This window comes from Trichechus manatus, unplaced genomic scaffold, assembly GCF_000243295.1.
Source record: "Trichechus manatus latirostris isolate Lorelei unplaced genomic scaffold, TriManLat1.0 scaffold00232, whole genome shotgun sequence".
In the NCBI taxonomy this organism is placed as follows: Eukaryota; Metazoa; Chordata; class Mammalia; order Sirenia; family Trichechidae; genus Trichechus; species Trichechus manatus.
The window spans coordinates 1,795,582-1,850,507 of record NW_004444168.1 but is presented as its reverse complement, the minus strand read 5'-3'; the positions used below and the strand labels follow the sequence as shown (position 1 = coordinate 1,850,507).

The 54,926-nt window shown below is 46.5% G+C and overlaps 2 protein-coding genes across 3 annotated transcripts; both read right to left on the bottom strand.

Annotated features, from left to right (window-relative positions):
• Nucleotides 1–8,860: 8,860 nt before the first annotated feature.
• Nucleotides 8,861–21,685, bottom strand: HPX (hemopexin). The gene is made up of 10 exons (XM_004389055.1): nucleotides 21,603–21,685; nucleotides 21,167–21,231; nucleotides 20,993–21,064; nucleotides 20,694–20,815; nucleotides 14,989–15,142; nucleotides 13,851–14,063; nucleotides 13,439–13,582; nucleotides 9,580–9,710; nucleotides 9,330–9,492; nucleotides 8,861–9,196 (listed from the first exon to the last, which is right to left on the bottom strand). Exons 1-10 carry the CDS (start codon nucleotides 21,683–21,685, stop codon nucleotides 8,925–8,927), a joined length of 1,419 nt encoding a protein of 472 aa, XP_004389112.1. The 3' UTR covers nucleotides 8,861–8,924.
• A 7,290-nt stretch (nucleotides 21,686–28,975) lies between these two features.
• On the bottom strand, nucleotides 28,976–46,595 carry TRIM3 (tripartite motif containing 3). Of its 2 annotated transcripts, none has more exons than XM_004389054.2 (11): nucleotides 46,400–46,595; nucleotides 39,266–39,497; nucleotides 38,893–39,044; nucleotides 38,509–38,689; nucleotides 37,470–38,202; nucleotides 37,244–37,347; nucleotides 31,637–31,804; nucleotides 31,252–31,420; nucleotides 30,910–30,980; nucleotides 29,664–29,804; nucleotides 28,976–29,541 (listed from the first exon to the last, which is right to left on the bottom strand). In XM_004389054.2, exons 1-11 carry the CDS (start codon nucleotides 46,528–46,530, stop codon nucleotides 29,389–29,391), a joined length of 2,235 nt encoding a protein of 744 aa, XP_004389111.1. In that variant the 5' UTR covers nucleotides 46,531–46,595; the 3' UTR covers nucleotides 28,976–29,388. The 2 variants fall into 2 exon arrangements, with proteins under 2 accessions (XP_004389111.1, XP_023598793.1); XM_023743025.1 differs by having other exon boundaries at nucleotides 29,389–29,541; nucleotides 30,910–30,998.
• Between the last annotated feature and the right edge of the window lie 8,331 nt (nucleotides 46,596–54,926).

The window sequence follows — 54,926 nt, the reverse complement described above, 5'->3', positions numbered from 1 at the left end:
TGTCCAAAAATTTGTTCCCAATCTGTAGGTTCTCTTTTTACTCTTTTGGTGAAGTCTTTTGATGAGCATAAGTGTTTAATTTTTAGAAGATCTTAGTTATCTAGCTTATCTTCTGGAGTTTGTGTGTTGTTGGTTATGGTTTGTATCCTGTTAGTGCTGTGTATTGGGTAGGGCCTCTAGCATTGGTCCTATTTTTCCTTCTATGAACTTTATAGTTTTTGGCTTTATATTTAGGTCTTTGATCCATTTTGAATTAGGTTTTTTATATGGTGTCAGGTTTGGGTCCTGTTTCATTTTTTTGTAGATGGACATCCAGTTTTGCCAGCACCATTTGTTCAAAAGACTGTCTTTTCCCCATTTGATGGGCTTTGGGCCCTTGTCGAAGATTAGGTGACCGTAGGCGGATGGATTTACATCTGGGTTCTCAATTCTGTTCCATTGGTCAATGTATCTGTTGTTACCAGTACCAGGCTGTTTTGACTACCGTAGCTGTATAGTAGGTTCTGAGGTTAGGTAGTGCAAAAAAGAGCAGGTGGGGAATACTAATCTCAGACAAAATAGACTTTAAAACAAAATCCACTATAAAAGACAAAGAAGGACACTGTCTTAGGCATCTAGTGCTGTTCCAACAGAAATACCACAAGCGGATGGCTTTCACAAAGAGAAGTTTATTTTCTCACAGTTTAGTAGGCTAGAAGTCCAAATTCAGGGCATCAGCTCCAGGGGAAGGCTTTCTCTCTTTGTCGGCTCTGGAGGGAGGGCCTCATCATCATCAGTCTTCCCTTGGACTAGGAGCTTCCCTGCGCAGGAACCTCGGGTCCAAAGGATGCACTCTTCTCCCAGTGCTTCTTTCTTGGTGGTATGAGGTCCCCAGTTCTCTGCTCACTTCCCTTTCCTTTTATCTCTTGTAAGATAAAAGGTGGTGCAGGCCACACACTAGGGAAACTCCCTTTACATTGGATCAGGTATGTGACTTGGATAAGGGTGGTGTTACAATCCCACCCTAGTCTTCTTTAACAGGTTCTGGTAGGCTGTGCCTGTGCTGCTCAGGAGTGTGATGTTCAGTGCACACTGTAGGTAGGCAGGAATGATGGGGTAGATTGTCATGTATAGAGCTAAGATGGGTATGGGAAAGAGGAGAGAGAGGAGAGAGAAACAGGAGCCAAAAACAAACAAACAAAAAAGAGTGCTAAGGGTGCTTGCCATTGGAGTGGAGAGATGAGAGACCAAGCAATGGAGGGGGGAAAAAAAGGAAGAAAAAAAAAACAAAGGAAACGTGTACAAGAAAATAAATTAATTAATTAAAATTAGAAGGAGAAAAAAGAAAAGCCCCCAGGGATCCCACCAGTGCAGCTGCAAAGACTGCGGAAGTCACTCCCAGGCTGCGAAACACAGCCTTGCTAGAAGGGGTAGGAGTGTCACACAGTGCCAGGTATTCAGGAGAAAGAAAGAGAAGGTAAGTATAGAGAGACAGGAAACTGAGAAATGAAGAAAGACAAAAAGGGGAAAAGAGAGAGAAAAAACCAAACCAAACAAAAAAGAAATGCCCCTGGGGATCCCACTTCACAGTTGCGCAGACTGAGAAAGTCGCTCCCAACCCACGCAGTACAGCCCAGCTAGAAGGGGCTCTCAAGCTGAGAAAAGAAAGAGAAAACAAGTGAAGAAACAAACAAACCAAAAAAGCCCTGGGGATCCCACCAGCATGGCAGTGTGGGCCGGTAAAAAGTTCCTCAGTCGTGCAGTGTTTCACAGCCTTTCAGGAAGAAGCAAAGATGGCGCATGGAGCCAGGTATTTGAGAGAAAGGAGGGGAGGTGGTGAGAGGTATGGAAGAAACCAAAAGAAGCAGAAAAAAACAACACCAGCAACAAACAAATGGTATTCAAAAAGCTGGCCAGTGTAAGCGGGTGGAATCCAAGTGGCAAAGGGCTTAGGCTGGTGCCACAGGCCAAGAGACTGTGACTGCAGGAAGCAGAGGAGGCCAAGTGGCGGTGAAGAAGGGTGCAGGATAGGAAAGCGTATATCTCTGGTTACCAGTTGTTCTGTCTCCTGCAGGGAGCTCCGTGAAGCTCCTTTCCCATACTCTCTGCTCGGCGATGTCTTAGTCATCTAGTGCTACTACAACAGAAATACCACAAGTGGTTGGCTTTAACAAACAGAAGTTTATTTCTTCACTGTAAAGTAGGCTAAAAGTCCAAATTCAGGGTGTCAGCTCCAGGGGAAAGCTTTCTCTCTTTGTCGACCTTCTCATCAATGTTCCCCCAGACTAGGAGCTTCTCTGTGCACGGACCCTGGTCCAAAGGACACTCTCTGCTCCCGGCACTGCTTTCTTGACGGTATGAGGTCCCCCCTCTCTCTGCTCGCTTCTCTCTTTTATATCTCAAGAGATTGCTTCAGGACACAATCCAATCTTGTAGACTGTCCTGCCTCACTAACAACTGCCACCCATCCTCCCTCATTAACATCATAGGGGCAGGATTTACAACAAATGGGAAAATCACACAATAGCAGGAATCATGGCCCAGCCAAATTGATACACACATTTTTGGGGGGACATAATTCAATCCATGACAGGCGATCTCTGACAGGAGTCCAAGATGGTAAATCCGTGCTGCGTTAGCTGATCTCTCCTCGCTCGCTGTTCTCTGTCAGTTTCTTATTCCGTTAGGTGCTTGGCTGAGTTGTTTATCTCTTCATTTGATGCTTAGGGTTTTAGGATTGATGTTTGTCTCTGTTTGACTTAGTTTTTCAGATCTTTGCTGTGGAGGGATGGTGTGGTGCTTCTGTCTATAGTGCCATGTTGGCCAGAAGTCATCATTCGATTTCTTGACTGCTGCTTCCATGGGCATTGATTGTGGATCCAAGTAAAATGAAATCCTTGACAACATCAATATTTTCTCTGTTTATCGTGATATTGGTTATTGATCCAGTTGTGAGAGTTTTTGTTTTCTTTATGTTGAAGTGTAATCCACACTGAAGGCTGTAGCCTTTGATCTTCATCAGTAAGTGCTTCAAGTCCTCTTCACTTTCAGCAAGCAAAGTTGTGTCATCTGCATATTGCGGGTTGTTAATGAGTCTTCCTCCAATCCTGATGCCCCATTCTTCTTCATATAGTCCAGATACTCAGATTATTTGCTCAGCATACAGATTGAATAAGTATGGTGAACGGATACAACCCTGACGCACACCTTCCCTGATTTTAAACCATGCAATATCCCCTTGCTCTGTTCGAACGACTGCCACTTGGTCTATGTACAGGTCCCTCATGCGCACAATTAAGTGTTCTGGGATTCCCATTCTTCTCAATGTTATCCATAATTTGTTATGATCCACACAGTTGAATGCCTTTGCATAGTCAATAAAACACAAGTAAACATCTTTCTGGCATTCTCTGCCTTCAGCTACAACCCATCTGACATCAGCAATGATGTCCCTTGTTCCACATCCTCTTCTGAATCCAGCTTGAATTTCTGGAAGTTCCCTTTTAATGTACTGCTGCAACCATTTTTAAATTATCTTCAGCAAAATTTTACTTGCATTCTGTTGGATCACCTTTCTTTGGAATGGGCACAAATATGGATCTTTTCCAGTCAGTTGGCCAGGTAGCTGTCTTCCGAATTTCTTGGCATAGACGAATTAGGGCTTCCAGCATTGCATTCGTTTGTTGGAACATCTAAGTTGCTCTTCCATCAATTCCTGGAGCCTTGTTTTTCGCAAGTGCCTTCAGTGTAGCTTGGACTTCTTCCTTCAATACCATCGGTTCTTGATCATGTGCTACCTCCTGAAATGGTTGAATGTCGACCAATTCTTTTTGGTACAGTGACTCTGTATATTTCTTCCATCTACTTTTGATGCTTCCTTCATTTTTCAATATTTTGCCCATAGAATCTTACAGTATTACAACTCAAGGCTTGAATTTTTTCTTCAGTTCTTTCAGCTTGAGAAATGCTGAGCATGTTCTTCCTTTTTGGTTTCCTAGATCCAGGTCTTTGCACATTTCAGTATAATACTTTACTTTGTTTTCTCAAGCCACCCTTTGAAATCTTCTGTTTAGCTCTTTTGCGTCATCATTTCGTCCATTCACTTTAGCTGCTCTACATTCAAAAACAAGTCTCAGAGTCTCTTCTGACATCCATTTTGGTCTTTTCTTTCTTTCCTGTCTTTTTAATGACCTTTTGCTTTCATGTATTATGTCCTTGATGTCATCCCAGAACTCATGTGGTCTTCAGTCATTGGTGTTCAATTCATCAAATTTATTCCTGAGATGGTTTCTAAATTCTGGTAGGATATACTCAAGGTCGTATTTTGGCTCTCATGGACTTGTTTTAATTTTCTTCACCTTCAGCTTAAACTTGCATATGAGCAATTGATAGTCTGTTCCGCAGTCTGACCCTGCCTTGTTCTGACTGATGATATTGAGTTTTTCTATCATCTCTTTCCACAGATATAGTCTATGTCATGGATTGAACTGTGTCCCCCAAAAAATGTATGTATCAATTTGGCTAGGCCATGATTCCCAGGATTGTGTGGTTGTCCTCCATTTTGTAATTGTAATTTTTATATTAAAGAGGATTAGACTGGAATTGTAACACCACCCTTACTCAGGTCACATCCCTGATCCAATGTAGAGGGAGTTTCCCTGGGTGTGGCCTGCACCACCTTTTATCTCTTGTAAGAGATGAAAGGAAAGGGAAGCAAGTGGAGAATTGGGGACCTCATACCACCAACAAAGAAGCACCTGGAGCAGAGCATGCCCTTTGGGCCCGAGGTTCCTGCACAGAGAAGTCCCTAGTCCAGGGGAAGACTGATGATGACGAGGACCTTCCTCCAGAGCCAACAGAGAGAGAAAGCCTTCCCCTGGAGCTGATGCCCTGAATTTGGACTTCTAGCTGACTAGACTGTGAGAAAATAAATTTCTCTTTGTGAAAGCCATCCACTTGTGGTATTTCTGTTAGAGCAGCACTAGATGGCTAAGACAGTCTATTTGATTCCTGTGTATTCCATCTGGGGTGGTCCACATGTATAGTCGCCATTTATTTTGTTGAAAAAAGGTATTTGCGATAAATAAGTTGTTGATCTTGCAAAATTCTGTCATGGGATCTCCAGCATCATTTCTATCACCAAGGCCATATTTTCCAAATCTTATCCTGCTTCTTTGTTTCCACCTTTCACATTCCAATAACCAGTTGTTATCAATGTATCCTGAATGCATGTTCGATCAATTTCAGACGGCAGAAGTTGGTAGAAATCTTCAATTTCTTCATCTTCGGCATTGGTGATTGGTTCATAAATATGAATAATAGTCATATTAACTGGTCTTCCTTATAGACATATGGATATTATCCTATCATTGACAGTCTTGTACTTCAGGATAGATCTTGAAATGTTCTTTTTGATTATGGATGTGACACCATTTCTCTTCAATTTGTCATTCCCAGCATAAAAGACCGTATGATTGTCTGATTCAAAATGGCCAATACCAGTCCATTTCAGCTCACTAATGCCTAGGATATCAGTCTTTATGCACTCCATTTCATTTTTGTTGACTTCCAATTTTCCTAGATTCATACTTCATACATTCCATGTTCCAATCATTAATGGATGTTTGCAGCTATTTCTCCTCATTTTGAGTCATGCCACATCAGCAAATGAAGGTCTCTGAAGCTTTACTCCATTCACGTCATTAATGTTGACTCTACTCTGAGGAGGCAGCTCTTCCCCAGTCATATTCTGAGTGCCTTCCAACTGAGGAGCTCTTCTGGCACTATATCAGACAGTGTTCTGATGCTATTCATGGGGTTTTCACTAGTCAATTTTTTTAGAAGCAGATCTCCAGGTCCTTCTTCCTAGTCTGTCTTAGTCTGAAAACTCCCCTGAAACCTGTCCACCATGGGTGACCCTGCTGGTATTTGAAATACCAGTGGCATAGCTTCCAGCATCACAGCAACACGCAAGCCACCACAGTACAACAAACTGACAGACAAGTGGTGGAATGTAGAGAAGCTTATTAACCATGGAGTGTGAATTCAAGAGGGCACCATGGAATGTTTGAGATGGAGAGCTGCAAGGAGGGGCATTAGAGCAGTTTGGAGGTGAGATTCTTCACTCTCCCTCACCCCACCTCCACTCTTATCAGCAGGTCCTATAGATTATAACTTCTAAATATCTTTTAATCTTTGCACATCCTCCATCCAGTCCAAGCCTCCATGATCTACCACCTGGACCACAGCAACAACCTCCTCGATGGTCTCCCTATATCCACTGTGCCCTCCTTTCACCAGTGTCCACCCCACAACAGTCAGAGTAGTCTTTCTAAAATACAAATCTCATCATGTCATTCCCTTGTCTAAAATCCCTCGCCAGGTCTCTGTTGCCCAAAGAATAGACAAAACCCATGCTTCCTAGTCTGAAATGGATGTGCCCACCTCGCATGGACTTAGAAGCCCCAGTCTCCTTCTCCACCCTCATCTCTCACCAGCCCCCCACTCATCCACTGTACTCAGCCCTGCTCAGCTCGTTGAAGTTCCCACTCCTGCTCCGCTTTTCTTTGCTCATGTTGCCTCCTCTGCCTGTAATCCTCCCTGACATGGTAGTACACCCAACCAAACCCGTTGCCATTGAGTCAGTTCCAACTCATAGTGACCCTATAGGACAGAGTAGAATTGTCCCATAGTGTTTCCAATGCTGTAATCTTTACAAAAGCAGACTGCCACATCTTTCTTCCATGGAATGGCTGGTGGGTTCAAATAGCTGACCTTTCAGTTAGCAGCCGAATTCTTAACCACTGTGTCACAAGGGCTTCTTATGGTAGTACACAGTAGGCAGTTAATATATATTTGCTAAAGGAGTTGCATAAGTTCTACTCATCTTTAGAAATCAGCTGAAGTACTATGTCATATATGAGGCCTTTTCTGATCCCCTCTCCATGCCAGGTATTGCTGACTGCACCCTCCTTGATGCATATAGTCGTCTATCTTAATGTCTATCTCACTTTACTGTGTTTATCTGATGTCTGTGTTGTCTTCCTTATTGTGATAGCATGGCAGATCCTTGAAGGTAAGGACTGTGTGATTCACTTTATTATCCCATTGCCTGACACAGTGTTCTGCACATAGGAGGTGCTAAGTGACTGGATGAAAGAAGCAGGAGTTGGTCCTTCACTGGAAATTCCTTGGAGAAAGCTAGAGGTTTTCTTGTGTTATAACAAGTGAGAGGAGAGGAGAAAGAGGACGCCACTACAGTAGAGAGGAGGAAGTTAACTTTGAGTACCAGAGTTCACTGGATAACCATCTACACACCTCTAGACTCCTTAGTATGATGCAGTAGTGGCCCCAGATGTAGCACATGGACCTAATCAGGCCCAGACTTGAGAGCCTGGCCTTGTCTCCACCCTTCAGGCTGAAGGAGGGGCTGCCAACCCCATTAGGAGAACCATCCAGACCCAATCAAGGATGAAAAGGAAAACTCAAGATACTCCTTAGGAGTAGACCCTACAGTCCTGATGCTTGGCCCCAGCCCCTATTCTCAGCCCCAGACAGTCTCCAGTTCCAAGTGGACCCTGGTCTGAGAGGCCCAAATACATCCCACCCACCCTCCTCAGCCTTTGAGGATTGTGAAGGAACCTTAGGCAGTTCTCCTGAACTAGAAAGGTCTGGAGCCTGTCAGGAGCCACTCTGTGACCTTGTCTCCCAATGCAAAACCCTGTATGGTGGTTTGCCTATCCACTCCTCTACCCACCAAAGCCCCACAAACAAAGGGCCACCAAGTTAAGAGTGGCTAAACCTGGGCCAGATGAGGCCATGGACCTATTTCCAGGTCTATTTCCTGGGTCTATTTCCAGGGCCCCTTTCTGAATGAACCCAAGGGATAGACTTGAATCCATATTTGTTGCCACTGGGAGGTGGGTAGTATTGTACCCATTTTATAGATGGGGCAATTGGGGCTAGAAAATGGAAGCATAGAATAAGGGCCCCCTGCTAGAGTCTCGGCCTATATTTTGAACAAAATAAACAAAAAACCTCCCAGCCTCAGTTGTCCCTGCTGGGGTAGGAAGGTAGGGATGAGGAACTCTCACCTGTGACCCAGCTGCTTATAGTCTAGACCCAATCCCCAGTCAAATGGTTGTCAGTCAGTTTGGAGTCTAAAGACTTGATCAGTTTGTGACCAGGAAAGAACCAAGCACTGTAGCCTTGACCAAGGTGATACTTGCTGGCCTAGATGATATAGACACCAGGGGACTTGGGGGTGGAGGGGAGAGTGTCAGATTCTCTCTGCCAGCAGGGCTCCTCTGTAAATATGTTCCATGGTGCCAGGTCCCTCTGTTCTCTTTCCTCTCTCCAGCTTGCCTCTGACACCCAGCTTCCCCACCCTCTATCTTATTCCATTTGTTATGCCTAGTTCATAGGAATCAAAGCCTTGTCTTCTGGCATGGTGCTGCCTGAAGCACCCAGAGCCTTAGTTTGAGGGCTCCCAAATAGAAGCCCTTCGGATGGCAACTCTGACCCTGTCCACTTTGCACAGGCATAGATGCCTCAGGCCCGATTGTTCCGCACACCTTGGGACCAAGCTATACTTAGTTATTAGTGAGTTGAGTCAAAGTCCTAGCTCTGCATCTTACTTGCTGTGTAAACTCAACATTTCTCTTCCTACTCTGGTCCTCTGTTTCCCACTGTGTATAGATGGTCTGGAAGAATACAGTTTATGATCCGGATTTAGAAATCATCTGTGTAGGAATGAGATTTGCCCTCAGCCTTCCCTTCCCTTGCTTCCCACAGCCTCATTTGAGCTTTAGAACCTCAAAAGAGAAATTGCTAAGATCTCAATTCAAAGAAACAAGTAAGATTGGTCCACAACCACAGACTCAAGTGAAGAAGAATTCTGGCTTTATAGTAAAGAAACTGGGGATGTAGGTGGGGCCAGACCCGCTTCAGGAGGCCCCTGAGTGACTGCAGCCCAGGAGGTTGGCCACGCTCTGAGGCTTGGGCAGGGCCTTGGCTGCATTTAGTTTGTCTACGTCACTGTAGCAGTAAACATTGGGGCCATGGATGAGGTACAAGCTGGGACCATTGGCAGAACATGAGTTGAGGCCAAGGGACTTTTCCACACACAGGGCCCCATCAACCTTCTCATGGGGCCAAGGGAGCTCCGTCCATATGCCTTGAGCTCCTAACTTCAGGTCCAGCCACCACAGCCGCCTTCCTGGGAAGAAAGCACCAAACATAATATGGCTTCCATGTCAGGGGAATACTGACCCAGCCCTTTGCATGCCCTAGTGGGGATTTGTGCCATGTCAGCAGAACATGACACCCCTTAGTACCCAGAAGCCCCTTACCTGCCATGATGTGGAGGTGAGAAGACCCAGGACAGGTAAAGGCTGCATCCACAGCATCAAGGCTTATCCCATGAGGGCTCCCAAGTTCCTTCTCCAGCCGTTTTGGATAATCATTTACTAGGGTATAGCCTCCCTTTGTCAAGAAGATATACACCTGGGTGCCCTGAAGAACAGAAGACATTAAGCAACATAGAGCTGGATATTCTTGCCCTAGTCTCTACCTCAGGCCTCTCCTTGAGCTAGCACATACCTGGACCAGATAGAGTTTGTCCTCCCAGGAAAAGGCAGCATCCACTGTGGAAGGGCCCTGGGGCCACTGGTGAGCAATGGGCCAGCTATGCCACCCGTCCCGGCTAGTGTCCAGACGCCAGTAGTGGGACCCTATGGGGCAACAGGGTTGCTCTAGTGCTGGTGATAAATGGCCAATCAATGAAGAGGCTAGTGACAGATGCAGGGGTGAGTCCTGAGAGGGAGGAGATAATGCATCCAGAGGCCAAGAGGGACTCTCAGTGTGAGAGGGAGGAGTAGATCAGGACCTGGGCAGCAATGTTGGGCATTGTGACTCAGTTGGAACTAGAGTCAGTAGGGGCTGACAGAAAGACAGGCATGGAGAACAGCGGTCAAGTTGCCAGGTAAGGCCAATATCACTGGGTTTGATGAGGGGCTCTCTGTGCCTCTCAGGTGTCTTTGTGCAGTGATGTGGTCATAGACAATGAGATATAATGGCCAGAAGTTAAAAGGAAGCACCACAGCAAGCTTCCAATGAGTCTTCTCACTCTGGGTGCGAGAGTGAGGGAGTAGCTAGGCTAGCATCCCATTTTCCTTCTCCCCTTCACGTAGCAACTTATCAAAGGAATTTTCTAGGCTGCCTTTTACCCTTTCTTACTCAACCCACTCCAGTTATACTTTTGTTTCCCTTTTCCACTGAAAAAGATCTTATCAAGCCACAGTATCTTCCATTTTGCTAAATCCAAAGGTCAATTTTCTGTCTTCATCTTACTGTAACTTTCAGTGGCATTTAACCGTCACCAATTCCTTCTTCTTTAAGCATCTTTTTTTGATCTTGGATTCTGTGATACCAGCCTGAAATCTAAATATTGGAATCCCTTAGGGCTTAGTTTGGACCTCTTCTCTGTCTACACTCACTCCCTCGGTGATCTCACCTAGTCCTAGAGCTTTGAATATCATCTATATACTGATAACTCTCAGTCTGTTCCCTTTAGCTCTGAACTTTCCCTTAAGTTTCAGACTCAAACTCAGTTGCCTACCTGATATGTCCATTTGGCTGTCTCATTAGGCACTCAAACCTAAAGTGTCCATACTGATTACTGCCTCCTCTAAGTACACAGAAATACACACACATACACACACACACACACACACATACACACACACTCCTCTAGTACTCCTCTAGTCTTTCCCAGTTTTAGAAAATAAAACCACCATCTACCTAGTTACCCAGTCCCAAAAAGTTGAGTCATTCTTGAAACCTCTCTTTTCTCTTCTTCACTGCAACCAATATCCAATCTAACATTAATCTGTCAACTTTACCTACAAAATACATCATCAATACACCTCACCACATTCTCTGTTGTCATCCTATCCAAGCCATCATCACCTCTTATCTGGACTACTGTAGAAACTACTAGCTGGATTCCCTGCTTACACAATTGTAGCTCTACAACATATTCTCCACAAGAAGACAAGACGATCTTTCTAAAAATAAATCAGAACATATCATGTCTCTGCTCAAGACCCTCTCATGATTTCTTTTCACTGTTGACAGTGACAGCAGTTCCGTGTAATCTGGACTCTGCCTCCCTCTCTAACCTATCTTGCTCCTTCACTCTTCTCCCATCACACTGGTTTTCTTTCCTGATTCCTCAAACTATTTGCTGTTAATCCTACCTAAAATGCATTTTCTCCTGTCAATTCTGACTCATGACAACCCCACGTGCTACAGAGTAGAACTGGGCTCCATAGAGTTTTCTTGACTGTAATCATAATGGAAGCAGATCACCATGCATTTTCTTCCACATTACCACTGGGTGGGTTCAAACTGCCAACCTTTAGGTTAGCAGTCAAGGGCAAACCATTTCTGCCACCTAGGGACCTTCCTCCTGTGCTTTGTGTGGCTAATTCATTTTCATTACTGAAATCTCAGCTCAAATATCATCTCCTCAGAGAAAGGACCCCTCATTCTGCTCACCTCTATCCCATTATCTTGTCTTATTTCTATCACAGCTCCTAATACTCTCTGAAAGTATTCTCTTTCCTTCTTTCTCTTCATTATGTCTTCTCTCCATCTAGCAGGCTCTATAAGGATAGACATCTTGTCTGTCATGTTGACTACTATAACTGAGTACCTAGAACAATGTCCAGTGCAATCAGGTGCTCTATAAATACCTGTTGAATTAAATGAGTGGTGTTCTCACTACAGTCACAAATTCTCTTTATAGCTGTGTACTGGGCATGTCGTAGTGACTGACATACCCAGCTTCCCCTCCTGCTAAAACTACCCTGCTCATTATGGCCCTCTACTTTGAGAACCAGTGCTATGCTGCTCTTTGTGCAGAGGGATTAACTGATGAGCTTTTTAACCTCTCAGTAGCCAAGACATAGGCTGGCCATCAACCACTTTAATATAGTCTGGTATGAAAATATGACCTGGGACAATTAGATTTCCTCTCTGAGAAATTCTGAGAAAAAGCTGAGCAACTGAGGCAGTTATCATTTGGAGTTGAAGCTGAAAATCATGAGGCAAAGAGAAGTGGAGAGGAAAGGATGGCCCATGTTGAAGTCAAACTTGTGAAGAAGCAGAAAGAATAAATAAGAAGCTATGAGGCAGAGAAAAGAGAAAGATCAGAGAGAGGAGAGGACCAGTCCCACCCTGAGTAGCTGGGTCACATTTGTGCTTTCACCAAGATAGTATATTCTCAACTCAGCTGGGTGTTTTTAACATAATGGTGTTCTCTCCATGGCTATGTGCTCTCTCAACAGCTATGGAACCTAACTAATACTTTTGGTTTAGGAGTAAAGAGCAATCATTAGCTTCAGCTGTATTCTCACCGTGGCCACATGGCCTTCCTACAGTTCTGTGATCTTCCCATGGCTGAGTGCTGTCCCTACATCTCTGAGTGGTTACTGGGGCCCTATTTTCTCAACCTACCTGTCAATCTTATTTTGTCTATGTGCTCTCATCACAGCTGTACGTTCTCCTAATACTCTCATGTTCTTACTACGACATTTGTTCTCAGTTTAGTTCTGTATTTTCACCAGTGTGTATGTTTCCATCACCACTTTATGTCCTCATTATGGCATGCATTCCTGATGTAGGGATATGATCTCTTTGTGGCTGTGTATTTTTCATTAATACTGGGCAGTCATATCTGACCAGACTTGTCGGGGGTGTAAGAGCAAAAAAAGTATTTTCACTATTCTATATTCTCACCACCACCTTGTATTTGTATCTGATTATATATATAGCATAGGCTGGTATAACACGGTTGTTCACTCCCGCTCTTGGAGCTGTTCTCAAGTGTGGAGAAGACTCATAATTACCTGTCTGCTTAACCCCAGAATATCTCTAGGTATTATTAGATAGCATTTACCAATTGATGTCACAGGTCAGGAGAGACATGTCTCCACTGGCCACTCAGAAGGGAAACATCAGGCCAGAAGTCCACCTCCTAAAAGCCTAGGGTACCCAACACTTCTTGGAAGGTTCTCAGCTATGGGAATACCTCATCTCCAGGGAATGCTGTACCAAGCCTTCTGGGAAAAGACAAAGCCTCTGAGTACCACTTCAAGGGGAGCCAGAAGATCTGGTAAGACATGGAGCAAGGGGGATATAAGAAGAGAACCATAGATGGTACTGAGAGGTAGACAGATGGATGAAGTTAGACACTTGAACAACGAGAAAAAAGGTTGAGAAATATGCAGCAGAAGAGATGAGAGACATGAAAGAGCATGTTAAAGGTGAGGGACAGATGGGGCAAGATAGGGACACAGTGATGAGGATGGCAGAAATAGGTCAGGGATGGAAGACCCAAGTGGAAGAGATGGGAGATATGGAGGCAGAGAAGGGGGAACTGGGGGGCATCTCTTACCACTGAAGGCATAGGTAGCACCATGGATGTCAGACAGCAGTGCAGACAAGACGAGATCTGGGCTACAGCGCCCAGGTCTATTCCCCTGGCCAGGGTAGGTACCATTACCATGGTCAGTCCCATTCCTGTGTCCAGGGCCATGGCCTAGGGGGAGTGGAGAAATAGGTGAGGGGAGCACAGAGGGAGGCCAGAGGTCAGAAGGATGTCTGAGGTAGAAGAGAAGGCTGGGATTGGTGGGAGTAGGGCTTCATATGAGGACAACAGGGACGAGCTAGGATGGAAATGGGGCTAGGGTAAGGGCCAAGGTGTTGTAACACAGAGTTAAGATGGGATCTGGGGCACATGGGTTCACAAGGTTAGGTACGGGAGCTGGACAAATTCCAGCAGGCCCCAGGGGCCAGGGCATTCTCACCTCTGCCGGGGCATGGCATGAAGTAGTCTCGGGCATCCAGAGGGTACCTGAGAGGTACCTTTCCCGTGACAGGGTTGAAACGCAGGAACTGGTTACCCTGGAAGCAGTAGTAGCGGCCGATCCATCGCAAGGCAGAGGAGCAGTTCCCTACATCTGGCCAGGAACGCTCCTTTTTGCTTCTCGTAGCAAAGTCCCAGAACCACTTGCGGTTACCTTTGTCCAATCAAGCAACGAGGATTCAGTGAGGTCAGGTTATGCTCACCCTGTGTTTGCACTGGGCACCAAGACATGCCCAATATGGTCCTGACCACATGGAGCTCACCGATCAGCAGGGAGACAGTTGAGGAGACTGAAAATTCCATAAAATACAGCAACAAAGTGCACATGATCAACTCAACAAGGGGAGGGGGAAGAGTCAGGGAAAACCTCCAGAGAAAGTGAAACAAACTGAAATTTAAAGCAGGGGAGATGGAACTCCAGAGAGAAGAAAGAGCCCAAAGCATGAAGCAAATTGTGTGTACAGAGAACAAGAGAACAGCATAGAGATTCTAGAGCTTAGTATTCAAGGTAAGGGTACAATAAAAGAAGAGGCTGGAGGGTCAATAGAGGCTTCATAAAGGACAGATTTGTATACCAGGCTAAGGAGCATAGATGTGTCCCAAGGGTCATAGGGAACTATGAGGGACTTTTAGCAAAATTATACCCAGTTTTCAAAAAAAGTTGCCATGGAGTTGATTCCAACTCATGGCAACCCCATGTGTTGCAGAGTAGAACTACACTCCATAGGGTTTTCAAGGCTGTGACCTTTCAGAAGCAGATCACCAGGCCTTTCTTCCAAGGTACCTCTGGGTGAGTTTAAACCACCAACCTCACAGTTAGTAGTCGAGCACTTAACCATTTGTGCCACTTGGGCCCCTTATACCCAGTTACCTTCCCCAACATGACTTCCAGTCACCCTCTCCTCCCCCTACTTGACCTCTAGACCGTAACTGGCTTTCTCTGTTTCTTCTCTTCCTTAGGAAGCCGTATATTGGTTCTACCAGCACCACCATCATTACCAATACCACCATCATTATTGACACCACCACCATGAGCATCACCAACCAGCCTAGGGTCTCAGATTCAAGTCTGGACTGACCTTGGAAGAAGAGGACACCCTCGTGTTGGCATTCTCCAAGGTGACATTCCACAGCTGCATCCAGTGGGGATGGGATTCCAGGAAATTCATCTTGGAGCAACTTTGGATATCCTTTCTCCTTCTTCTTTGGAGGGTACACCCAGACTTTGTCTCCCTGCATACAAAAGCACTATCTTTTTAACTCTGCACTCCCAGAAACTGCCACTCTGCATTCACACCCAGCACTTACACAATACCTTCCTACAGCCCCACACATTCTCAGTCCATCTGTGGGAAACAACATGTTGTCCCCTTGCACAAATACATACCCTCAGTTTGTGAAAACTCAGGCACTATTATCATAACACATGCACAAACACACGTCTGACTATGTACAATCAGACACTTCAGAGTCATGCACATCTGTAACACCATCAGTCTTGGCAAACAACATCCATAAATATTCATCCCCAAATCATCCATCCATTCATACATTCATTTGTTATTCATTCAAGAAACAGTTGCTGAATGGGTACTATATGCCAGGCGCTGTGCTAGCATGAGGTAAAGGGATGATAAGACCCTATCTTTGCCTTCAAGGAGTTCACCATACACAAGCAAGAAGAATCCATAGACTTCTAGCCATGGAACCATTAAGGTAGGGAGAATGCAAACTGCATCAGGAGTATAGGGGGAGTGCCTAGGTCTACCTAGAGAAGTCCCGGAAGGCTTCACCAAGGAGGAAACATTTTGGCCAAGAGTTTAAAGCAAAGACAAACAAACCCATCGACGTCAAGTCAATTCTGACTTATAGCAACCCTATAGGACAGAGTAGAACTGCCCCAATAGGGTTTCCAAGGAGCAGCTGGTCGATTCGAATTGCTGCCCTTTGGTCAGCAGCCTGTTATGGACTGAATTGTGCCCCCTAAAAATATGTGTCAATTTGACTAGGCCATGATTCCCAGTATTGTGTGATTGTCCACCATTTTGTCATCTGATGTGATTTTCTTCTGTATTGTAAATCCTACCTCTATTATGTTAATGAGGCAAGATTACAGGCAGTTATGTTAATGAGGCAGGACTCAATCTATAAGATTAGGCTGTGTCTTAAGCCAATCTCTTTTGAGGTATAAAAGAAGTGAGCAGAGAGACATGGGGACCTCATAACCACCAAGAAAGCAACACTGGGAGCAAAGCATGTCCTTTGGACCCAGGATTCCTGCACTAAGAAGCTCCTAGACCAGGGGAAGATTCATGGCAAGGACCTTCCTCCAGAGCCAAGAGACAGAGAAAGCCTTCCCCTGGAGCTGATGCCCTGAATTCGGACTTCTAGCCTACTACCCCCACGCAACTGTCAGTTTGTCGAACTGTGCGGACTTGTGTGTTGCTGTCATGCTGGAAGCTATGCCACCAGTATTCAAATGCCAGCAGGGTCACCCATGGCAGACAGGTTTCAGCTGAGCTTCCAGACTATGACAGACTAGGAAGAAGGACCCAGTAGTCTACTTCTGAAAAGAATTAGCCAGTGAAAACCTTATGAATAGCAGTGGAACATTGTCTGATATAGTGCTGGAAGATGGGCCCCTCAGGTTGGAAGGCACTCAAAAGATGACTGGGGAAAAGCTGCCTTCTCAAAATAGAGTCAACCTTAATGACATGGATGAAGTCAAGCTTTTGAGACCTTCATTTGCTGATGTGGCATGACTCAAAATGAGAAGAAACAGCTACAAACATCCATTAATAATAGGAACATGGAATGTACAAGGTATGAATCTCGGAAAATTGGAAATCGTCAAAAATGAAATGGAACGCATAAACATCGATATCCAAGGCGTTAGTGAGCTGAAATGGACTGGTATTGGCCATTTTGAATCAGATAATCATATGGTCTACTATGCTTGTAATGACAACTTGAAGAGGAATGGCATTGCATTCATCGTCAAAAAGAACATTTCAAGATCTATCCTGAAGTACAACGCTGTCAGTGATAGGATAATATCCATATGCCTACAAGGAAGACCAGTTAATATGACTATTATTCAAGTTTATGCACTAACCACTAAGGCCAAAGCTGAAGAAATGGAAGATTTTTACCAACTTCTGCAGTCTGAAATTGATCAAACATGCAATCAGGATGCATTGATAACAACTGGTGATTGGAATGTGAAAGTTGGAAACAAAGAAGGATAAGTTGTTGGAAAATATGGCCTTGGTGATAGAACGATGCCAGAGTTCACATGATAGAATTTTGCAAGACCAACAGCTTCTTCATTGCTAATACCTTTTTTCACCGACATAAAGGGTGACTACACACTTGGACCTCGCCAGATGGAATACACAGGAATCAAATCGATTACATCTGTGGAAAAAGGTGATGGAAAAGCTCAATATCATCAGTCAGAACAAGGCCAGGGGCAGACTGTGGAACAGACCATCAATTGCTCATATACAAGTTCAAGTTGAAACCGAAGAAAATTAGAACAAGTCCATGAGAGCCAAAGTACGACCTTGAGTATATCCCACCTGAATTTAGAGGCCTTCTCAAGAAGAGATTTGACGTGTTGAACACTAATGACCAGAGACCAGACGAGTTATGGAATGACATCAAGGACATCATACATGAAGAAAGCAAGGGATTATTAAAAAGACAGGAAAGAAAAAAAAGACCAAAATGGATGTCAGAAGAGACTCTGAAACTTGTTCTTGAACATAGAGTAGATAAAGTGAATGGAAGAAATGAAGTAAAAGAGCTGTAAAAGAAGATTTCAAAGGGCAGCTCAAGAAGACAAAGTAAAGTATTATAATGACATGTGCAAAGACCTGGAGTTAGAAAACGAAAAGGGAAGAACACGCTAGGCATTTCTCGAGCTGAAAGAACTGAAAAAAAATTCAAGCCTCGAGTTGCAATATTAAAGGATTCTATGGGGAAAATCTTAAACGTCACACTTAGGAAGCATCAAAAGAAGATGGAAGGAATGCACAGAGTCACTATGCCAAAAAGAATTGGTCGACGTTCAACTATTTCAGGAGGTAGCATATGATCAGAAACCAGTGGTACTGAAGGAAGAGGTTGAAGCTGCACTGAAGGCACTGGTGAAAAACAAGCCTCCAGGAATGGACAGAATACCAATTAAGATGTTTCAACAAATGGATGCACTGGAAGTGTTCACTTGTTTATGCTAAGAAATTTGGAAGACAGCTACCTGGCCAACTGACTGGAAGAGATCCATATATTTTGCCTACTCCCGAGAACGGTAGTGCAACCAAATGCGGAAATTATCGAACAATATCATTAACACCACGCGCAAGTAAAATTTTGCTGAAGACCATTCAAAAGCGGCTGCAGCAGTACATCAACAGGGAACTGCCAGAAATTCAAGCCGGATTCAGAAGAGGACGTGGAACCAGGGATATCATTGCTGATGTCATATAGATCTTAGCTGAAAGCAGAGAATACCAGAAAGATGTTTTATTGACTATGCAAAGGAATTCAATTGTGTGGATCATAACAAATTATGGGTAACATTGAGAAGAATGGGAATTCTAGAATACTTATTTGTGCACATGAGGAACCTGTACACAGATCAAGAGGCAGTTGTTCAAACAGAGCAAGGGGATACTGCATGGTTTAAAGTCAGGAAAGGTGTTCATCAAGGTTGTAGTCTTTCACCATACTTATTCAATCGGTATGCTGGGCAGATAATCCAAGAAGCTGGACTATATGAAGAAGAACGGGACATCAGGATTGGAGGAAGACTCTTTAACAACTTGCATTATGCAGATGACACAATCTTGCTTGCTGAAAGTGAAGAGGACTTGAAGCACTTACTGATGAAGATCAAAGACCACAGCCTTCAGTGTGGATTACACCTCAACATAAAGAAAATGAAAATCCTCACAACTGGACCAATAAGCAACATCATGATAAACAGAGAAAAGATTGAAGTTGTCAAGGATTTCAGTTTAGTCGGATCCACAATCAACACCCATGGAAGCAACAGTTAAGAAATCAAAAAACTCATTGTGCTGGGCAAATCTGCTGCAAAAGACCTCTTTAAAGTGTTAAAAAGCAAAGATGTCACCTTAAAGATTAAGGTGCGCCTGACCCAAGCCATGGTGTTTTCAATCGACTCACATGCATGCAAAAGCTGGATGATGAATAAGGAAGTCCGAAGAAGAATTGATGCCTTTGAACTGTAGTGTTGGTGAAGAGTCCTGAATATACTATGGACTGCCAAAAGTATGAACAAATCTCTCTTGGAAGAAGTACAACCAGAACGCTTCTTAGAAGCAGGGATGGCGAGACTATGTCTCACATACTTTGGACATGTTATGAGGAGGGATCAGTCCCTGTTGAAAGACATCATTCTTGGTAAAGTAGAGGGTCAGCGAAAAAGAGAAAGACCTTTGATGAGATGGATTGACACAATGGCTGCAACGATGGGCTCAAGCATAACAACGATTGTGAAGATGGCGAAGGACTGGGCAGTGTTTCATTCTGTTGTACATAGATGGGGTCGCTATGGGTCGGAAACGACTCAACAGCACCTAACAGCAACAGCTTACTAGACTATGAGAGAATAAACTTCTGTTTGTTGAAGCCATCCACTTGTGGTATTTTGTGTTATAGCAGCACTAAATAATTAAGACACAGCCATAGCTCTTAACCTCTGTGCCACCAGGGCTCCAAGAGTTGAAAAGTGAGCAGCAATTTTCCAGGTGGACAAGTGAGGAAAAGGTGTCACCAGCAGAGGGAGCAGCATAAGAGGGAGCCCAGACAAAAGGAAGCATAGTGTGCTCAGAGAATGTATATAATCTCATGTGGCTGGCACACAGTTAATCTGGCAGGGAAGGAGATAAACCTGGAAAGATAACCAAGGGTCAGATCATGAAACCTTGTGTATACCTGGCTTGGAGTGTGTATACCTGGTTTATGGAGCAGTTCTACTCTGTAACACATGGGGTGGCCGTGAGTCAGAATCAACTCAACGGCAATGGGTTTGGTTTTATTTTTTTTGGAACATCTAAGTTAGAGATGTCTGCTAGGAAATTGGAAAGAGATGTCTGGAGCTCAGGAGAGAGATCTAGATCAATGTCAACAGCATAGAGTCCTCAGAGCCATGGCAGTGATTGAGATCACCCAGTGAGGGTATCAGCGGCCTAGGACAGATCCCTGAGAAAGATTCGGGGATTGGCAGAGGATGAGAAGCCTAAGAAGAGCAGGGAAAGAGGCAGGAGGGAAAGCAAAGTTTGTAGTCAAGGCTGCCTCAAGCATACGGCACCCATGTACAAGTGAGAAGAAGGCACCCCTTCCTCTGAGCACTGGGCCAGGGCTTGGTGAGCAGAGTGGGCTGGACTTCATCCTCCACTTGTCCTTTGGCCAGGTTCCATTGTGCTGTGAACAACCTGCCCAGCCATATGAGCAGGACCTGAATGCAGTGGCATGAAACCCAGGAAAGAAAGTGTCAAAAAGGAAAGAATGGCCAACAGTGTGAGGTGTAGCAGAGAGGTCAAGAACTAAGATTAGGAATGAAGAACAGCCACTGGATGTGTGGTACCTGCCCTGTCCACAAGCAGGCACACTCCCTTTGCCAGATCATCTGCAGGAAAGAAAGGCACAGATGGAGGAAACCTGGTACCTATTGGTATGGGCTCTGTGGCAGGGCCACTTGGGGGAAGGCCTCTAGGGTAGATTTGCGCTCACCCCGACCTTGGCCCAGCAGTACCTTGATCAGGAAGACGCTGTCGTGACCATGGCGAAATGCAGCATCCACCGGGCCAGTGAAATTCTGCCACTGTTCTGAGATTAACTCTCGGGCCCATTTGTGACTCTTCCACACAAAGTCCCCTGAAAAACCCACATTTGCTCAGGGATCCAGAACAAACATTTGGCCTACAGAGATAGTTACAGAGAAGCTGTGAGTGATACCTCAGATAATTCCTAAGACCGCACACAGATGGATAACCCCTCTGTGAAGGGGACTTAGTCTGAGGCCTCCAAATGCCCCAACACAGCCCCTCTTACCTTCAAAAAACAGCATGGCCCCACTGTCATCCAGGGTGGTAGCATCAGGGCCCCAGCCATCAGAGCATCGTTCTGAGGGTGGGAAGGGGTATGGCAAAGTAAAAGCCCAGTCAGATGATAAAAGACAGAACCATAGCCAGACAGATAGACTGACTCAGGGAGTTGGGGCCTCACCAAGGACATCTGGGTCCTGCTTGGTTCCATTCCCACCTTCAGCTCCATTCCCAGAGGCACTAGTCCTAGAGAGAAAACAGATGTCTGGGTGCACTGTGACCAACCACTCTCTCTTAGCTCTTGACTCCAAACCTAAAACAGACTAGTTGCCGTCGAGTAGATTCCAGCTCATGGCAACCCCATGTGTGTCAGAATAGAACTGTGCTTCACAGGGTTTTCAGTGGCTGATTTTTCAGAAGTACATCCTCAGGGCTTTCTTCCCAGGCATCTCTAGGTAGACTTGAACTTCCAACTTTTTGGTTAGCAGCTGAGCACGTTAACCGTTTGCACCACCCAGGGACTCCTACCCCAAATTTACCCCAGGCCTAAAAAAACTGACCCTATCCCACCTTAGCCCAGACCCCAGTCCTCCAGCCCTAGTGCCAGCTTTACTCACGAAGCAAGAGGGTGGGTGATGGCCAGAGACCAGCACAGGCCCAACAACCCCAGCACAACAGGTGCGCCCGGTGCCTGAGCCATGCTGAGCTGGAGAGGTCACAGGACAGCTCTACGCCCGGGGTTGAACTCCCTATATAGTGATGGCAGCAGTGCCACCCCCACCTCCAACCCTAGTGGGAACGAGCTTCCTCCCAGGACTATTCCAATATTGGCTGATTACATCATTGCAAATAAGGTCAGAGTCTGGACAGAAGTCTAAGTCCAGGACTCCCCCTTCCTGGCATTGTTACCCCATCCCCCTTCTGCAACTTTCAAGCAGTGACTAGCCCATAACATTGATGCCCAGCTGTGACTCCCGTCATCTTGGTGATGGGTCGGATGCCCATAAAGACAGGGAAGGGGGTAGACTGATTGAAGATCATCTTTATGTGGTTTGATGTACCTCTACAATGTAGGAAGGGAGAAGAGGAGGGAACTAGCTTTTTTTAAAAAAAAAAAAAATCCTTTATTTCTAGTTTTAATCTTTTTCCTTTTTTTATAATTATGATTATATATATAATAAAACATTTGCCATTTCAACATTTTTTACACGGTCAATTCACTGACATTACATTCACTATGTTGTGCAACTATAACTGCTATCTGTCCCCAAATGTTTTCGTCGCCCTTAACAGAAACTCAGTGCCCTGTAAGCAATAACTCCCCTTTTCTACCGCCTTTCCACTCCCTGTTAACCACTAATAAAATGTAGTCTGTATACATTTGCCTATTCTAAGTATTTTATACAATATGTGTCCTTTTGTGTCTGACTGACTTTACTCAACATGTTTTCAAGGTTCATCCATGTTGTGAGCGTGTATCAGAACTTCCTTTCTCTTTATAGCTGAGTAATATTCCACTGTATGTATATACCACATTTTGTTTATCCACTCATATGTTGATGGACACATGGGTTGTTTCCACCTTTTTGGCTATTGTGAATAGTGCTGCAATGAACACTAGTGAACAAGTATCTGTTTGTGTCCCTGCTTTCAAGTCTTTTGGGTATATACATTGGAGTGGAATTGCTGGATCATATGGTAATTCTATGTTTAACTTTTCGAGGAACCACCAAATTATTTTTCACAGAGATCATTTTACAGTCTCACCAGAATGAAAGAGGGTTCCAATTTCTCCACATGGTCACCAACACTTGTTGTTTTCTGATCACAGCCATCCTAGTGGGGGTGAAGTGGTACCTTATTGTGGTTTTGATTAGCATTTCCCTAATGACTAATGGGAGTCCCTGGGTGTGCAAAGGGTTTAACGCACTTGGCTGCTAACAGAGGGTTGGAGGTTTGAGTCTACCCAGAGATGCCTCGGAAGAAAGACTTGGTGATCTTCTTTCTAAAAATCAGCGCTTGAAAACTCTATGGAGCGCAGTTCTACTCTGACACACATGGGATCGCCATGAGTCAAAATGGACTCGATGGCAACTGGTTTGTTTTGGTTTGGAATGACTAATTGTGTTGAGCATCATTTCATGTGCTGTTGGCCATTTGTATCTTCTTTGTTGAAATTTCTATTCAAGGCCTTTGCCCACTTTTTGATTGTTTGTCTTTTTATTGGAACTAACATTTTTGTGTACGAAGTGTCAAGCCCTGCTGTAGAACAGTTACAGCTAGAGACACTGATATTTGTATACACTTAGTAACCACACATGCAGATAAACATACTACTTAGGAATACTCTGAGAATAGCCTTTTTCTAAGCACCATCCAGGGCCTTTCTGGGACATCCCCATGTCTCTTCAGCTTTGCCCTTGGACTAGTGATTTTGAGTCAATAATATCTCACCATTGCCAAATGCCCAAGCTCCACCTCCACCCTCACCCCCACCCTCGCTGACAAAGTGCTTTGCAAAAATCCCCTGGAAGGGAAGGTCTGACAGTAATGGGCCCAGAAGAGGAGGTGTCGCTCTTCCGGAGAGCACTACTAATAATTAGTCTTTCTGGGTAGTTTCCACCTTAGGGAAAAAGTGTTTTATTTACCCATCACAGAATAAACAGAAATGTTACTGAGGTTTCACAATATTAGCAGCTAATTCCTGCTTAAATACTATCTTTTCGAAGAAGCCTTTGTTGACCACCTTATCTAGACATTTCAGGCTCTTGCTTCTTTTATGTCACTTATTACAACTTGAAATTATTTCATCTGTCTACTTGTTTTATTTTGCCTGTCTTGTTTGCTATTATATTCTCATCACCTAAAATAGTGCCTGGTATAATAGGTGCTCAATAAGTATTTGTTGAATGAAAAAAATGGATTTCAAATATAACTAGTGTTGTTAGTGTTGCAGTCAAATTTCTGACAATTTTCCTCCCCCTGGAGTGAGAGGAATGTTAGGAATTGGGGTTACCTTGTGATGGAGCCATCTTAGGTCCTCTTGTCATTGTCCTCCATTGTATGGTCCTGTTTCTCTCTCAAGTGTCTCAGCCCCACATCCCTCTCCTCCACAAGCCCTAGGATCTCACCTGCCATCATCCAGGTGAGGTGTAGGCCTCAGTACTCCCTGGGGGCCACTCCCAAAGCCTGCCCCATTTCCATCTGTGATTTGGTGACTGGGTCAGAAGACAAATATGAGTAGAGTCAGCTATAGGCCAGGCTGAGGTTCGAGGACCTCTGCTCCCTAGCCCAGCCTGAAAGGACTCTGATATCTCCCTATATAACCTTAGTAAAGGTCTCAGATCCCTTTTCTACTCTGTAAAGTTTCCTCCCAACCAGAAAACAAAGATTTCTGGGACCTCTGGAACACCATGGCACCAGGCCTCCGCCGTCAGGCTCAATGTTCTCTCCTGGTTTACTAATGAAAACGTACCTTGTTAGGATCATTCCCTCCTCACAGGTAAGTGGGCAAAGTCAAATTCCTTGAGCCCTTGGCAGCATGGGCAATGACATAGCTGCTACAGCAGATGCCCAACACTCACCTTCTCCTACTGCAGGGCATCTCTGGCTGACCTGCCCCCAACCCAGCTGCTGGGCACTGGTAGTTTCTGCTCCCAGACTCTCCCTGCACCCTCTTTTCTTTCCCTTCCAGCCTCTGAAACCTGAAATAACCCTCCCTCCATCTATGATGACATCCTTTCTGGGACTCTCCCTCCTGAGCACACAGTGACTCTCCATCAGCAATCCCCTCAGCAACTGGTCTCCAGCTGCCAGAGCCCTGTTTACAAATTTCACCGAGGCACCAGTGCCACCTGAGTCTCCCTGGGGAGATGGAAGCTTTGCACCAAGTCAAAACATCCCCCAGAAAACCCATAGTGAGGGTCTTTAAATCCTCCTAGTAGGGCCCTACACTGACCCACTGGCCTAGTGGAACTCTTTGGACGAAATAGCACATATACTGGGTGATGGTTTTTCAGCTTGGCCTCTTCTTTCCAAATGCTCTGGTCTCCTTCATAGCATCCCTGGATCTATCATTCCTGGAAGAGTGCTTTATGGCCCCCCCTGTTATGCTTAAGATTATGTGTCAACCTGGCTGGGCCATGATTCTCAGTGTTTTGGCAGTTGTATAATGTCGTGGTCAGTTCCATGTTGAGATTTGATATGTGATCAACCCCATGATGGGATCTGCTGTGAGTAGCCAATCAGATGAAAGGGAGTTTCCTTGGGCGTGTAGCCTGCATCGAATACAAGCAGACATTCTGGCAAAGGCTGGTGGCTTTTTGCTCGTGCTGGATCCTGCAGTTGGCTCCTGTTTGTGGACTTCAGCTAGCAGCTTACCTGCAGTCTTGCCTGCCAATCTTGGGATTCATTGATCTTCACAGCCTGTGAGCAAGAGCCCTGCTGTCTGACCTGCAGATCTTGGGTTCACCAGCCCCTGCGGCTACGTTAATCAGGAGAAACCTCTATCCTGACCCACGAACTTGGGACATTCCAGCCTGTACAACCATGTGAGCCATTTCGTTGATATAAATCTCTCTCTCTCTATATATATATATATATATATATTTATACACTTTACTGGTTTTTCTTCTATGGAGAACCCAGCCTAAGACAGCCCCTTTTGCTATTGTTTCCAAATTTACTTCTCCACCCCAGGGTGGCTTACATACCATTATCAGAACCTCCCTCTCCCCAGGGACTAGGCCAGCAGGGTCTTCTGCATTGCAGATGGCCCAAGTTGAAGCTCAAGTTCTGAGCAGTTGCTGAGAGGCAGAGGACTATGTTCATTTGGGAACCCAGGCTATAGGTATGCCAGTCATTCTGGCACTGGCCATGGGGCACAAGGCAACTCTTTTCAGAGGACCCCAGGAAGGGGTGACCTTGCTTCTCTTCCCTTTGTTTGAGGCTGCTTCTCGTCCTGAGTCTAACCCTCTGGCCTGGGCTGAAGGGAGAGTGTGTGTCCATACTTGGACATGAGTGCCCCCTGGAGGCCAAAGGAATCAGTGAGCTCCCACCCTTCAACCTGAAGCTAGAGCCTGAGTTTTTCTTGAACAACCTTCATAGCCTTCCTCCCTCACCCCTCTCAGCCCTGGCTGTAGGGTCTCAGTAGCTCACCCCCTTCGATGCTCCTTCCCCTTCCTCTGCAAACCTGTGCTGCCCAAAGTGTGTTTGAGCACCTCAGTCTCTTGCTTGATTTCCTGGGGAATTCAATCCCAGGGAAGTTTAACTAGCTCCTTTTTCATATAGTCTGGCACTTCTCAATCCTCCTAACCAGCAGCTGACTTCCTTCAGGTAGGGTCTCAACGTGGGCGTGTATATGTCTTCATGGACAGAGCTTCTTCCTGCATTGCCAGGGGTCAGATTTAGGTTGGACACTGATCCACTGCCTTTCAGAATGACTGTGCCCAGACCTGAGCTCTCTGACCTCACCCATTTTCCCTGGGGCCCACTGAGGGTGGCTGGCTGTGCTGGGCCTGTTACCTGTGGCTATGTGCTTTAGGGAGCAGAGGCAGGGTTTCCCTTCCCCAGGCTTAGATGATTTAGGGACAAAGCTCCAGGCAACCAAAAAGAGCATTGCTGTACCCAACTGATCTCTGCAGCATGCACATTTTCTTTTGCTCTAAAATTAGGAGCCCGTTCTTGCTTCTCTATGAATAATTTATTAGTTCATATCTATTGGACACATGCATGTGTCAGACACTGGGCTAAGCACTTGACATGGATCATTTCATTAAATATATATATGTGTGTGTGTGTGTACATGTGTAGGACTGGGCAGCATTTTGTTCTGTTATACATAAGGTCACTGAGTCAGAACTGACTCGACAGCACCTAACAACAAAATATATATATAAGCAATATATATATACCAGTACCACCACAGTTGCCATCAAGTTGATCCAACTATAGTGACCCCATGTGCATCAGAACAGAACTGTGTTCCATATGGTTTTCAATGGCTGATTTTCAGAAGTAGATCGCCAGGCCTTTCTTCTGAGGTTCTTCTGGATGGACTTGAACCTCCAGTCCTTTACTTAGCAGCCAAGCACGTTAACCCTTCACACCACCCAGGGACTCCATATATATGATAAAAACCATGTGGCCATCTAGTCGATTCCGACTCATAGCAACCTATAGGTATTATTATTAGGCTGATTTTTATGAATGAGGAAACTGGAATTAGCCATTTTATCCAAGTCACACTATTAGCCAGTGATAGTTTCATGATTTAAACTCTGGCTGACGCTGGCCGCCTGACTGCTCAGGGTGTGCTCCTAATGCTCTCGAGGGGAGTGATGGTAAATGTTAACAGCTGGCTCTCCAGATGGGAAAAAGCCCTGATTTGTAGGGCTTGCCAATTTCCGTGGTATAAATACTCCTACCACGGCCAGCTTCAAGCAACCAACAAAATGTTACCAAACATGGGGTTAGGCACAATAGCACCCCATTATATGATATTTCCACCACACAAATACTACAGATGTAAATAACCTCAAGAGCACAGTAAGATGTAATAAAATAATTAGCAAGTAATGAGTTTTGAGTATTTATAATCTTTGTTTTTAATAAAATACATTTGAGTTTATATAATTTTAGTAACACCTGGGTTCAACAATCAGCTCTCAAAACTCCTGAAAATTTTGACAATCGACTCTCTCAAGCCAGTAAGCAGTAGCTCCAGTATTCCACTGTCCACCATACTGCCTTAATGAATAGGACAAAGATGTTATGTTTGTTTACTGCTATATTTTTAGTGCTTACAACATGCCTGCCACTGTATATACTTAATAAATATTGAAGCCTGTCGTTCCTACTTCCTAATTATACCTAAAATCTACTTTTCTCCAGCTTCACCAAGACTTCCGTATGGTCCAGTGGTGCCCCCTTGATCTCTGCAAAGCCCCCAGATCTTCATAGGTCATGAATAGCCCCCTATCCTTGGCCCAGGAATCATACCAGGATGATGTCGTAATGTTTTCCATGACCTCAGATGACCCATCTTCCCAGATGCATCATTCCCTAACTTTTGTTGAGTGCTTGCTGTCAGTTGCTGTGCTAGGCACCAGAGGCATGAGGAAGAGTAAGGTGCTATCACTTACCAGTTAGGAGTAGGACAGCTATAGTTTCAAGTCTTGGCTCTGCTCTTCATCAGCAATCGGAACTGTATTTCTCTGAGCTTCAGCCTTTTGCAGAATGGGAGAAATCATAGTCCCTACCTCACAGTGCACCCAGATCACACAGTGCTGGTTTGAATCATCTCTGGAACTGGCAGCCAAACCCTGACTGATTAGAACTCAGAAGGGGGTGCTAGGACTCCAGTCCCACCGTGGGGAAAGGGCAGCAATCTTGGCAGAGTTATGCAGCAAGTGCTTCAGCACTGAGCTCTAAAACTGGGCATGAGGTCTCCCATACCCGTTTCCACCTAGGCTGGCCCAATATGGGGTGACCTTGGACAGGAAGGTAAAGGGCAAAGGCAAGGGAAACATGCAGACTCTCTACATGCTTTTGCAGATATTTTTGATGGCCCTGCTGGATGTGCTTGCACAAGAGTACACATGGAGTGGGGGGAGCAGTGTAATCACACCACGGTCTCTGATCCTCCATCAGGTCCCCAGCCCAGGCTTGGGCTTCAAGGATTGTTTCCATTTCCATAATCTGGAGCAGCTGGCTGTGTTCTGGGCAAGGGTCATTTTTCCCAGACTCTTGGCAAACAGGCAAAGGACTTGCCTATTTCTGCAGGAGACACAGGGCCCCAGATAGGGATTTGGCAGGTGGCTCAAGGTCCCAGGTGTTCACTCTCTCTTACTCTCCTCTCCTGAAGCTTCAAAACATCAGGACCCAGTTTAGGGAACTAGGCCCCCTGCCCCAACATTGCTTTCTAGAGCTAGTCGTCCCACCACCCCATCGCCCCACAGCCCCACCCCACAAGAAACCAGCAAAACCATCGTGGTGAAGACATTTATTTAATATGGAGGGGTGGGGTATTGCTGTCTCTGTCAGTGTGTATGGGGGTGGTAGGGAGACAACCAGAAGGATTTGTGCCCTGGAGTGGCTGTTCTGGCCCCAGGCTGGAAGGTGGGGAGCAGACTGAGGGGGCAGGGGAGGTGTGTAAGGGGTTAGGGTGAAGCTCTACACACATCCTGGGGACCATAGTCCAGGCCCACCCAGTCACCAAAGCAAGAACCGAATAAATAAAGTGCAACCGTGGGGTTGGGGGAGGGGGAAAGGGAGGGCACCGGGCGCACCCACGCCCACAGCCCACATTCAGTGCTGCCAGGTCTGGCCCACCTCCTGCCAGACCCTCTTATCCAATCACCCCTATGTCCGTCCCTCCATGAGCCAGGTGGGGCCCCTGTGCAGCTACTGGAGGTAGCGATAGGCCTTAAAGCAGTGGTTGCCAGCATCAGCCACCACTACATGGCCATCCGAGGTCAGTGCCAGGCCCTGTGGGCCATACAGTGGCTCTGCAGATGTGTTGATATAGGACAGGAAGGAGCCAGAGCTGTCAAATACCTGGGTAAGGAGTGGAGATTGGGGGGAGAGGCAAGATCAGGCAGATGAGGGGCTGTGGAGGGCAGTGTGTAGGGGGCACAGCAGGAAGCCTCACCCCCATGCCATCCCTGGGCCTTACTCACCTGGATGCGGCTGTTGCCCCAGTCGGCCACAATGATGTTTCCATTGGAGTCCACAGCTACTCCCGTGGGGGCATTGAACTGCCCGTTGCCCTCACCGTGGGAGCCAAACTTGAAGAGGAACTCGCCATCGGCACTGTACACCTGGCAGGAGAAAGGGCTGGGGACTAGGGACCAGGCCTTAGGCAGAGGATGGACTAGAGGAGGATGGGGTGAAGCCCCCAGGATGAGGACCCCAGATCTGCAGCTATAGCCCAGACCTTCCTAGGCTTCACATCCATGTAGCCTATTGCCTACTGACCATCTCCAGCTAATGTCCCTCGGCACATCGAATCTAACAGCCCATCTTCCCTGGGAAAGCAGTTCTTCTGAGTTCTCCATCTCATTGACTAGCACCACCCAGTTGGCCATGAGTCATTCTTAACTCCACCTTCTCTGGTTCACAGACAATGAATTAACACATCCCATTGATTCTATCTCAAATCCCTCTCTCAAATCTGTATCCTATCTATAGATTGCAACTGACTTTTATCACGGTCCAGGTCCTCATCATTTCTCATCTGGATTACTGTAAGATTACTGTAAAGGCAAAACTTGTCTCTAGTTTTGCTCCCTCCAATGCAGCAGCCAGTGATCTTTCTAAGACACACAGGGCTGCATCATTCCCCTGCCTGCAATCCTTTAACGGCTCCCCACAGCTCTTAGGAAAAGAGGAAGCCCCTTAATGCGGCATATAAACCTCATACTTCTCTTGCACCATACCCCTCCGCAAACCCAGTATGAACTTCTTGGGATTTCTTGAACACACCATAAGGGTTTCCACCTCCAGGTCTTGGATCCTCCTGTCTCCTCTGCCTCAAATACTGTCCCCTTCTCTACCATGTGGTTGATTCCCACTTGTGCTTTAGGTCTTTCTCAAACAGTCTCACCTGAATCAAATGTGTCCCCTGTGTCCTCCCAGTTCCCTACACTTCCCTATCACAGAATCTATCACATCATGTTGTAACTTCCTGGTTACCTTTTCTCTTCCCTACTAGACTACAACCAAGACAGGGAATGTGTCTGTTTTGTACATCACTGTATCCCCAGCTTCTAGCATAGTACCTGGGACAAAGGAGCCAGGCTATAAGTGCTTATTATTTGAATGAATAATCTCAAAGGAGGAAAAAAAGAAAGTGAGGGAAAAACGACTCTTGTAAAAGAAAAAAGGATGTTGGGGCAGTGGTCATGGAGGTGGGCGGATACTAACCTTCACTGAATGATTATGGAAATCCGTCACCACAATCTCATTCTTGTTGTTCACAGCTACAAAATGGGGCCCTGAAAATATAAAATGGTCTCTAGGGCAGTAAGCTGGGATTCTGAGTGGGATGGGGAAGAGTATCTGGGATGATAAAGCTGGGGTGTTAGGAAAGGGCTGATGTCTCTGGTGCTGGGGCAAGTAAGAGGAGGTCTCTGGGATGATGGGTCTGGGTATAGAAAAAGGAGAGTCTCTAGGGCCAAGATACAGAAGGGTGTCTAGAAATGGGGTATGAGGGCAGTTCTCTGGGACTAGGGTATCAGAACAGATCTCTGAATTGTCCCCAAATACCTGCAAAGTGGCGGTCAGTGGCCCCACGGCCCCCGAAACGGCCAACCAGTTTGCCATTGGGCTGGAAGGTGAAGACGCAGCAGGACTTGTTGTCCACCACAATGATATGTCCATTCCGGTCTACGGCCACTCCCTTGGGGCCCATGAGGCGGCCAGCTCCAATCTTGGTCTGGAAGAAGGGGATATCCATAAGGGGCTTTATCTTGACTGCTAGGGGTAATAGTCTCAGCCTGGCTCCAAAACAGAACTTTGGGCTAGGGATGGACCAGAGAGCAGGAAGAGGCAGGAATGGACTAGTCCAGGCCCTGACCATCAGGACACACTAGATGGTCAGCTCAGCTCACTACAAGGGGTGCAGACAGTACAGGGACAGCAGGCCTCTCACCTTGAACTTGCCCTCAGGGGAGAAGATGCTGACCCAACGGTTGTCGTAATCTGCCACAATAATGTCTCCATTGGTGTCCACTGCCACACCTGTGGGGCGCTGCAGCTGCCCAGGTGAGCGCCCTCGGACTCCAAAACGGAATTTGAACTGGCCTTCATTGGAGAAAACCTGGAGCAGAGAAGCAAGGGAGGGAGCGGGAAGGAGGGGAGAGACTGTGGGCACAGAGGGAAGGAAGCAGGGTCCTGAAGGAGGAGACCTCCCTCGCCAGTCACTCAGTCATTCAACAAGCACTTACTGACACAATGCTAGGGATACAGGGAGGAATCAGACATGGCCTCAGACCTCAGGGGACATGCAGCAGAGATGTGAATGGGTTGTTAAATATGAAAGGGGCAAGGCAGAGTGGTCAGGAAAGGCTCCAAAGAGAAGGGGATATCTGAGCTAGTAGCTTAATAAGGTTGCCAAGAAAGGAACCAAAGCCTGCCGGGAAAGGAAACGAAGAGGAGGAAAGGCATTCAGGCGGAGTGGACAGGATGTAAACGGCACAGAATCTAGTATGGGCAGTACTCGAGGACCTGTGCAGGGGAGCTGGATGGCAGGGAGCACTCAGGTGAATAAGAGGAGTTATGTTTCATCCTGGGCATAATGGCAATTCACTGAAGACTTCTGGGCAGGGGCGTGACAAGATCAGATTTGCTTTTAAGAAAGAACACTCTAGCTGCAGGGGGGAGTCAAGACTGGAAGCTGGCCACCAGTCAGAGGCTGTTGCAATAATCCAGGTGAGAATCATGATGGCTTGCCCCAAGGTAACTGGCTGGAAGGAAGTGGATGGACTCAGGAGATACATTGGCGGTAGACTCACAGGACTTAGGGGCAGACCAGAAAGGAGAGAAGAAAGTGTACCACAGTTAGTCCGGTGGGCCAGCAAGTCCAGCCATTCAGGCTATGGGCTGACAAGGTAACCTTCCTCCTGAACGGAGTGAATCTTTCAACCTCTCCCCCTCCCCTGGGGCTCCTTTTTCTCAGATCTCCCCAACCTAGAATCACCTCCCTAAGCTAAGCATCCTTCCTTCTTAAGCTAAGCCTTCTTGCTTTTCCTTCACAGTCAAAACATTACTCATGCATAAGTCTCACACACTCTGCTTTGTTATAGGCTCTGGGGACACAAGATGAATCAGAGCCAGGATCAACCTTGGAGAATTCAAGTTCTGGCCTTGGGCCTTGGGCCTTGCTCTCTGATCTAGACCTGCTCCCTCCTTAGTAGGCTGGGCTCTCCCTCCCTACTCCCACCTCTTAGGCCTGCAGGTCCCACCAACAGACATCACTCCCTCCTGATGCTGACTTCCACCAGGCACAGTCCTAGGTTCTGCCCTTGTCACCATGGTGGGACAATATTTGCCAGGACCAGAGAGAAGTACCACAGCTCTGAAGAGTTGATGTGAGAGGGACTGAAAGGTGCCACCAGATCAGCAGTGAGGCAGTGCATCTGCCTCCTGCAGTCTGAGCAGCTCAGCTTGAGACTCAACCCTGATGGGAGGTCTTACTCTTCCCATCCTATCCTATCTCACCCCTGAACACCTGCACCAACTCCTCCTCATCTTTGATTCTCAGAATTTCCAGGCCACTTTTTCAGAGAAGGCTTTACAGACTAACCTCCACCCCTGGATCAGTACTTACACATAAAGTTAGGTCTCCATGATGTACACTTGATAGCTCTTGTCATAACAATGATCACCTCTGAACTAAATAACTATTAAATATCTGTCCCCTTGTAAGGATATAGACTCCGCATACGCAGGGACTGTCTCTGTTTTGTTTGCTGCTACATTCCAGTACTAGTATAGCAACTGGTACATAGTAGACATTGAACACATGAATGAATACCTCAGCTCAATCTCAGACCAGACTGGATGTCTTCACTTGGATGCTACACAGCTACCTCAAATTCAACCTGTGCGAAAGTGAATTCATCAACTTATCCCCAGGACTGCTCCTCCTCCTCATGTGTCCCATCACAGTGAATGGCAACAGCACCCACGCAGTCCACCAAGTCCTCCCATTCTTGATCTCTCTCTCTCTTTCTCTAAGAGATGGCTCAGCAAAACCTACTGTATTTGTTTCCCTAACATCTCTAGAATCTGCTGGCACCCTAGTTTGGTCCTTAATATTTCTCTGCTATAGTACAGCCAGAATGCTCCTTAGAAGTGAGGATGGTGAGACTTCGTCTCATGTACTTTAGATGTGTTATCAGGAGGAACCAGGCCCTAGAGAAGGACATCGTGCTTGGTAAACTAGAGGGTCAGCGCGAGAGAGGAAGACCCTCAATGAGATGGACACACTGGCTGTAACAATGAGCTGAAGCACAGCAACGACTGTGAGGATGGCACTGGACTGGGCAGTGTTTCATTCTGTTGTACACAGGGTCACTATGAGTCAGAACCAATTTGATGGCACCTAACAACAACAGCATATCACGATAGTAGTCAGTAGATCCCTGGCTTGAGGGATCTCAGAGTCTAGTGGAGGAAAGAGATTAAAACAAAATAAAACAAAACCAGACAAAAACAAAAGGCAAAACAACAAGAAAACCAAGCAGTGATTCCAGTAAAGAATGAAAGTGCTATAGCAAAAGGCTAGGGGAGCTCAAAGGAGAATGTGATGAATATTCTGCCTGAAGTACATGACAAAGTTTTCATAGAAGACCTAATAAAATTTCTGGACTAAGACAATTTACACAAGGATATAATATAGACAAATCAAATTCTTCATGTGAAATCACAAAATGTTTTTCCTCTGTCAGTTGATGCTGGTCCAGCCCATTGACGATTGGCCTCACCGTCCACCACAGAAGGCACCAAAGGAGAAAAGGTTCACAAGGACCCTGCTATGGATTGAATTGTGTTCTCTCAAAACTGTGGTGGAGTCCTAACATCTATATCTGCAGATGTAATCCCATTTGGAAATAGGTTTTTTGTTATGTTAATGAGGTCGTATCAGTGTAGGGTGTGCTTAAAACTAATGACTTTTGAGATATAAAAAGAGCAGATTAGGCACAGGGACAAGCAAGCACAAATGGGGGGAAAGACAGATGCTATGTGGAAATCACCAAAGAACTGAGGAACACTCAGCTAGAGAAGCTGAGACAAGGATTTTCCCTCAGAGCAGACAGACAGAGAGCCTTCCCCTAGAGCCAGTGCCCTGAATTCAGACTTCTAGTCTCCTAATCTGTGAGAGGGAGAAAGATGTGGCAGTCTACTTCTATGAAGATTTATAGCCTTGGAAATCCTTTGGGGCAGTTCTACTCTGTCCTACAAGGTTGCTATGAGTTGGAATCGACTTGACGGCAATGGGTTTGTTTTTTTGGTTTAGCCTGTGAGAAAATAAACTTGTTTGTTAAAGCTACCCACTTGTGGTATTTCTGTTACAGCAGCACTAAGAAACTAAGACAGACCTCAACCTTCATTAACTGAGGGGACGGGGTCACAGCAGTTCTGGGAGCTTGGCCCATACCGGGCCTGAGGACCTCAGAGGAACAGAAGCAGAAATTCAGTTTTGGAATCCGAGAGCCAGACCCCTAGCAGCTATGAAGTTGAGGTGGGAGTGGGAACAGAAGCAAGGAGGAGGACGGCTGCAGGACTAGCAGATGTTTTTAAGAGAGAGGGGGCTGCACCAGGCCCCACCTCTCAACTCTCCACCCTGGAAGAATAGACAGCACAGCCCCTCACTGGAAGAGACAAAGCGGCACAGGTCTTTCTGTGCACGTAAGCACCTATAGGTGTACACACCAGGGAAGGTGTTTCAAATCTCAGCCTTTGTGCCAGGAAGTATCCCTGGCATATGGGGGAGAGGAGGAAGTGGAAGAGGGTGGAGGATGTGACCCAGTAGAGCCTCAACACACCCCTCCCCATACCCTCCTCACCATCCAGGCTAAGCTCAAATGCCTCCCTATGCTGACCTGGGCCTCTCCATTCCTCTGTTCTTGGGAATGGGGTAGAAATCAAGGTGGGCTAGACAAGTCTAGGTATACGGCCACCACCTGCTAGGTAGAAAGCAGGGGCCAGGGAGTAGCTGACGTAAGTCTTCCTAAGCACTGAGGTAACAGACCTTTGGCAGAGCTGGAGCTTCGACAACAGTTCTCAGGCAGAGTAAGGAAGATTTTCATTTAGAGTTTAAATTTACAGGCGATGTGAAGCAAAGATCTTCAGGGGAAGGTTTTGCTAACTGATAAAATATTTCCAAGAACTCAAGTGCATGGTAGTTGGAAACAATCGCCTACAGGATAAGCCCAAAATTCCACAGCATTATCTCCAAAACTATTTACAATCTGACCTCAGCTACCCCCACCCTCAACAGTAATCTATCTCCAGCTCCACTGGGATCCTTCCAGTTCCTTGAACAAACCCCTCCAGCACTTTTCCACCTCCTTGCCTTTGTTTACAGCCTCTACCTGGACAGCGATATTCTTAACAACAGCTAACATTAGAAGGTTCACTATGTGTTGGGCAAGGTACATCATTTAATGCTCTCAGCAACACTACGAGGTTATTATTCTCCTAATTTTACACACGAGTTAACTGAAGCTCAGAGAGGTCACATGACTTGTCTGTAAGTGGCAGAGCTAGGATTCATGCCCAGGTGTCTGGTTTCAAGGCCTCAACTTCTAACCACGACACTGTGCCTACCACACTGGTGCCCGCTGGGCTCACTCCCAGGAATAGAGAGAAAGCCACCTTTCTTGACTTTAAGGAGCTCTGAGTGCAGCAGAGACCATGTCCATTCAGTCAGTGTCTGAAGCTTTAATCTTATGTGTTAGATACGGGGAGGGCAGGGGCAGGACCACCTGTGCGGTAGCACTACAACTTCTAGCCACTGAAAACAAACACAAACAAACAAAAAACTCTACTGCGGTGGAAAAGACTCTGACTCATGGCGACCTCATGTGTGTCAGAGTAGAACTGTGTTCCATGAGGTTTTCAATGGCAGATTTTTTGGAAGTAAATCACCTGGCCTTTCTTCAAGATGCCTCTGGGTAAATTCGAACCTCCAACCTTTCAGTTAGTAGCCGAGCGCTTAACCGTTTGTGCCACCCAGGGACTCCAGCCACTGAAAGGTACCCCCTTTTTATAAGTTACCCTCATTTAACTGTTCAGCTATCCAGATGTTTGTGGAAACCAGCTGCAGACAACATACATTCAGGAGCCAGAAGGTATGTTAGAAGATAGCAGGGAACGGCAGAGCCTGCACCCTGCCCACTAGGAGAAAAGGGAAGAAAGCCAGCCAGTGTAGGCTCAAGTGGAAGCAGAGGGGGGAAAAGGAATGTGCCAGACTCTAGAGACCAGAAGCTGATCTGGCCTGAGCCAGGGCCTGGGAGGTAGAGGTTATAAGCACAGTAAGTCACGTGAAGGTGCTGGTTACTGTTACTGCAGGTGGCGGTGGAGTGGGAGGTGGGTAGACTAACAGTGGTGTTATAATTCATTGCTCTTTAGGGAATGGTACTATCCGTAGGGTTTCATTTTTCAGGAGATGACCTGTTCACCCTGTTTTTTCAGGAGGCTGTAGCTTGAGAACCCTTATTTTGGTGTTGGGGGGGATGGGAAGTGCACTTACCTGGACACATTGGTTGTTGCTGTCTGCTACCACTATGCGGCCACTACTGGCTGCTGATACACCCTGTAAATTGGTGAATTCACCTTTCTCCCGTCCACGGCTGCCTGTGGGGAAGGGAGAGCAAAGGAAACAAAAACATTCACTCAGACGGCATTCTGAACCTCACTTCCCAAACGACCCTTGCTTGAGCCAATTCCCATCTGGCTCTGTCCCGGGCCAGCTGTACCAACGCGGAAGACGAGCTCGTCCTCAATCGGGTTGTCCTTCCGTTTGCCGCCTGTGCTGTACATGGAGCTGGGCCTACGCACCGCCTTCTGGCGCACATGGCTGCCTGGGCCGCCGGGCGACTTGACGCGGCGCTTGACATCGTCCGGGGAAGGTGGCAGGTCCCCAGGGCGCAGGGCACGCACGCGGAAGGGGCTGCCACGCACTGGCTGTCCGTAGAGCAGCACGGAGAGAAACAGCTCACCCTCGGCGCGCGCGGTGTACACTAGCTCATACGTGCCATTGTTGTGGTCCACCACGGGCACAGGAAGGCGAGAGCCGTCGGGTCCCGTGATCTCGGCGCGCAGCTCAGCGCTTCCAGTGCGCACCAGCCGCCCGTCCTTGTCTTTGGTAGTGACAGTGAGCGAGGCAGGCTGGCCTACTAGCGCCTGACGCAGGCCCTCGCCTGTGGCCACCGTCTCGTGTGCAGTGGCGCTCGTGGTGAGCAGCGCACCCACATTGAGCACCGACCGCCGCAGCCCGTCGACCTCAAGGACCAGTTCCAGCTGTGAGTTCTCATGCGGCCTCTCTGGGAAGGCCTGCGCAGCCAGAGCTGCCAGGCGTTCTCTCATGTGTTTGCGCACGAGCAGCACCTCCGGGGCAGAGCCCAGGCGCAGGGCCTGCTCCGCAAAGCTGCAGCTACTGCCGATGTGCTCCTGACCTTGGCGCAGTGTGTCTAACTGGGACTGCAACACCTGAGGAGGGAGATGGGAGGGCTAGGGTGGGGACTGACACGGGGGCCGGGGTGGGGAGGGCGAGGGGCGGGTCTCCGGGGTTCCTCATGAGCTGCAGTGCTGTGGCATGGCAGAGCGTGGGACTGGTCAAGGAACACAGATGACAAGGAACATGGATGCCCACAGCACCTGTGGGCCCATGTCTAGAGGAAGAAAGTATAGCCTGGGGAAAGAGGCACACAGGTGTGGGAAGCAGGGGGAGCAATGGAGGCCATAAGGCCAACCGATGATGAACAGCTAGCTACAGGGAAGGGTGGACACACGCACCTTCTGCTTGGCCCCACAAATGGCCTCCAAGTCGCTGACCAGGGCCTGCTTGCGCTGCTGGAGCACTTGTTCCAGGTCCTCGAAGGCCGCGCTAATCTGCGCCAGGGCCTCCGCCTTGCGCTCTTGCAGCTGCTGGCTGATACCCCCGACTAAAGCAATAGCTGCAGACAGCTGTGGCAGTCTGGGGAGGGGAAGCATCTCACACAGGGGTTGCTGGAGGGTGCCCTCACCAAACCATCCCTTCTCCCTGAGAACCCAAATGCTGCTCTCCTGGACAGTCCCTACCTGGGACCTCCCTGCCCTCCCCAGGTCCTCTTCTCCCCTCTCAGGGTCTCTCCCCAGCCCTACTCAGACACCATTCCAAGGCCACCACCCACCACCTACCTGCCGCGCACCGCTTCGAGCTGGCGCTGCAGGGCCGCCTTGTGCTGCTCTACCACATCCCGCAGCAGCACTGTGCCATGCTCCCGATGCTCCCCTGCGCGGCACTCACCGCACATGGCTGTCTCACAGGCCTCACAGTAAAACTCCATTGTCTGGGGGCACAAGGACGCCCGTCAGGCAACGGCTGCATACCCAACTTCTCCACCCCTCCCTACCCCATCTGCCCTCCCTGCCCCTCATATTCCAGGTGCGTCCCCTCCCTGGAGCACTAATCTGGAGTAACACCCTCTCACCCACAGCCACTTGGCACCCCCACGCCTCTCCTCCCCCACCCACCCCAAGTCCTGGCCTCACTGGGCCTGCTTGGGCCCACCTTGCCTTCATGGTTGGGGCAGGAGAGGGGGCGGCCAGCCACAGCACTGAGGGGGTGGGGGTCCTCGGGGTTGTGGGCCCCATCAGGTGCCTGCTGCATGGCCTCCATGAGGCTGCTGATGAAGAAGTTGTTCTGCAGTGCTGAGACACCCTGCTCGGGGAGGATAGACGTCTGCCGGCACACTGGACAGGACAGCGTCAGGCTCTGGGCAGGGATGTAGTTCTGGAGGCATCTGTCCCGGGAGGAGGGGGAGTCAGAGCTGGGAGAGGGGATGGGATGGGCCAGTGTACCCCACCTCACACCTCCTATGTGGTACACCCCTCTCTTCACAGGTGTCCCTTTACACTTTATTTTGAAACTTCTCTAGTTGATACACAATCCTTTCTGCCAGAGCATGTAAAAAGCCTCATCTCTGAGTAGAAACACATCCCTGACCTCTCTCAGAAAAGCAAACATATCCGTATTCCTCAGTGGCACAAACACAGGTTCACCTTTCACAGGTGTTTATAAAGTCTCCTCATAGAGAATGTACAACTTGCTCCCCTTTCATTGATTCATTAAACATTTACTGACTGACTACACTTGCCGAATTTGTGCTGAGCTTTGGAAATACAGCGATAAGGCACAGTGCCTGCCCTTAAAATAGTTCCAGTCTACAGAGACAAAAAGTCACAGAAATAGGGAATTTAGAGAAGTGAAAGGTGTAATGATTAAGGTCATGCATCCTAAGTCTAGGCTGCCTGGGTTCAATTCCCAGGTCAGCCATTTATTACTGTGTGATCCTGGACCAGTTACTTAACTTTTATGAACCTTTGTAAGATGGAGACAGTATAAACCTCACATGTTATTGGAGGATTAAATGTAAAGTACTTAGAACCAAGCCTGGTTTAATGAGAAACTAATTTGCTCTGTAAACCTTCATCTAAAGTACAATTTAAAAAAAAAGAACCAAGCCTGACTCACAAAAAGCACTATATAATGTAAGCTTTTAACAAGATTTGTTATTGGTATAAGGAATACAGTAGATGCAGTGAAAAAGAAATGCATAGAAGGGGCATCAAGCCCAGCAGGGGTGGAGAGGGTGGCCAGGAAAGGCTTCAGAAAGAGGTGATGTAGCCAGTTTTCATGGATAACTAATTGTTAGCCCGACCAAAGAAATGTGCAGAGAAAGGAAGAAAGGTGTTCCAGATACAGAAGGTGGCAAGAAACAGCATAGTGTGCTGGAGACAAAGTCCAAGGCAAGGAAATGTAAAGAGAAGTCTAGAGAGGGAGGCACAAGCCAGCTCACGGGGTCTCATGGGCCACACCAAAGGAGCTTTGAAATTATCCCAACAGCAATAGGGAGCCACAGGAGAGTGGTATGGTAAGGTTTACAATTTTATAAAGCTTCTCCTGACAGTCGCTATATGGAGGGGGAGTTTGAAGGGGACAAGACAGCAGACAGGGGACATCACTGTCATCATCTAGTTACCATTTATTAAACACTTAGGTGTGAGGTGCTGTGCTTTGTGCTTTACTGTGTGTGTGTGTGTGTGTGCTATTTTATACAAATATGATTAAATAACTTTCTGCATCTTATTTTCTTATTAAACAATACATTTTTTAAATCCCTTCATATGTACCAGTATCTCTATATTTCACCAAATCACTTCTAATGCTACTGTAAATTTTCATATTTCCACAATAGATATTACTATCTCTAAATTTTCTTGAAATTCTGATTTGTGTAAAGTGATTTTTCTCATTTTTAATTTGTATTAGCCTGAATATTAGTGAGGCTGAGCATTTTGTCACACATATATAAGCTAGCTAGATCTGTTCTTCTATTAACTGCCTATTCTGATTTTACATTTACTCTTAACAGTTCTCTAAGGTAGTGAAATTTATCTCCTTTTTCTAGATAAGGAAATGGGCTCTGAAAAGGTGAGCTGTCCAAGGTAACAGAGATAGCCAACACTGGAGCCTGGATTCAAATCCAAGGCAAAGCATGCAGTGGTCTAGGCAAGAAGTGGGGAGAACCTGCATCTGGGCAGCAGCAACATAGACTACAAGGTAGGGACAGATTTGAGAACTATTTAAGAGGTAAAGCCAGTAGGAGGTGTTGTCTGGTTATATATGGGGAGTGACAGAGATCAGTCTCAGTTGACTCCCAGATTACTAGCTTAGATGACTGAGTGGATGGTGGTGACACTCACTAGGATGAGAAACATAGAAACATGAGTAGTTTTTTGGGTAAGATGATTTCAGTCCTGTCCTGGTTGAGTTCACCATTACAGTGTGACAGCAGGTGGAGGAGACCAGCAGACTGTTGGAGAGAATGCAGGCTAGAGATAAAGACGGTTTCTACAGTCATGGGGGAGGATGAGATCAGCCAAGGAGGGATACAGAGTGAGAAGAGAGCAGGACACAGCATTCAGCCAATACTGAATGAGGAGAGCAAAGAGGAACAGGCAGAGAGGAAGGAGGAGAGACAGTGTCAGGGAAGCAAAGTGAGCAGTGCATTTCCAGAAGGAGTGAAGAGTAGTCATCAGTGTCAAAAGATGCTGAGGAGTCAGGTAAGGTAAGGACTGGAAAATGCCTACTGAATTTGGGAAATGTGCGGCACTTTTGTCTATAAGGGAAACAGAGTCAGTCGAGTGGTGGGGGAAGGAAAGCTTGATTGTAGCAAGTTAAAGAGTGAATGGAAGGTTAGAAGTCTGAATGAGAAGGGGGTTGAAGGATTGGATGACAACTAGAGAGGGATAAGAGAACAAAGGAGAGTTTTTATTTGTTTAAATGGGAATCTTGAGTGTGTTTATAAGTTGAGAAGGAACTAATAGAGAGGGAGAGGTAGAAGAGGCTAGAAGACTGATGGAACAAGGTCTTTAGGATGTGGGGGGGTTGGCTCAGGTTGACCTGAAGAGGAGGGGACCCTATCTTCTAAACGAAAGGAAGGGGTAAGTGGGGGGGGGAGGGGTCGATATAGATGAGAAAGGAGGGAGTGGCTGGGAGAGGGAGAACTCCTAACTTGCCTCAGACAAGATCAGCTGCTGTGTGTAAAGGAGGGAGGATTCAGGAGAATTGTGACTGTTGGGATTAGTCACTCAGGGGAGGAGGGGAGGAAGCTTAGCAGAAACAGAGAATCAGGACTGAGGGCAGCTATGTGTGGAAACCATGAATTTGTAGAGGGAAGATCTGCATTGTGTAAACTCTCCCATATCCTCAATCTCTTCTCTGAATGTTCCCTACTCCTTTTGATCTTAATTTATTTTTATTTATTTAACAAACACCATGTGCCAGGCACTGTTCTAAGTGCTTCACAAATATTAACTTATTTCTTCATGACCTAGTTTTCCCTGCAGCCCTCTCAAGTAGAGAGTGGTTTTTCTCTCATACTCCACATTCCTTAGGACCAGAAGGTGGGGTTGAGTCCTCCCTGCTACCAACTGGAACATTTCTAAACTATTTTTCTTCAGCATCTTTGAAGCTCATGCCTTCTGTTATACCACCCTTCTTGTTATTGTCTCCACTGACCTAACAGTTGCTCTATTCACTGAAGTCTTTCTTCTGGCTGATTCTCTTCTTCTTTATTAGCCACCCATCAACCCCCACCACACACACACATCCACACATTTCTGCAATCATTCCCAGTGGCTCTAACATACACAAGGTGACCTACACACCCATAACTTCTTAATTCCTTGACCTTCTCTCCCTCAATGATCTTTCATCCACTTCACCTTAGCTGTCTACCACCACCCATATCTCATCACCAGTCATGTATCTACTCTGAAATCTGCATTTCAACCATTCCACTCTGTTCCCTGTAGCTCTCTTCCCAGCTCACTGAATCTAGTGTTTCCTTTGCAAAACATCTTCTAGCTCATCAAGACCTCCTATTCATTAATCATACCTGGCTTACTACAATAGCTTCGTAACTGGTCTCCTGTTTCCATTCTTGCTCCTCTACAATCCATTCTCCACAAAGCAGTCAGAATGATCTTTTCAAAACTCTAATTTATATCACATTATTCCCTGCTTCAAAAAAATCCTCCAGGGGCTTCCTGATTGGTGAAAGACATCGATGCACGTGGGATGACAGCACATCTCTTTTTGGGACATGGAAGCTCTGCGTTGGGAACCCTCCCAGACCTCACCCTATGGGTCTCTTCATTTGTATCCTTTTTACTACCAATAAAACTATAATCATAAATATAATTAATTAAAAAATTTTTAAATCCTCCAATGGTTTCCCATTGTACTTGGAATAAAATCCCAACACTTTCACAAAACCTATAAGCTGCCTTATGAACTGCCCTGATTCTCTTGGACCTCACCTCATTCCACTTTCCTCCTCATGCATTACTCTCCAGCCACACTAGCTTTTTTTCTGGTCTCTGGAAATGCCACACTCTTTTCTTCCACAGGTTTTTCCTGTTGCCTGGGACAATCTTCACATATCTGTCTCCTTCTTGTCCTCAGGTCTCAGGTCAAGCGTCACCTCCTCAGGGAGGAACCTTCCTTTCTACATAGAATAGTCTCCTGGTCCACCCATGACCACTTACTCCCTGTTTATTTCCTGTAAAACACTTAGCATAAGATGCAGCTCTCTTGTTTGCTTGCTTGCTTATAGTTAGTCACTGCCCACTAGAGGATAAGCTCTTTGAGAGCAGGAACCAATGAATAAATGAATGAGTGGTAGTTAAGAGTGAAGGCTCTGCAGTCAAACCTGGATTCAGGCCTCAGCTATTCACTTGCTGGGTAACCTTGGAAACATTTCTTAATTGCTTAATTACTCTGAACCTTAGTTTCTGCCTCTAAAATGGGGATAATAAGTATCTATTATGAGGATTAAGTAAGTTAATACGTGTAGACCACTTAGCCAGCCACTGATAAATAGTAAGCAATCAATAAATGGGAACTACTGTTATAATTTCCCAAGTACTCATTTTCTCCAGGAGTGTTCAGTGATCTGGGTGTAGAGAAGTCGCAGAGATACCCAATTATAGTTCTGATCTGCTGGGTGGGTTTAGCAAAGGCCAAAGGTGGGAGGGAATTGTGGGGGCCAGTCAGATGGTCAACCATAGGATCCACGATAGGTAAGAAAGAAAAGGAGGCTGGATGGAGTTGGTAGCTTCGAGAAGAGGATGGGAGGGGGATAATGGAAGGCAGGAACGGGGAACTGGAGTTTATGACCACAGAAGTGGTATTATTCTGAGTGATGACAAGATCGAGGGTGTGGCTAGGAGAAAGTGTGACTGAGGCAGAGGGGAGGATGTCACTGGAGGTGAAATGGTGAAAACATATTAGTGGGTAGTGAGGTCACCCAGGATGATGGAAGAACTTGGAATGGGCAGGAAGGCTGAGACTGTTTCCAAAGTCTACAGTAAATGAAGAGGAGTGATAAAAAGTTGCTAGATCAATGGCAACAAGAAGAGAAGAGGGAAGTAGAGCTTTAATCTCTAAGAGCAAAGCCAGAAACAGCATCCCTAGGGCAGAGCCAGGTTTCAGTGAAGGCAGGAGGCAGGAGGAAGGCTTAGGTGGAGATAATGGTGAGAAGAGCCAGGGACCAGAACACCTAAGACAGAGTGATGAGGGATGAGGGCCCAAGAGAGAATACTGTCAAAATACAAGTGTGATTGTGCATAAAACCCTGCAAAGGCTTTGTGTGGCTCTCAGGGTAAAGACAAAATTCCCTAAGAGGTCTACAAAGTCCGGCTTGGTCTGGCCTCCACCTGTGTTTCCAGCTTCATCCCATGACACCCAATCACGCTTGCTCTGCTCCAGCTTCACTGAGCTTCTTCTAGTCCCTCTTACCTGACATATTCCCTCATGCCACGTGGCCTTTCTGAATGCTCTTCCTGTCCCCTTCACCTAGTTAACACCTGTTCATCCTCTGGAGCTCATCTCAAGGGCCACTTCCTCAGGGAAGCCTTCCCTGATTCCCCACAGTAGAACAGATCTCAGATGCTAAGCTCTCATAGCACTGTAAGCCTTTATTTGAGGCACTTATTAAGGGTGAAATATTACATTTACCTGTATGATTATCTGATTACAGGCACTCCCAAGATTACAAACAAGTTCCATTCCTAAATCTGTCTTTAAGTTGCGTTTGTATGTAAGTTGGAACAGTTAGGTACGGTTCATATCTAACATCAGCTAGTCAAAAGTTTTTCTTAGTACACGGGAAATCAGGGGTGAAAAGGAGGAGTGTGCTGTCACAGTATAGGTAGAGCAATTAGGGTCACATAACAATGCATGTATAAATTTTTGTATGAGAGACTAACTTGAATTGTAAACTTTCACTTAAAGTACGATTAAAAAAAAATTAAAATTGGAATAAAAAAAAGTTTGTCTTAGTATATAGCATACCTTTCCATGCATAAAAAACATTAAAGAAACACTTCAACCTACACTAGAACATCTTTAACGTAATAAAGTAATAATAACAATGTTTTGATGCACATCTCAAAGTAGTGCCCATTTGTTATTATGAACCATTGTATGTATGTACCTCGAATTTTTAGGGGGATTGTTCGTAACTACGGGATATGTGTAAGTCGGACATTCATACCCGGGGGACCGCCTGTACTATCTTTCTCCTTCATATACTGTAAGTTTCTTGAAAGCAAGCATCATATTTGTTTTTGTTCATCATGGCATACTCAGTACCCAGGAGAGGGTCTAGCATGTAGTAGTTGCTCAATAAATAAATATTTGTTGAATGAATGACTGAATTATAGATAAAAAACTAGAGGGTTGGGAGGGGTTGAATTTCACATAGAGCCTGAGGATAAAATGAGTATGGACAGGGAAGGACAGGCTTAGCTGGTCACAAACTCTTCTGGTGCCAGAGCTGGTTGAGGGTCCCAGCAGTTCCGACTGCTCTGATGGCATTAAGGCTGCTATGAGGTTTGGGAAGGGGCAGAAAAGGCACCATTCTGGGCAGGGACCATGGCCCACTGTTAGGAGCTTCTGGGCCTTCTAGAGATTCTTGCACTCACACCCTTATCTCCTGTAGGTAGGGGTTCACCCACTCCCCTCCTATGTGTACACACACTTCTCTCACTTGTTACACGTTTATACACACAGCTCCCTTCTCATGGGGGCCCACAATGTCCTCATCCCACCCTGGTGAACACCCCTACCCCTCACCTCTCACAGAAGGTATGCAGGCAAGGCAGAACCTTGGGGCACCGGTACCGATCCAGGCAGATGCTGCACACCAGGAACTGCTTGTCCATTGGCTGGACCTCTGGTCCAGGGCTGTCCTCCCTCTTCGCCATGGTGCCCACAGATGGTTCCTATCACTCACACCAGCCTGTGTACAGAGAGATGGTCAGCACCGAGGTGGCCAACACTCCCACTCCCCACTCGAACCCCACCATTCTAGTCCCCTGCAGAGAACTGGCCCCCATTTCTTCATGCCCTGGGGCAGAACAGGACAGTGCTTTGGCAGGAGCAGGGTAGAATAGGTGGATTGGGTGACCCTTGTGCATTGTGCTCTGGTTAAGAGCATAGGCTTCAGGTTAGACTGGATTTCAAACCTGGCTCAGCCTCTTACCAGATATGAGACCTTGAACAATTCAAATAACCTCTCTGAGCCTCAGTTTCCTAATTTGTAAGATGGATAGTAATCCCTTCCTCAAATTGTTGTTTTCAGAATTTGAAATAGTGCATGTTGAGCACCTGTTAAAGGGATGCTCATTTTCACTGTTACCCCACCCCACCCACGACCCCCCACCCCAATCTCCTCTGCCTCTCCCAAATCCTCCTCCAGGAGACCTTTCCTGATGGAGTGTCTCTCCTCTGACGGACCTGCAGCTCTGATATTTATGCCTCGGCACACCTCTCAGCACACCTGCCTGGGATTTCACTCTTTTCCACATCCGATCAAAATCTCAAATCCATCCCTTTCTCTCCAACCCCACACCTACTGCTCAGGGCACCATCAATTCTTTCCTGGAATACAGCAATAGCCTCCGAACTGCTATCCTTGTCTCTTCACTTGTGCCTTCTCATCCATCCCTCTGGCAGCTGGAGTGAGTCTTCTAAAACACAGTCTTGATCTTGCTACTAAACCAAAACCAAACCCACTGCTGTCAATTCCAACTCATGGCGACCTCATGTGTGCAGAGTGTAGCTGCTCTCCATAGGGTTTTCAAGGCTGTGACCTTTCGGAAGCAGACTGCCAGGCTTCTTTTTGGAGGTGACTCTGGGTGGGTTCACACTGCCAATCTTTCAGTTAGTAGTTGAGCACTCGAGTACTTAACTGTTGGCACCACCCAGGGACTCCTAGCCAGTTGCTTAGTTAGAAGTAACTCCCTGTTTAAACTCCTTCAGTGACTCTCCATTGTCCAGAGGACAAAGGCCAAACTCCTTAAATTGGTCAACAAGGCTGAATTTTGTCTGGCTCTTATCTTCCTCTACAGCCTCATCTCTCACAATTCTTTGATCAGCCACACTGGTTTCCTTTCAGTTCCTGAAGACTCTTTGTTCTCTTTTGCTTCTAGGCTGTCATATTCTGTCCTCTCTGCCTGAGATTCTGTTCCTGCCTCCCATGCCCAACTGAGTCCTATTTATCCTTCAGGTCTCCATGTAAATGTCACTTCCTTCAGAAAGCCTTCCCTGATTTCCTGAAGTCTGGGTTAGGTGTGGAGCCCTGGTGGCACAGTGGTTAAGCGTTCAGCTGCTAACCAAGAGGTTAGCAGTTCAAATCCACCAGTCACTCCTTGGAAACCCTATCGGGCAGTTGTACTCTGTCCTATAAAGTCACTATGAGTCGGAATCAACTCAGCAGCAATGGGTCTATTTTTGTTTTGTTTTTTTTTTGGGGGGGGGAGTTAGTTGTTCCACCTCTGTGTCCCCTCCAAAACCAAATCCAGTGCTGTCGAGTTGACTCCGACTCATAGTGACCTTACAGGACAGAGCAGAACTGCCCCATAGGGTTTCCAGGGAGTGGCTAGTGGATATGAACTGCTGACCTATTGGTTAGCAGCTGAGCTCTTAACTACTGCACCATCAGGGCTCCTGTGCCCTTAGCACTCTGTATTTCCTCCATCCTAGCCCTTATCACATTATACTATTAGACTTGTTACTTGTCTGCCTCTTCCACTGCGTGGAGATTTCTTAAGAATGGGGGCTAGATTTTATTTTTTTTATTCCTAGCACTTAGCACAGAGCATGACATAAGGATCGATCTATATTTATTGAATTCATTCAATTCAATAAATATTAAGTGCCTACTTTGTACAGGTGCTAGGGATAAAGTGATGAACAAAACAGACAGTCACTGTTCTTCTGGTGGGAAGGTGGTGACAGATATTTAAAAAGTAAACAAATAAATACAGTTACAAATTGAAAAAAAAAGTGCTATGACAAAAAGCACATAGGAGAAAAAGATGCTACAAGAAAGAACGTTTTTGATTGGGTGATCAGGGAAGACCTCTCCAAGCAGAGGTCTGGGGGATAGAAGGAAAATTGTGGGGGTGAGGATGGAGGCATTGGGCAGTGAGGGAGGGAAATCATTCTAGGCTAAAGGAACAGCATAAATGGAGCCTCTGGTACAGAAAACTCATGTGAGAACCCATGTTAGAGCAAAGTGAATAAAATGTGAGAGAGAGTTTGGGGAGGTCAGCAGGGATGAGATCATGAAGGCCTTTGGAGGTCATATGAAGAATCTGGGTTTTATTCTAAGTTGGGGCAATCATACAACTTACAAAAAATATGAAGCTACTCTGGCAGCTGTGAGGATTGAAGAAGAGCAAGAGTAGATAAAGGGAGACCAGTCAGGAAGCAATTGCAGCTCTTAAGGTAAGAATGTAATGTTGGGTATTAACAGAGTTATAGGCAAAAAGGTGGATTGATTGAGAAATATTCATGAGGTAGAATAAAAACGACATCATGATGGACTGGATGTAAGAGGGAAAAAGGAATGTTGAGAATAATTCCCAAGTTTTTTGTTTGAGCAAATGGTGGGCCATGCACAGTGACAGTGAAAGCCAAGGAGGGGCTGATTAGAGCATTCTGTTTCAGGTATGCTGAGTTTGAGATGCCTGTGTGATGTCCTCATAGAGATGTCAAAGAAGGGATAGAATATGGGAGCTCCAAAGAGCGGTCTGGGCTGCTTATCTATTTGGGATCATTGGCACATTAATGGTACTTAAAGCAACGAGAATAGATGAGACTGCCTAGGAACAGAGTGAGAAAAGGGCCCAGCACAAGGAAGGGGAGCCAGCAAAGGCGACTGAGGAGAGCCCAGAGGGATGAGAAGAAAACAAAAACACAATGAACAAACAAACAAACAAAAAACAAACAAACGAGAGTATGGGACCAATGAAATCAAAAAAAGAGTGATTCAAGAAAGAAGGAGGGGTGAAGTAAGATGAGAACAGAAGAGTATCTACCAGATACAGAGTGGTGGTAGCAAAAGCCAGCTTAGTGTGACTGAAGAATGAATGGTCGATGAATTGCTTAACACAGTAGATGTAGACAATCTATGAGAGAAATTTGGCCATGAAGAGAGGCAGAAAAATACTGGACTATTTTTTAAAAGGCAATGACAACAGCCAGGTCATCACTATCTGTGCCTAGTTAGATGTATCATGGGCCTCTCTAAAGACAAGGAACCTCCAGGTTTGGGGAGAGGCTGGGCTGTTTGTGCCCTTGTCTATGTTTGTGTGAGCATGGGCAGAGGTAGAGTGGGAAGGGCATGCCTGAGAGCATCCTCCCCCGATGGGGGCCCTGGGATCCTGAGGTTCTCTCTCCAGATGTGAGGATTCTGGATCTGGAGACTTAATACCAGGGCAACATAAGAGGAGGGAGGGCAGATTGAAGGCTGGTGGAAGGAACAGGAGGCCAGGCCAGAGCTGAGCCGAGGCTTTGGTCTGGTGAGGGGGAGGACTGAGAGGAAGAGTAGGAGTGGTCTGCTGGGCCCTGATGGGGCAGCTGGATGTCAGGCTCCACCTCTCTCCAAGCCCCAGGGACTCTCCTAGCCTGTCACACAGGAGCAGGGATTGGGCGACATCCAAGGACGGGCAGCTCCTCCCTCCCTGCCCCTTCCTGCTTCAGTTCCCCACCCAGTAGTACTGAGCTTGCAGCCGCTGAGGCCATATCCCAGCCAGAATCTCTAAGATTCCCTTCCTCTCCGGTGCTCCTATTCCCACCCTTCCCATCCCACTGTGCTCTAGCGATCTGCCCCCAAGGTCCTACAGGCAGTGGTTTAAGTGGACTGTTTATCACAGCAGACACTTGGAGGGTGTTGGACTCCTTCCTCAGGCTGCCTCCGGCCATCCCTGCATCTCTTATCCTACCCATCCTTTAAGGCTCAGTTCTAAAGGCATCTCATTTCCTCATTCAGCATTCACTCGGCACCTCTGCTAGGCCTGGGGATACAAAGATAAATACTCACAGGTCAGCCTTCATGGATTCCACAGTCTAATAAACAGATTCCTATGATGCAATGTGTTGAGGGCTATGGTGGGGAAGCACAGGTTGCTCCAGGAACACAGAGGAGGTCACCTAACCCAGATCTGGGGCAGGGGTGGGTGTGGAGGTTGGAGGTCAAGAAGAGTTCTCCGGGAGAAAGTGGCATTCAAGCTGAGCACTACAGGGTGAGTAACAGTTACAAAGAGCTTGGTGCCTTCTTCATCAGTGGGCTGGATTATACACTGTGGCAGAGGAGGGCTAAGAAAGAAGAGGGTAAGTAGGCAGGAGCTAGATCATGCAATGCTTTGTTGACCTTATGAAGGAGGTTAGACTTTACCCTTCCCCGCTAGGGGCTTAAGGCTTTATCCAAAGAGCAAAGGGAAGCTATTGAAGGGTTTTAAGTATAGAATGACGAGAGTAAATTTTTTTCTGCAGTGTGGAAGATAGTTAAGAGGGGTCAAAAGTTGAAAATTAAAGAGACTATACAATATTCCCAAGGAGAGATGATGATGGCCTTGATTAGGGGAGGGGAGGTCAAAGTGGATTTCATAGGGAGGAATCAACAGAACTTGGTGACTGGTTGATTTGATGTGAAGTGTTGGGGAAGAAGGAGTCAGATACGATTCCCAGTTTTCTAGCTTGGAGACTCTGGAAGAGAAGCAGTTTTGATAAGAGGGTGATAAGTTTAGTGTTTCGTGTGATGAATCTGTGGTATCTATGGGGCATTCAAGTGGGGATGTCCAGATGGCAGTTGGAAAGATAGGATGGAGCCTAGAAAAGAAGTCTGGCCTGGAGATACGGATTTGAGAGTCGTGGGTATAAAGATGCTACTTGAAGCCATGGAAGTGGATGACATCACCCAGAGAGTGTGTCATGTGAGAAAGGAGGCCTGTGACTGAGCACTGAGGAACCTCAACATTTAAGGGATAAGCCCAGGCAGCAAAGCCAGCAAAGAAGATCGAGAAGGTGTGGCCAGAGATACAGAAAAGAAGCAGGAAAGAGAGCTATTTCAAAGTGCAAGAGAGAAGAGTTTCATGGACAAGGGAGTGATCTTCACTGTGAAATGCTGCAGAGAGGCCCTGTGATCTAAAGCCCAAAAGAAGCTGTCAGTAACCTCAGGGAGTGTGGTTTCCAGGGGACAGGGGAGAGGAAGCCAGGTCCAGGGGACTGAGGAGGAAGTAGATTGTGCACAAATGAAGACAGTCGGTGCTGTTTCCACTAGATCCTTAACATTTGCACGGGATGTGTTTCAACGCTTTTCAGTGTCTCCACATTCTCAAACAGCATCTAATTTCCCCCCATGGCTTCCTCCTAAACTTCACAAGATTCCCTGTGTACACGATTTACACAGCTGTGAGTGGAGGTGACCATGGCATTGCTGAAAAGTGGATGTGTGAGGTCAGCAAGGCTCACTTGCTAAAATGACTCAATCTTGCTCACTAGCCTCCAAGCATATTTAACATTTGAGGCCTCAGCAAGATGACAAATGACTGCAGGTTATAGTCTCTGGAGCTTCTCTGGAACAGATGAAACCTTGGATAAGGTAAAGTCTTCAACTCCAAGGAACTCTTTCAATAAGATTGGAGGTAAGGGAAGTGATGAAATTCACAGTACCATTTCCCCCACCACCGCCAGACTAAGTACGTGAATGAACCATTCAATCAACTGATCAACCTATCAAATGATCAAACTTCCCTGGACACACTCTGGGCCATGTCCCTCAACTGGGAACAGAGACACAAAGCTGAATCAGATGCAGTCCCTGTCTTTCACATATCCTTAGACTAATGTGGAAAACAGACATGGAAATTCATAACTACCATGTGGTAAGTGTCACGGTATTGACATGCTCAAACTGCTAGGGCAGCAAAGACGAAGTACCTAACTCTGAAGGTGCTGGAGGAAAATAAAGAAGGTGTCCAGAGAAAGGAATATCTGAGTTGGGTCTTGAGGTATGAATAGAAGTTTGATAGGTACATTGGGAAACCATGAGCAAAGAAACAGAAGCATGAAAAATTAAGAAATATGGAGCAGTTGGGCAATAGAGTAAGACTCAAAAGGACAGAGACTATACTGGATGCTTTCATGATCCACTCATATAGATTCTCTGCTTGCCTCTTTGGCTGCTCCTCCACTGTGCATTCCTTAAATGTTTAGCTCCACAGGGCTTTGTTCTAGTGATTCTTCTCCTCTTGCTTTTCATACTCTGTCTGGTTAATCTCATCATCTCCCATGGCCTCAGTTACCATCCAATTGCTAAATGACTCCTAAAGATTTATCTCCCATGCAGAAGACTCTCCTAAACCCCAGATCTGTATATCTTACTGCATCTTGGACATCTCTCTCTGGATCATACACAGGGACTGGTGCAAAATGTAATTCATTTTCCCCTAAACTACTCTTCCTGCTGTGTTTAACTCAATGAAAGTCACCAGCATCCACCTTGTTGCATGGATCAGAACCCTAGGAGTCTTCTCAATTCCTTCTTTCACCTTGATTCTGCTTCTAAAATGTGTCTAGGTTTAAAGGTCAAGATAACTAGGATTTAGTCCAAACTCTGTCATTAACTCCATTAACTTGAGGTGAGATGCTGGGCAAGTTCCTTTCCCGTTCCCTTACTTGTAAATTAGGAAGGGATGTCTTTTTTTTTTTTTTTCTTTTTTCATTGTTGTAAATAAATGAAGTTTACATTTCAAGTTAGTCTCCCATATAAAATTTTTATACATACATTGTTATCAGACCCTAATTGCTCACCCCATTCTGCGACAGCACACTCCTCCTTTCCGCCCCTGATTCCCCATGACCATTCAACCAGCTGCTAACCTTCTGTGCCTTCCCATCTCACCTCTGGACAGAAGCTGCCCCTTTAGTCTCTTGTATCTACTTGACTAAGAGGCACACTCTTCACGAGTATCACTTTATGTCCCACAATTTAGTCCAGTCTCTGTCTGAAGAGTTGGCCTTGGAAATTGTTTTAGTTCTGGGCTGATAGAGAGTCCAGGGGCCATGCTTTCCGTGGCACCTCCAGTCTCAGTCAGACTATTAAGTCTGGTCAGGAAGGGATGTCTTTTTGTTCGCAAAGTCTGAGATCCCCAAAGTTTCGTTTCTAGCCAAGTGCCCCTACAGGTTTAATATGTGCCCCTGATTAAATTCCATCTTGTGCTCCCTTGAGAATTTAATGTCTAGCTTTTGTCATAAGGCTAGGTGTATTAGAGGGTGGTCAGAGTTGCCTCTATCTCCCTTCTAAAGTAAATGTTTGCTGAATTTGAGTCATCCATGATACTTTCTCTGGGCACCTTCTACTCTAGCCATATGGTTTTGCTCTGTTTTCTGAACATAGGCTGTACTCTCCCAACTTGAGCCTTTGCTCAAGTTCTTCCAGCAAGAATGCCATTGTCCCCTAAGTGGGTGAGGTGGTACTTGGCACACAGAAAGTGCTCAGTATATGTTGGTGATAGGAGAGCCATGTTTAAATCTCTGTGGTTCCCTCTCACAAGAGAGAAAGGCATAAGCAAAGGCAATAACAAGACAAGTGAATAAAGCTCCAAGAAGAGACAGACCTCTGCTTCAGCTTTCCCACAGCAAAAGGTAGTAAGTGCTCTGTCACGGGAGGCATGCAAGCCAAGAAAGGCAGGGCACCTGTCAGGCCTGCAGCGCTGATTTCATTTCTGCAGGCAAATCAGAGCCCTGCTTAGGAGATGAATGGGCACTGGGGAGCTGGGCATACCGGCAGGGGAAGACCTGTGAAGAGGACCTTGCACCTGCTATATGACCTCACAGATATGATCTTCCTGGGCCAGTCCTGGGCTTCTGCTGTTCACTTCTGAGACCCCACACCAGGAACATGCCCAGGGCCTGCCTTCAGTTGGACTGACCTCCCTAGAGTGCAGTCTGCCCCTCCAACCTGCAACCATCTGTCCCTGAGGTTTGAAGCCCAGGATCTGAAGCCAAGTCCAGGGGGAGGGAGGCCAGAACAAGGGAGGGGCCTGGAGTTCTCCGTGCTGGGCACAGACTGCAAGGGAACCAGAGGGATCCTTTCCTACAAGAAGCAGCCTCCAGATGAGGCTTCCTGTCCAGCGAGCAGTGCTAGAGGAGGAAACAGTGTCCTCCATCCTGCTTGGTGGGCCTCTGGGTGCCCGGAGGAGGATGGAGCGGAGGAGCAGGGGGTGGAGGTGTCTGCACCAGGGAGAAAGGAGCCGTTCAGACAAGCTGGGCCACAAGATTCCAGAGTCCCATTCAGCAACCCCCCCGCCCC

What these genes read in the sequence shown, in the direction of transcription:
- TRIM3 (XM_023743025.1), bottom strand. Translation starts at nt 46,530, where the DNA reads ATGGCGAAGAGGGAGGACAGCCCTGGACCAGAGGTCCAGCCAATGGAC. An exon ending in TCCATAATCATTCAGTGAAG is followed by an intron (nt 29,805 to 30,909) that starts GTTAGTATCCGC and finishes TTCTCCTGCCAG; the next exon opens with GTGTACAGTGCCGATGGCGA. An exon ending in GGGGCAACAGCCGCATCCAG is followed by an intron (nt 29,542 to 29,663) that starts GTGAGTAAGGCC and finishes CTCCTTACCCAG; the next exon opens with GTATTTGACAGCTCTGGCTC.
- HPX (XM_004389055.1), bottom strand. Translation starts at nt 21,685, where the DNA reads ATGGCTCAGGCACCGGGCGCACCTGTTGTGCTGGGGTTGTTGGGCCTG. An exon ending in GGCCATGCTGTTTTTTGAAG is followed by an intron (nt 20,816 to 20,992) that starts GTAAGAGGGGCT and finishes TGGGTTTTTCAG; the next exon opens with GGGACTTTGTGTGGAAGAGT. An exon ending in TCACCTCCACATCATGGCAG is followed by an intron (nt 9,197 to 9,329) that starts GTAAGGGGCTTC and finishes CTTTCTTCCCAG; the next exon opens with GAAGGCGGCTGTGGTGGCTG.